Below are 69,872 nucleotides of genomic sequence, written 5' to 3'. Positions count from 1 at the left end.
GGAGAAGGAGGATGATGAAGAAAAAAAAAGGTAAAAGAAGGAGAAGGAGGCCGGGGAAGATAAGGAAAGAGAAAGAAAGTAGCAGGAGGAGGAAGAGAAGGTAAGAGAAAGGAAAAAACAGGAGGAGGAAGAGAAAGAAAGGGAAAGGAAGGAAGAAATTGTAAAGTAGAGGAGGGAGGCGATGGAGCGAAGGACAAAAGAAGTAGAAAGGCAGTGGGATGTGGCAGAATAACAAGAAAGGCAGAGGATGGAGAGAGGGGATGGAGAGAAGAAAATTGTGACAAAGGTACGTAAATCAATCTAGTCTGTCATAATTTACTGTGATAGGTATTACTGTGATAGCGATTACTATGTATAACAATTATTGTGATAGCGATTACTGTGATAGCGATTACTATGAATGATTTACTGTGATAGATATTACTATGTATAGCGATTACTATGATGTCGATTACTATGTATAGCGATTACTATGTATAGTGATTACTGTGTTAGTGATTATTGTGATAGTGTGTGTGCAATAATTATTATTTATAGCGATTACTGTCTACAGTTGGGTATATAAGTACAAATGAAACTAATTTATAATTGATACGAATAATATGTTATTTTGTGTTACAGAAAAGTCAGAAAAGAAGTAGAGCACCAGGTGAAAAACTCGGAGGGCGGTGTCAGTGGCCTGTAGTTTTGTCGTGGTATGATTAGTTGAGTGCATATCAAAAAGATCGATTACGAAATATGCACTTCGGTGCCCTTCTAGACCAGCATTATTTTGAAACATTCTAGAACACCATGACCCACCTAGTAAATAAGTGGAATCAACGAACACATTCCAGTGTGATTCTTTTAAGATCAGCATGACCCTAGAAGATGTGCAGATTACTGACCTTAAGTGTCATAGCAGTGTTGTCCTATTAAAGGATTCAAACTATAATGCAAGGGAAAAGTGCACGACCCTTGTAGGAATGTCGATGGATGACTGGAGTCAATGTATTTCTGATGAAAGCAATTCTACATCGATGAAAGTTTCTTCTTTTCATAATAAATGAGAAGGGCGGTCCGCTACATGTGCATCTGAAAGAGCTGACCAAGAGTTATGCAACTTCCTTATTTATTTTTTTGGTCTTACTTTATTTTCCGATTATTCTGGTTCAAGAATAAGTTACTTGTGGCTGCAGTACCTAGAAGACTTAGCCGAAGTCGACAACTATGCACAGGGTGTTGTTATACTCGCACACTTATACAATCAACTTTACTGTGCGAGTAAGGGTACGAAAACCGTCAGGGGTTTTTGGCTATTTATTTAGGTATTTATTTATTACATATTTAGTACTTATAGATTAAGCGCGTTGAAGGTTGTAGTGTTACTAATATATTATTTTTGTAGGCCTGGGCGTGAGAGCATATTGTTGTGTTGCGTCCTCAGTGTGACCCTGCGATTTGTGATTTTCCAAAGATTGGTCGGTGGACTAGATTAAATGTCAAGGAGGATAATGCTAAGTTCATTTTAGATGGATTCCAACTAAATGAGGTAAATAGTTTAAAATCGTTTACAATCGGTTCAATATTTATCATTCAGTAGTATAAATCGTTGAAATGTTTAGCATTCTTAAGTAATCATCGCTGCAGGATTTTGTCTTTGTTAGTACAAATCGTTATCGCTTTAGCATTTATCTTTTAGTATTATAAATCGTAGTAATCATTTGCATTCTTAGTAACAATCAATGTAATATATTTAACACTCATTATTATAAATAATTTTAATATTTAGCATTCATTAGCATGAATAATTGTCTGTACCTAAACAAACCATAATCTCCAATATACAGGTTGTGTGGAGACTGTATGGAGATGAGGAGGACAAGGACCAAGAGCTTGTTGCTAAGGGTGCGAGACTGTCTGACTGCGATATTTGGCTGTTTAGCAATTATGAAGCCGAGTTGCAGCATGATAGCCGAGTTGCAGCATGTTTAAAATAGTGGTGGGGCCAGAAATGTGAATTGACACATACGCTATAGAAAACAATTGGATAGCTGAAACAAAGGAGGTGTTTGTGCATAGCGTATGATTATAAAGAACGACAATATGATCCCGACTATTTCCAAAAATATTGAGAACCCATGCATCAAAATCCGGAGATTGAGAATATGAGAAACTCATGCCTCCCTCCTGTCCCCCATCATATCGCATCCCAGCATAGAAAACCCGTCAATCGTCTCCCTCCGACTACAACAACGACTACCTCAGTAACAGTACACGATAAGGAGCGAACAGAGTTCGCAAAAGAGAACGTAGTCTCTGGCACAAGGTTCCAGATATTGAAGAGGGAGAATAAAGACTTACAGAAGGAGGTGAGCAATTTGGGAAGATAAATGCAGTCACTGGTAGAGATGATGACCAGTGTTTATAATAAGATTGAGTGAACCAAGAGGCCACCGAGGATAGAGAGTCCACCAAGAAAAAGAAAGAGACGATTTGCATGTCATAGTCCATATGAGTCGTCAAGTGCCACTGAATAAACGATAGCGATTCTTTTTATCCCGATAGTTATTTGTTATAATTCTATAATTCTTTGTTGTAATTGTATAATTGTTTTTTGTAATGTGACATTCTTTAATTGTTTAATTCTTTTTTTAATAATTGTAACACACAAGTGCCACTGAACAAATCAAGCAATGACTCTGGTTTCTTTAGTGCAATGCAACTGGATGAAGATAGATATGCTGTGAATATGTTTTGGGCATATTCAAAGTCAAGAGTAGATTATGAATGCTTCAATGATGTGCTTGTATTTGATACTACAGTAAAGATTAATACTGAACGAACACAAATATATTACGATTCCTAGCATGGATAACATCATTCAACTTGATAAGTTGTGGAGCCTGATTCAGAGTTTTTGCCCTTACAAGAGGGGGTTTGGGGGCTTCTCCCAGCGTGGGTAGCATCGCTCAACTTGATGAGTTGTGGAGCTTGATTCATAGTTTTTGCCCTTACAGGAGGGGGTTTGGGGGCTCCTCCCAGCGTGGGTAGCATCATTCAACTTGATGAGTTGTGGAGCCTGATTTAGAGTTTTTGCCCTTATTACAGGAGGGAGATCCCCCCCCGGGTCCCGCTGCGCGGTCATTGGGTAGGGGTCCAGGGGGGGCCGCCTTTGGCAGGGGGCTCGGGGGGCAGCGCCCCCTGGACCAATTTTTTTTGGGGCCTTGTATAATTTTTTTTTATTTTCTTTTCCTCTTTTAACTATAAAAAAAGAGCAATAAAGCGTTTTGTTTAATCGTGGGGCTCATGTTTCCTTCGGTTGTTTCTTGCTTTAGGTTTTCGTAACACCCCTTTCCACGATTTTTCAAAATTTTTTTCTGTTTTTTTCCCACAATTTTTTCAATGACTACCCTGTAGCAATTTTTAGTGTTGTCGGGTCTCCAATGAGCCCCACAGCGATTTATAGTATTGTCTAATCTTTCAACAGCGATTTGTAGTATTGTCGGGCATTCCTACAGTGATTTGTAGTGTTTTTGGGTCTTCAACGAGCTCAACAACGATTTATAGTGTTATTCGGCCTTCTAACAACGATTTATAGTATTGTCGGGCCTTCCTACAATGATTTGTAGCATTTTCGGGTCTCCAACAAGCCCCATAGCGATTTATAGTGTTATCCGGTCTTATAACAACGATTTATAGTGTCTTCCGCAAATCACTATAGCAATTTATAGTATTTTTGGGTCTCCATCGAGCCCCACAGCGATTGTGGGGCTCGATGGAAACCCCAAAATACTACAAATCGCTATAGTGATTTGTGGAAGACACTACAAATCGCTGTTGTAAGACCGGATAACACTATAAATCGCTGTGGGGCTTGTTGGAGACCCAAAAATACTACAAATCATTGTAGGAAGGCCCGACAATACTATAAATCGTTGTTGGAAGGCTGAATAACACTATAAATCGTTGTTGAGCTCGTTGAAGACCCGAAAACACTACAAATCGCTGTAGGAATGCCCGACAATACTACAAATCGCTGTTGAAAGATCGGACAACACTATAAATCGCTGTGGGGCTTGTTGGAGACCCGACAACACTAAAAATTGCTACAGGGTAGTCATTGAAAAATTTGTGGGAAAAAAACAGAAAAAAAAATAAAAAAATCGTGGAAAGGGGTGTTACGAAAACCTCAAGCAAGAAACAACCGAAGAAAACATGAGCCCCACGATTAAACAAAACACTTTATTACTCTTTTTCGATAGTTAAAAGAGGGAAAGAAAATAAAAAAAATTATACAAGGCCCCAAAAAAATTTGGTTCGGCCCCCCCTGTACCCCCGCCCTCTGACCGCACAGTGGGACCCGCGCCGAGGGAGAACCCCCAGACCCCCCTCCTGTAAGGGCAAAAACTCTAAATCAGGCTCTATAACTCATCAAATTGAATGATGGGGGAGGAGCTCTCAAACCCCCTCCTGTAAGGGCAAAAACTATGAATCAGGCTCCACAACTCATCAAGTTGAACGATGCTACAGTCAGTGTGCAGGTCAGTCGGTGTTTGATGGAGTAATGTAGGATCGTCTGCTGGATGTGCACAGAAGTAGAAAGAGAAGGGAGAGAGAGTGAGAGGGTTGATGTTCATGGCCTTCTCCAGGGGGAACTCTTTCCCTCCCTTGATTTCTTCTCTAGAAAGAGAGAGAGGGTTTTACAATGTTTTACGGAGAAGAAAAAAGAAGAAGATGGCGATGAAAAGTTCAAACAGACATTTTTGATGGCTCAGGTTCGTTTCGCCGGATGACCATCGGATCGCTGGCTCACCATCGGATCGTCGACTCACCATCGTTTTGCCGGATCACCATCGTCGAAACAATTAAGGTTCGTTTCGTTGTGTAGACTTTGAAGAGTCAACATCATCCTCGACTTTCTGGATAGAAGACATGTTTGTCCTTTTCTTAAACCGTTTGTTTTTTCTTTTTTGAATGAAAGATATTTTTTTCATTTTCTCAAACCGTCATTTTATGAGAAAAATAGCAAGAAAGGGTACTTAAGTCTTTGCAACCATACCAGACTCCAATGCTAAGTGATGTCAACATATACGGGAATACGAGCCCCATGTGCTTGTATACGTGGTGCTCATTCAGACCCCCCGAACACAGACGTGGGATTCAGTGAATTATCGGGGGAGAACATACACCACCCTCTCCTACTCAGGCAAGCAACAAACATATTCTTCATCAACTCTCTCTTCTTCGGTTTTGACTTTACATTGCTTTAGTTTGCTGATGATTTTACCCTCTTTCATCAAACAAATGTCAAGGATTCTTTGTGAGTAATAAATAAATCAATAAATATAAATATATATAAGATGAGTGTGGGCGTGTGCATGTCAAATTCCATGTGGATGCCGTGATACTGTCCACCACCAAGAATAACGGCATGACATTATTATAAGAACAGCATGCCGTTATTAAAACATAACACTGCGTTGGTTGCTGCCAACAACGACTCATAATTTTTTAACAACACGCAGGTGGACTTCGGTTTGTGTACCCATTGTCACCCGTACAAACAGGGAGCTATTGTGGGGTAAATTGGACATTTACCTGAAGGATGACAGTTTCCGTCACATGGTAAAGCATTGACGGCACGTAACCTTTTGGACCCTGTTGGTAGGGTTACCAAAAAGATGGAGATGATTATGAAAATGAAGGTAAGGCAGTAGGGGTGTCAACGGGTCAGGTTTGGTTGGCACCCATGTAAAACCAGACCCAAACTAGACTTCAGATATTTTTAATTTGTAGTAATTTAAAAAACTAATTTCTGACATTTTAATATTTAAAAATGTATTCTTATTCTAAAATCATTAAAATTTAAAAAAGTTAATATTAGAATAATGATTGTACCTTGTACGAATCCATGTCCGAGTCAAATTCTGGTCGTGTCACCAGGAACACACAGCCAAAATGGCACTTCGACATTGATCGTTGCATTTTTTTTTTAAGTATTCGAACTTATTATCTAATTACTTCGAATCTTGGCCTTTATTGCTGCAGGGCACCAAAGAAAGAGCTACAAGTTTCCCATTCCACAAATTCTTCAACGAGGTTACGAGTTCCTCCTTCTGCCATATTTTGAAGAAATTAAATGACGTAGTTTGCATTATTTGTGATACAAAGTTTCTAATTGTTAATCCCTGCTGCCATTCTGACTTTAATTTTTTTAAACATATATATAGACCCGGTTCCCCGCTTGAAAATGTACAAGTTAAACAGTGACATGGTACAGATTTTTTTAAGCGTAGATCATGACACGTCTGTGGTGACGAAAGACGTTTTCACCTCCTCGTCTCTCTATATAAGGGAAAGCCTAATGGCGTAGGATTGCAGGGAGATAAGTCGAGCTTGTGGGAAGAGAAAGAAAGAGAAGAAAAAGACAGTCGAGAGAGAGAGAGAAAATGTCTTGCTGCGGAGGAAACTGTGGATGTGGCTCCGGCTGCAGCTGCGGATCAAGCTGTGGAGGGTAAATTAATTAACTCCCTCTTTCTCTTTTGGTTGATCCTGTCTACTCTTGCCTTTGGCTTTGCCTGAAGTGGTGCTTGTTCCTTCTGCCTGTAACTTGAGTCCATAGCAAACGAATTTGGGCCACCAAACAAACGAAACCGAGCCTGTCTCAACGTTTGGCTTTCTTTGTTGTTGGTACAACTTTGGGTCCATACCATATTGGACATAGAACTTTATCGCAATCTTGCAGTGTTTTGAATTTTGATTGTTCAATATATATAATTCTACACATGACTAAAAATGAGGAATAGGGCCAATATGCTGCATTTGAAGGCCAGGATGGGCTTGTACCATCTATGCTATCACGGAGTTCCAAGTCAAACTCAACATAGCACAAATCAGCCACTTTCCTATCCGATTTTCTCTGCTCTATAAATCATTCTTATTGTAAGAAAATTTTGTCTCTTGGTAAAATAATGGTAGATCGGTTTCCAGTTTTCAGCATTTCATGCAAAAGATTTGCTGTCTAATCTGATCTCCTCTTTAAAGTATATGTACGAATGTAATAAATAAAAATGAAAATCAGGTTACGATCAGGTCATATCACTTAATTTGTACTTGATTGTACGGTACTCTGTAGTTATAACACTTTTTCTCAGTATTTATTGGCAAGGAAAAATCTTGCAATAAATTGATTTTTGTTTTTTGGCAAACGTAGATAGAATCAATGCCCTTTTACAGTTAACAAAAATATTAGAAAGAAAATAAAAAGTATGAAATTTGAAAATTTAAAATATAAATAACAAGAAAACATCTTAGTACATTGGAAATGTGGGAATAATATTACGATATTTTCGAAGTATATATCGAGGATATGTGTGACTATGGTATTATCATTACTGTAAAACATGCGGACACAGATATATAATTACGACCAATATTTTATGATTTTGTTCAAGTTTTCATAGAATTTATGATTGGTTTTGTTGGAGATTTAAGTAACTTGATCATACAATATTTTCTGGTTACAGATGCAACATGTTTCCTGATCTCGCTTTCTCAGGAGAAAAGTCAGTTGATATCATGATTGCTGGAGTTGCTCCTCGAGTTGGGTATGTTTTCCTCTCTTCTGTTCTTTCAATAATTTAAGGAATACTGAATGATCATGTCTCTTGCTACCTTTCTTCTTCTTCCTATCTCATATATCATGGATATGCCAATTTTTTGATGTGATATAATTGGAAGTGCAGGCACTTGGAAGGTGTTGAGATGAATGGAGGGTACGAGACTGAAGGTTGCAAGTGTGGCGGCAACTGCAGCTGTGACACTTGCACCTGCTAATGATGCCACCATGCAATCCAAAGGGTGATATGTGTGTTGTTTGTGAATAAAAATGGCACAGTCTTGTGTCTGTTGTTTGTGAATAAAAATGGCAAGGGTGTTCTATGTATAATGCTCCATTGCTATGGCCTGGCGTGCGTTCTTATGCCTTTTCTGAAGCTTAATGTGTTTTGGATGGTCTTTATGTGTATATAAATGTGCTCCCTCTGTCCTCCATAGAGGTGGCACAAATGTTTGAATGAAGTAATAAGTTTGTTCTGCTTTTGTTTACGTCTTCTATCTTGAGGATAGAATAGATATATCAGTACATAGTGAGCAAATTACCAACTTGACATTTTGGTTATTATTGGTAACACGTCTTTATGCTTAAATGAAAGTACAATTATAATACAGAAATTTTCAAAAACATACCTAAAGTTTGGGCATTAATAAAAAGGGCACCTAAATTTTAATTTTTTTAAAAATGCACCTAACCATTTACACGGTTAATAAAAAACAACTTCCGTCTATTTAACTTGGGTTATTACTAATCTAAAATAAGTTAAAAGGGTAAATTTACTAATGGACCTTTCAAAGCTTCCTTCTCACTTTGTTTTCCTGTAACTAGGCTTTTCAAATTACATACATTCCCACCCACGTCCAAGGATCTTACCAGGTTGTGTAGCTTCCGTCCATCCTCAAGGTCTCTCCAACATAACCTGAAAGTCTGCAACATCTCTCTCTCTGTCTCAAAACAACATACAAAGAATAACTCTTCCCATCTAGCCAAAGAGAAAGAGAAGTCTTAAACAGAAACAAGGCTCACCTTTGCTACATTGGTTGTTCTTGGTTGGTCCTATGCAGAAAGTGATTAGAATCTAAACCTTTACTTCTGTGTGAGGCTGATCCTTCCCATGTTGAGGCTAAAATTGTAATCCTGCTTCACATTTAACAGCAAACTGACGGAAGTGAACTCCTCGGCCTTTTTAATTAACCAGGACAATTCTTAGGTGCGTTTTTGAAAAAACTAGTTTCGAAAATTTCCGATTATAATAAAATAAACGTAATTCAAACCCTGTTGAGGCAAACATAGACTCAGATAACATGGAGTAGAGTCAATTTTTTCGGTTGCAAATCACACTACAACAAAGTGGACTTTTATTAATGACGGCCATAGCCGTCACTAATGCTCGTTTTCTTCAAAAACACATTTTCAGTATCAGAGATGGCATTAACTGTCAAAAATGATAATTTACTTTAAAAAAATAACATATAATAACTAAATTAGTTATTTGTTGATATATATGTCAATAAATAAACTCCACAAGTAGGATTCGAACCTACGACCAGCCAATTAACAGTTGACCGTGCTCTACCGGTGAGCGATTGAGGAACTTCGTATGTATTTATTTATTTCCATATTGAAAAACTCTACAAGAAAAAAAAAATTCTCTGTTCCTTATAGTAAGTGTCACCATTCCTGTGACAAGGTTTTACCTGGCTTTTTGGTCAAGAGCACACACGGGTACATTCAGTTGATTAGCAAGAGATGATATTTCAGAAGGTTGGCTAGTCAATTTTTATTCTCAAAACCTTTGCTAGGAAGCCGAACACAGTGCATCATGTTCATATAGAGCTTAAAGAAACAAAATCTTACCTGAATGTCAACAGGAAATATAGAAACCGTATCAGCTAAAGCTGCATCATGTAGAGAAATTAAGATAACAAAAAATATGTGGAAGCAATATAGGATCTAACAAAGACACAATCAAATCACAACACAAGGGTTTACGTGGTTCGGTCAACACAACCTACATCCACGGAGCACGAAGAGAATAATCCACTATAATGAAAGTAAAAAGTACAATGTAGAGAGTACAACGTTCAATAGCTTGCCCAAAGATAAAAATAATAACAACAAAGAAATCACAGGAAGAAATAAATACAAGATTACCTCTCGGGTGCACAACCCGAGTCAAAGCCTACACCACAACCAACACCTCTCTCTGAGGATCAATGCGTGGTGACAAACCTTCTTTCTTCATTTTCTTCTTTCTACTCTCTCTCTCTTACTTCTTCTCTCTCTGCACACTGCACACAACCACTCTACCCTTCTCCTTCCAGCACACAGCCTCTGCACCCCTATTTATAGATGGCATATAGTCTTCTAGATATAAACCTTCTAGAAGTGAGCCTTCTAGACTCATTCTAGAAACCGAAGAGGTTTTAACCCTTCAACTTCCTGCATTAATGGGAGTTAGGTGGCTATTCCACTTCCCCACATCATTAATGAGGGGATAGGGCTGACCCTTCAACTTCTTCTGCATTAATGAGAAGTGGGTGGCTATTCCACTTCCCCACACCATTAATTAGGAATAGGGCTGGACCCAACAATCTCCCCTTCCAGCCCAAGGGGATACTCCAATTCAACTAATCAACTAAAGTTCATGCCGGCCAATTACCGACATGTATTTTGTTTCTCCATCGGTAAGGCCTTTGTCAGCATATCTGCACCATTATCATTTGTGGAGATCTTTGCAAGATAAAGCAAATTTTTCTCAAACACATCTCGGATCCAATGGTACGTGAAATCTATATGCTTTGACTTTGAGTGAAAACTCAGATTCTTGGCGAGATGAATGGCACTCTGACTGTTGCAGTACACCAAGTACTTGTCTTGCTCAAAACGCAACTCCATCAAGAATGTTTTCATCCACAATATCTCTTTGCAAGCTTCTGTAAGAGCAATGTACTCTGCCTCAGTAGTAGACAAAACAATACACCTTTGCAATTTTGACTGCCATGACACAACTCCCCCTGCAAAAGTGAGTACAAAACCAGATGTGGACTTCCTCGTATCAATATCTCCAGCCATATCTGCATCTGTGTAACTTGTCAAGACAGGTGATCCACCACCAAAGCTTAAACAAACTTTGGAGCTCCCTTTGAGATATCTAAAGATCCACTTTACTGCTGCCCAATGCTCTTTTCCTGGATTTTCAAGGAATCTACTAGCAACACCTACTGCATATGCGGTGTCTGGTCTCGTACATACCATCGCGCACATCAAGCTTCTGACTGCTGAAGAATAAGAAACTTTCTTCATTTTCTCCTTCTCCTCGTCACTTGATGGACTCTGCTCCGAGTTCAGCTTAAAGTGACCTGCAAAAGGAGAACCAACTGGCTTTGCATTGTTCATACTGAACCTGTCCAACACTTTTTCGATGTATTTCTTCTGTGATAACCATATCTTCTTGGTTTTTCTATCAAGAGAGATCTGCATGCCCAATATTTTCTTTGCTGGCCCCATGTCCTTCATTGCAAAGGTCTTACTCAGTTCCTTCTTAAGCCTGTCAATTATAGACATATTTTTTCCAAGGATAAGCATATCATCAACATATAACAAGAGAATAATAAAATTCTCACCAAACCATTTTATGTAGACACAATGATCTGCAACCGATCTATTGTATCCATTTTCAGCCATAAATGAATCAAATTTATTGTACCACTGTCTTGGAGCTTGCTTCAACCCATACAAGCTCTTTTTCAACATGCATACAAGATTTTCTTTACCTTTGACTTTAAAGCCTTTTGGTTGCTCCATGTATATCTCCTCCTCTAAATCACCATGGAGGAAAGCAGTCTTCACATCTAGCTGCTCAATCTCCAAGTCCAAGCTAGCAACAATACCAAGAGCAACACGAATAGAAGACATTTTAACAACAGGAGAGAAAATCTCTTCAAAGTCAATACCTTGCTTTTGACCAAAGCCTTTCATAACCAATCTAGCTTTGTACTTTAGTTGAGAACATTGTTCTTGAGTCTTCAACCTGAAAACCCACTTGTTCTTCAAGGCCTTTCTGCCTTCTGGTAGTTCCACCAAATCATAAGTGTGGTTCTTCTGCAATGCATCCATCTCATCGTGCATAGCTATTAGCCATTGCTCTTTCTGCTCACACTCTTATGCTTCCTGGTAACTCTCTGGTTCACCTGCATCAGTAAGCATCACATACTCATGTGGAGAATACCTTCTGAAAGGTTGTGACTCTCTGGAAGATCTTCTCAGTTGGGGTTAAGCATCACAAACTCGACCCGTTTATTAAACGTGTCGGCTGTGGCAAACACGAACCCGATTGATTTATTAAACGGGTAACCAGACACGACATGGTTAACCCGTTTAATAAACGAGTCAGGTCGGGTAAATGGGTTGGCAGGTTAGCGGGCGGGTTGGCAGGTTGAGTTCGGGTAAATAGGTAAACGGGTTGGCGGGCGGGTCAGGGTCGGGTAAACGGGCTGGTGAGCGGGTTGGTAGATCGGGTTCGGGTAAACGGGTTGACCCACCCGCCTAACCGGTTTATTAAACGGGTCAGCCGGGTTGGCATACCCCTAACACGAACCCGACCCGTTTAATAAACGGGTTAGGCGGGTTGACCTGTTTATGACACGAACCCGTTTAAGCCAAACCCGAGCCCGCCTAAGAAGCGGGTTGGTGGGTCGTGTCAGATTTTTCCACCCCTAGTGGTAGCAGAGAGGAAAGGAGGAGGGAAGAAAGTCGGCGGGGTCGCGTCGATTAGGTCGCCAGGGAAAAGCGACCGTCGGTCGAGAGAGGCTTGCTGAATCATGGCGAGCAAGTGAGAGGAGGTTGCCGGCGATGGTCAGAGGTCGCCGACGGCTACGACATGGCGGAAAGGGGAGACAATGACAGGGAGGTCACCAACGCAGCTGCCGACAACTCTAGTCGTTTGTGGTCGCAGAGAAAACATGAGCCGAAGAGGAGAGAGTGGTGATGCTGTCATCGAAAGCTGTGCTCGCCGGCGATGGCGGGTTGGGAAAGGCAACGAAAGGGGGAGGGTTTGGGCGTTGCTCGCAGGGTAAGAATTTTGCTTCCTAGTTGGCCATTTTATATAAAAAATTAACGACAGATTAGCGACAAAAATATTCCGTCTCAAAAGTCATCATTAATTAGCGACGAAAAAATTCTATCGGTCATCCATTGCAAAGTTATGACGGATTTTGAGACAAAATATTTTCATCGCTAATTAGCGATGGATTTTGAGGCATATTTTTTTGTCGCTAATTCTATAACTAATTCCAATTTTAGGAACGACTAGTTTTCTCTAGGTAATCCGTCGTTAAGTTACGACAGAAATAATCCGTCATAAATTTTCATCGCTAATTAACATTTTTCTTGTGGTGTTAGCCTAGGGGTCTCAAATTTTTACCTAATTTTAGATTTTGATTTAACATTGCACCTTGTAACTTGTGTAGCTTTTAAGAGCTCACCTTGGCTTATATATAGGCTTCCTTTTCTGTATTGAAGCATGCAACGAAAAAACATAAATTTCACGCCTCTTTAAGGGTCTCTCACTCTTTCCCTTCTTTATTGGGCAAGCCGATCCCTTAAGTGGGTCTGTTCTTTTAAGTGAACCAAGGTGTAGCTTAGGCCCACCCGAATTGGTGTAGTCAACTCCAACACAACAATGGTCTCGACCTTCTCAAAAAGGTTAACCGTCAACCAATATTGATTTCATGCAGTGTAACCAATAAGGTGAAACCTGAATACTAAAATTAGCTAGGTTAGTTTGAGTTTCGTCTTTCCAGAAGTTGGTGATTAATAGATAGAGAGGGGAGAGCAGTTTTGATCAGCTTTGGCTTGACTTGGTTTGGAGAAAGGGCAGTCTTAGAGGAATTGAGGCCGGGTGCAATGTGACTGCACACTTTAAGTATACTGGTCCACCTGATCACCCATTTCGATAAAGTGAGACAGGGTTTTATCAACAGGAGGCCAGCCAATGTGCAGTCTATGATGTTCTTTTTTTTCAAAAAAATAAAAATAAAAAATATGTTTGGGATTCTGTTCATCACATGGATGAACTGGTGATCTCTGATGCTCTGACCTGACTTGCTCACCTTAATTTAGAATGTGAATGAAGGGTCGCTCTTTTGATTACACCATGTGAAGCAATCTTACCGGTCACCTTAATTAGAATGTGAATGAAGGGTCGCTCTTTTGATGACTCCATGTGAAGCAATCGTCCTTGGCCATAGCTGTAATTAAGGGCCAAGCGTTACCATTTGAGTTGTCCGTGCAGTATGGGGCTATGCCCATGTTTGGGTCGGGTAAGGTCAAACGGCCATCTGTGGATGTTGGTATGAGATTCAAAACCCAATTCCACACTTGAGCACGATCAGTCTAAGCAACAAAGCATCATACAAACATGGCACAGGACGTGAGCGAGTGAAGAAAAGAAGAAAAAAAGAAAAAAAAACATTAGTTGATCGCTGGAAGGAACACGTCTCCCTTAAAGAAAAAAACATGGCACAGGACGTAACCATGTCATCCTTTAGTCTATGCATTCATATACCTACACATAAAATAAGGTACACGTCTCCCTTATTGATAGTTTGGTTGAAGGCAGACTCACAAGTTCTGATAAGATCTTAACCAATTTGATGAACAACAGTAGTACTAGCAAGTCTCTTTCATAAACAAAGATGAAATGGTCTATAACCATAAAGCAATAAGCATTCTGTAATTTTTCTCAAACCATTTCTTAGGTTTATATACATATTTAACAAGAAAGTGATTAAGAAAATTAGTTGGTTGCTCAATATAAATCTCTATCAAAATCTCCATGAAGGTATTCTTTGTTGGGGATAAAACGGAAACAAACAGATGGATCGAGTCTTCCCCACAAATGTGAATCAATGGAAATAGAGCGACTATGACAGTGAAAGTAATAAAAAATTAAACCAACAGTGGAAACAAAAACAACACACAATGATTTACGTGGTTCCCTCTCAACAGAGGTACGTTCACGGTGATCGATAGGTCAACACCTTCTACTATCTTCTTTCAAAGATTACAAAAGGCATAAGCCTTACAAACACACAAGGTGTAACGAAATGTACAAGAGGATATACCTCACAAAAGAACAAGGAAAAAATGATCTGAAGAACCAGCATGACGAAGCTGTCCTGAAAGAAGTGTAGCAGCACTTCTTACCCTTGCTCTCTTCGCACCCTTTCGGTGCCCTAAAAGTGTTTCTCACACTTTCTGCCTTTTCGGGCTCTGCAAAGCTCTCACCAAAAAGTCATCTCTCCTTTCTCATCCATCCTATATTTATAGGGGATAAGACCCACATTAAATACGAAAAAGACGAAATGTCTTGCACAACTTACGAAGCGCCTGAAGCGCCAATATCATAAATCGCTATTTCAGCGATACCCGCAAGTCACTATACTGCGATGTCACAAATTGCTATCCAGCGATGACCACAAATCGCCATGTAGTGATGTCACGAACCGACTTCCAGATGAAGCCACAAATCGCTATCCAGCGATACTCCAAATCGTTGTCCCGCTGACACCACAAATCGCTATCCCGCGATAACCAAATCACTATCCAGTGATACCACAAATCGCTGTTCGGTTGACAACACAAATTACTTTCCCGCGATAACCACAAATCGCTATTCCAGCGATAACCACAAATCGCTATTCTAGCGAATACGAAGTCGACTTACGCAACTCTAAACCCAAACCATAAATCGCTGATCCACAAACTCTGAACAGCTGAATCGTCATTCAGCTGAGAAGGACTTCTACAAATTGCTGTCCAGCGAATACAAAACCATCCTCAACAAGATCAGGCCACTACAACAAAGCAGTAGATTAGCGACGACCACATTCCGTCGCTAATCCGTCGCTAACATGGTTAGCGACGGATTAGCGACAATGAGGCGACAGTATGCTTACGTCGCGAATATTTTGACGCTAACTGGCGACGGAATTATTCCGTCGCCAGGTCCGTCGCTAAGTGCGACGGAATAACGAGCGCTATATTCCGTCGCCAATCCGCCGGTACTAAACAGCGACCACGTCTTGGCGACGGATTTACTTTCGTCGCTATGCCGTCGCTAGATTAATATGAATAGCGACGGATGGTTCCGTCGCTAATCCGTCGCAAACACGAAAAAAAATTAAAAAAAATTTATTTGAAAATTAAATACCGAGCAATTTCTATTTTCTGTACAATTTATATTTCCTGTAAATAAAAAACAAACCACACAAAAATTTTCATATAACAAGAATCTACAACAATTAATCGTTCCACCTTAAAATTAAGAAGTTTAATTATTTACAATTCAACAATTACAATTAGGAAACATAAAAAAAATAGAACTTCAACACAGTCCTCTAATCATCGCCAAGATTTTGTGCGTCTTCTTGTTCATTGTCTTTATCTGTCCCTTTAGCTCCACTACGCTGATTATCGCTAGCAGCCTACACAAGAAAAGAACAGTCAGTATTGATAAACAAAATATAATGAAATAAATTACACACTATATGTGATTCTATCATGTGCTCATGTGTGATCTAAGGCAATAAAAAAACTCTATATGTGATTCTATCATGCTCATATGTGCTCTAAGGCAGACAAAAAGTTATATATATATATATATATATATATATATATATATATATATATATATATATATATATATATATATATATATATATATATATGTGTGATTCTATCATGCTCATATGTGTGCTAAGGCAGTCAAAAAATTGAATATGTGATTATAGCATGTTCATATGTGTTCTAAGGCATCTAGAAAAACTCTATATGTGATTCTACCATGCTCAGATGTGCTTTAAGGCAAGCAAAAAACTATATATGTGATTTGATCATGCTCGTATGTGTGCTAAGGCAGTCAAAAAATTGAATATGTGAATATAGCATGCTCATATGTGTTCTAAGGCAGGCAAAACAAAAAAATTTATATGTGATTCTATCATAAATGATATATAGCATGTTCATATGTGTTCTAAGGCAGTAAAAAAACTCTATATGTTATTATAGCATGCTCATATGTGTGCTAAGGCAGTCAAAAAACTGAATATGTGATTATAATATGCTCATATGTGTTCTTAGGCAGTAAAAAAACTGAATATGTGATTATAGCATGCTCATATGTGTTCTAATACAGTTAAAAAAACTTTATATGTGATTCTATCATGCTCATATGTGTTCTTAGGCAGGCAAAAAAACTTTATATATGATTATAGCATTCTCATATGTGCTCTAATGCAATAAAAAAACTCTATATGTTATTATAGCATGCTCATATGTGCTCTAAGCCAGTCAAAAAACTGAATATGTGATTATAACATGCTCATATGTGTTCTTAGGCAGTCAAAAAACTGAATATGTGATTATAGCATGCTCATATGTGTTCTAATGCAGTCAAAAAAACTTTATATGTGATTCTAACATGCTCATATTTGATCTAAGGCAGACAAAAAAACTTTATATGTGATTATAGCATGCTCATATGTGCTCTAATGCAATAAAAAAACTCTATATGTTATTATAACATGCTCGTATGTGCTCTAAGGCAGTCAAAAAACTGAATATGTGATTATAACATGCTCATATGTGTTCTTAGGCAGTCAAAAAACTGAATATGTGATTATAGCATGCTCATATGTGTTCTAATGCAGTCAAAAAAACTTTATATGTGATTCTATCATGCTCATATGTGTTCTTAGGCAGACAAAAAAACTTTATATGTGATTATAGCATGCTCATATGTGCTCTAATGCAATAAAAAAACTCTATATGTTATTATCGCATGCTCATATGTGCTCTAAGGCAGTCAAAAAACTGAATATGTGATTATAACATGCTCATATGTGTTCTTAGGCAGACAAAAAGTTATATATGTGATTCGATTATGCTCATATGTGTTCTAAGGCAGACAAAAAACTGAATATGTGATTATACCTGAGAGGGACCTGGAATCGAAGATCCCCTATCCTGAACAACGGCCTTAATCTCATTTCGGAGAAAGGGGGGCGACGGTGTATTGGAAGTAGTTATTCAGTGATTTATTAATGATATGGCGTACATCATCACCGAAAAGAATAGTCGGCTGCTTGGAGCTTATGTCGGCGCAAGAAGTCGGTGAGCCGTAACTGGAAGAACCAATAACTGGTGAAGTATTCATATTACTCCCAAACCCGAACACGCGACCTTTTTTGGGTTCACCTGCTGCATATACAATCGCTGCAATCTAGGAGTGATAGGAAAGTAGCGGAGCGACTTGTATGAAACTTCCTTTGATCTCGTGCTACCATTGCCTCTTGTCTTTGGCTTGAACCGAGGATGCCCACATGACGGGCATGATATGTCATTTTCCTGCTCCTTGAAATACAACATGCAGTGATTTGGACAAACATCAATCTTTTTGTAACCCATACCTAGAGCGTTGACCATAACTTTTGCACGATAGAAATTTTGTGGCAATTTCTCATCTTTGGGCAACATACTCTTCACAATCATGCACAAACGGTCAAAACATGATTGACTCAAATTATACTCGGACTTCAAATTCATTAGTTGAAGAACTGCAGACAAGATATTGTGACTCTCACAACCGTTCCAAAGTGGCTCATCAGCATCTCTAAGTAAATCATAAAATCTACTAGCTGCATCGTTTGGTGATTCTTCATCTACGATAGTTCTTACATCACTAGAACTCATAGCAGAACCCAATTCTGTTCCTGCAGCATCAAATATCAAATTCGTATATGGATTATCGTGCACCACATTCACCCGTGCATCAAAATCGTTTCTAAATTCTTCTCCATGAAACATCCAGTTCTGATAATCACTCACAAAACCCTTCCTGTATAGGTGATGTCTAACGCCATGAGGTTCTACAAATCGATTATTCTTACAAATCTTGTAGGGACACCTAATCCGACATGTGGGATCTACTGTACTGACACTTGCCGTTGCAAATTCAATAAAATTGCCAACACCATCCATATATTCATGTGATAACTCATTGTCCACTATCCTACGGTACATCCATTCACGGTTTGCAGTCATTTTGTCGTATGATGTTACGAATAATATCTTAACGAATTAAAAAAAAAACAATCAGAATGCTACGATGAAGAAAATATCAAATTTATCATGCAATATACTATGTCAAACAATAACAAGAATTTTGATGCATGCATTAATAACTTAATATTTTCATGTGCAAACTATTAATGACGCGATACAATCATTTGAAACATGCTTTTATTATAAAATTTCACATGAAAGTCAAAATCAAATTGAAAGTAAACTACATGCAAGCATGGATACAATTACATCAAACATTGCAATACATCGTAATCATTCATATCAAACAAATGACAAACATGTACCTACAGCAAACACACTTCAATATCTCACTAACTACTATCATGCTTAGCATGGACTCCGTACTCCAAAAATAAGAACACTTCCATATTTATACATTAAAATCATGCTCAGCATGATTTCCGAACTCCAACAAAGCAACTCTAAATATCAACAACTAAGTGAGTGTGTGAACAATAAAGTGTTACATCTAATAAATTAAATAACATGTGATACGCTTGCATCACTTACTCACCAAGGGTATTTACCCGATTTGCATTGTTTTTGTCATTTACTTACCACAGGTGGCTGAGCACGAGTTGGTTCCGTTGAAAAATCTGCACAAAAAATGCAGTTTTAAAAAAAAACTCGCCACAAAAAAAAGGAAGCTGTTCCGGCAAGGGGTCGACTCCCTTGCTGTTCCGGTAGAGGGTCGACCCCCTTACGGAACATAGGGGGTTAACTGACTCCCAGCCTTTCCGCCAGTGAGTCGACCCCCTGTCAGGGTCGACCTGCCGGAAAGGCAGGGGGGTCGACCCCCTGCCGGAAACGCAAGGGGTTACCCCCCTGCTTGTTCCGTCATGGGGTTAACCCCCTGCCTGTTCCGGCATGGGGTTAACCCCCTGCCGGAAAGGTAGGGGGTCGACCCCCCATGCCGGAAACGCAAGGGTTAAACCCCTGCGTTTCCGGCACGGAAGAGGGTTAAACCCCTGCTGGAAACGCAGGGGTTAAACCACCTGCGTTTCAGGCAGGGGGTCGACCCCCCCTGCCAGAAACGCAGGGGGTCGACCCCCCCTGTCGGAAACGCAGGGGGTCGACCCCCTGCCGTGCCGTAAAGGCAGGGGGTTAAACCCCCTGCCGTAAAGGCATGGGGGGTCGACCCCCTGCCGGAAAGGTAGGGGGGTTTAAACCCCCTGCCGTGTCGTCATCCCTTTATGACACGGCAAGGGGTCGACCCCCTGCCTTTCCGGCACGGCAGGGGGTTTAACCCCCTGCCTTTCCGGCAGGGGGTCAACCCCCCATGCCGGAAAGGCAGGGGGTTTATCCCCTTCTTGAAACGCGACGGTCGGTCGGCAGGGCAAACCTGTCTCCGGCGAGGCGACGGTCGGTCAATGGGGCGACGGCTCGGGTGGAACGCGGGGCGGCAGGCGACGGGGCGGCGGAGGAAGGCATCGGGCTGCGTAGGGAGGGCGGGAGAGAGGAAACAGGAAAAGAGGAAAAAGGGCTCTGATCAGATTTACGCGAAAATTAGCGACGGAATTATTCCGTCGCTAAGCCGACGTAAATATATACAACTCCTTAGCGACGGAATATGTTTGTCGCTTACGGCGTCGCTAAGTAGCGACGGAAAAATACCGTCGCCCCATCCGTCGCTAACCGCAGCATGTTGTTGCGACAAAACTGGTCCGTCGCTAAGCCGTCGCTACGTAGCGACGGCTTAGCGACAGACCATTTTCTATCGTTACATCTGTGAATATCACGAAACGTAGCGACGGATTAGTGACGGTCGCTAAGCCGTCGCTAATTGGCGACGGAAAAATGTCGTTGCTACTATCCGTCGCTAATTAACATTTTTCTTGTAGTGGGCCGCATGCTTGAAAGAGACTGCAGCGAATAGGGCTTGGAGCGCGGTGAAACTGAATAAGGAGAGAAACCCAACATTCTTAATATATGTCGACCTAAAAAATCATCAACTTGCCAAAATGATAATCACCTTTGCACAAGTCAATTTAACAATCATTCTATAAGTCTCATCAAAATCTATACCAAATTTCTAAAAGAAAAATCTTTTAATTGCAAGTCTCTCTTTCTGGCTCTCAATAGAACAGTTACTCGTACCTTTTACCTCATATATCCACTTACAAGAGTTAGGATCAACTCCATCTAATAAAGCATTAGTCTTCTTCAGCAATATCTCTTCTATCATAAGAAAAAGTGCAATGTGATTCCAGAAAAAAAAAAAAAAGTGCCCACCCTGTTTCCTTAAACTATACCTGTTCCATTCAGGCTATGAGCCCCATAAAATACACTGATTTTTGGGTTGAACCAGACAGCTACCATTTGAAGAGATAGGGCAGCACATTTTTTTGTAAACGAGTTAGTTTGAAGACACCCGTGTCTCGGTTCGTTGGGCTTGTTTACCAGCATCCATCCAACCCAGTGAGCTCGTAATTAGAGAACTTGCTTCAACATTAAAATAGACGACATGTGCAATCAAATGAAAAATCCACGTGGCAGTGCACAAAGCAAACATCATCATTGGTTACAGATGTTGCATATTCCTTTGCTTGCACGGTCCCCATTCCTATATATATATATATATATATATATATATATATATATATATATATATATATATATATAATTGAATTGAATAATATAGCATATTTATATGTATTTTCACAACAAGAACTGCTGAAAATGACACCATATTATTCTAAAAACAGCATGTTCATATTTAAATGTTGGATAGCCCAAAGCATAGTGACAAGTATCGTGAGATTTATGAAAATATCTCGATAATATCATGAGATATTGCTTGAAAGTTTAAAACGGCAATTTCTCACGGGATTTATGAAAAAAAAAATATCGTGATATTAATAATTTTTATTAATATTTTCTTATAAAAAAACATTTTTATATTTTTTAATTTATTTTTTAATTTATTTTTTATTGCCAAGATTTTGCCGAAAAAAATGCGAGATTTATGATTTTTTTTCAATTTCTCACGAGTTTTTGAAAAACAAGAAATTGCCGATAAAAACTTTTGTCACTATGGCCCAAAGGGGTTTAAAGTTGTAGGATGAGGTCAGTGTGGCTAGGCAGGCGGTTTAGTTTCAAATCCCATGGGCGTCATCCCTTGCGTAAGCTGATGGGTGATGACTCCCCTGTGGGGGCAAGGGGTAACAGTGATCATAAGTACAAAAGGCAAAACCATCGCGGCTAGGTCTATGATCCTAGGGCGGTTTTTCTGGGTAAATATAAAAAATATATTAAAATGATGGACAGGCATGAACTGCTAGAAAACAAAACGATATTATTTTAAAAACATTATATGCCACAATTAAGAACGATACGCAAGTGATGATGCAATTGTTAGTTGGTCTTGCCATCTCAAGTACGGGATCTAAATATGAAATTTGAAAATATTAGTTCTCTGCATGAATAAGATAATATAAAAAAAGTCCTTTTGGTTAAGTTTCTAACTAAAATAATCCCCCAGTTTCCAGCTAAAACAATCCCAGGTTAAAGATTGCTTGCTTGTGCATATAGTCACTAAATAAAGAGGCAGATTCATACCTGATTCATCGACTGTTATGAAAATATCATGATTCATCATTCAAAAGCTGATATAATCTCAAAAAATTGATACTTTTAAATATTTGAAAATATCATGCATTTATCATGACACTAATGCACTTTTTTATATCGTTATTGTTTGTATACTTCGTTTATCATATATTTATTTTTGTTTTCTTGAGATTTTCTTAAAAAATACAATTTCTCGAAATATTCTGAGAATTCCCCTCTCTACAAGATCTGTCCTGAGAACGGGATAATCCGTGACTTTAGTTCTGAGGTGGCAGTAAAAAGTGTATACTCTGCCAGCAGCTAGACTTTATAATTTTGGGAACTTGGTAGACAATTCGGGATTTTATTCAGCACCGAAAACACTTTACACCATTTTGTGTGAAATTAAAGCCCATTCGATGGGAATTGACAGTTTGTTTTTAAGTTACTTGAACGTAGAAACTTCCTACATAAACTTGGAGCAATAATTAAATTCATTTTTTTCCAATCTTTAAGTGTTTGAACGCTTCTTATTTCCAGTTTTTAATATAACATCAAACTCTTTGGCATCTGAATTTGTTTGGTTTGATATATATCTTCTTCCCTCACATTTTGATATTGATTGGTCCTTAAAATATTTTGATCTTTAGATCGGTACATAGAAAATGTAATTTAATTAATAAATCTTCAAATATCATGTTTGAGATTTTGTTGCAAATTCCATCTTAAAACTGTCCATGGATTTTTGGACTAATATAACATGGTCCATGTGCATTTTAAAAGTTTTCAAAACATAGAACTTTGAATTATGTTAAAAACTGTGGTGCCAATTTAAAAATTGCCATTAAATAAAATCAAACCCCTAGTTGTTTGTTCAAAGTGACAACATGAGGCCCAACTAAGTCGCGTCCACACGAATTTGGTATATATATCTGAATGGACTCAAGATAATATTTAATTAAAAACATAAAAAAGATTATGTAGAGATTTTGTTGGTTAGATCCACCTTAAGAAAAGAGTGTACAATATGAATTAAATAAATAACTAAATAAGTAGACAGAAATAGATGAACAAATAAATAAATATTATAAAACACAGAGTAAAAACCATATTAGAATCCATTATTTTTCATAATTTGTGACATTTTTTATCAACCAAACTTTGAAAATATGATCTACATACATTTCTTAGTAAAAAAAACAAGCGTTTTAATAATGTGACTGTGATGTGCATGTAGATTTTTTAAGATCTGCAAAGATCAACGGCATCCAATGCACCAAAATTTCATGACTGGAAAAACATGATTTACACGAAATTTAAATTGCTTTGTAAGTTGAACGTGGAAACTTCTTACGTAAGCCTAGTTAATACATTTTCCCCACCATTATTGAGTGTTTGACTTCATTTTATGCCATAAGCCAAACATGCAATTAAGAAAAATAAATAAAAGTGTTTTTCAAAATAACGCCTATTTTTTAAAGACCATTTCATCGGTATTGAAAGGCTTGCTTTGTAAGTTACTTGAACGTAGAAACTTCTTACGTAAGCCTAGTTAATACATTTTCCCCACCATTATTGAGTGTTTGACTTCATTTTATGCCATAAGCCAAACATGCAATTAAGGAAAATAAATAAAGTTGTTTTTCAAAATAACGCCTAATTTTTTGGCATAAGAGCTATTTTGCTTTGATCTTATATCGTCTTCCCTCGATGTTTTATTTCAGATACCAACACGATATATATATATATATATATATAGAGAGAGAGAGAGAGAGAGAGAGAGAGAGAGAGAGATGAAAGCCAAAAAAATACAAAACCTATTAAATGAAACATGTTATAAGATTTTCATGAATGTCGATGTTTTTTTTAAATTTGACCGTACAGATGTGATCTATATTCTTGTTTTGAGAGAGGCCGAATGCTGCCCATCTACCATTAACCCCTTCTAACCACTTCTTTGAGACCACATCCTGAAATCCACCAATCTTCAAAAAGAAAGCAACAACATGGTTTTAATTCACGTCCAAACTCCAAGAGGATGGATTCATGGTCCGATGCAATCGGAGGGCATCATATTGTGACTATAAGATCATGACATGCTCCAACAAAGGGTTAAGTATGCTTGTTTGACCAAGAAAAAGTTTGACCACCCACCCATTGAGATATTGTAGGGGCAACATGCGTCCAAGAAATTGTTAAAGTCCCTCGCCGATAATACACCAATGGTTCGGCGCCAGAGGCAATTTGACTTAGCTCCTCCCAAAATACACATTTATGAGCCGAAGTACTAGGCCCATAACATGATACAGATTTTTCTAAGCGTAGATCATGCCACGTCTGTGGTGACGAAAGACGATTTCACCTCCTCGTCTCTCTATATAAGCGAAAGCCTAATGGCGTAGGATTGCAGGGAGATAAGTCGAGCTTGTGGGAAGAGAAAGAAAGAGAAGAGAAGGAAAGTCTAGAGAGAGAGAGAGAGAAAAAATGTCTTGTTGTGGAGGAAACTGTGGATGTGGCTCCAGCTGCAGCTGCGGTGGAGGGTAAATTAATTAACTCCCTCTCTCTTTTTGGTTGATCCTGCTTTGCTTTTACTCTTGCCTTTGGCTTTGCCTAAAATAGTGCTTGTTCCTTCTGCCTGTAACTTGAGTCCATAGCAACCGAATTGGGCCACCAAACAAACAAAACCCTGCCTCAACGTTTGGCCTTCTTTGTTGTTGGTGCAACTTTGGGTCAATACCATATTGGACATAGAGCTATATTCTAACTTTATTGCAATCTTGCAGTGTTTTGAATTTCGATTGTTCAATATATATAATTCTATACATGACCAAGGAATAGGGCCAATATGCTGGCTTTGCCAAACCTAACGGACTTCCCCCAGTTCAAGATTCCAAACCCAGACCTCCCAACTTGACATGCACTGTCTTATGGCTTCCAACGCAATATGCTTGAGATTTTTATAAATATATGGCCATAGATGTAGACCCTAAAGCATTGAAGGCCAGGATGGGCTTGTACCATCTATGCTATCATGGAGTTCCAAGTCAAACCCAACATAGCACAAATCAGCCACTTCCCCATCTGATTTTCATGGAATTAGATCTGCTCTATAAATCATTATTATTGTAAGAAAATTTTGCCTCTTAGTATAATAATGGTAGATCGGTTTTCAGTTTTCAGCATTTCATGCAAAAGATTTGCTGTCTAATCTGATCTCCACTTTAAAATATATGTATGAATGCAATAAATAAAAATGAAAATACGAGGTCACATATGTACAGTACTATCTGTAGTTAGAACCCTTTTTCTCAGTATTTATTGGCAAGCTAAAATCTTGCATTGATTTTTGCTTTTTGACAAACATAGAGAAAATCAATGCCCATTTACAGTTAAAAACTATTAGAAAAAATAAAAAGTATCAAATTTGAAAATTTTAAATATAAATCACAAGAAAACATCACAATACTTTGGAAATGTGGGCATTATATTATAAGGATATTGTCACGGCTTGTGACTCTCGGGATAATATTACGAGATTTTCGAAGTATATATCGAGGATATTTGTGTCTATGGTATTATCATTACTGTAAAACATACAGACACATATAATTATGACCAATATTTTATGATTTTGATCAAGTTTTCAGGGAATTTATGTTTGGTTTTGTTGGAGATTTAAGTAACTTGATTGGAACAACATTTGTTGGTTACAGATGCAAGATGTTTCCTGATCTCAATTTCTCAGGAGAAAGGACTGTGGAGATCATGATTGCTGGAGTCTCTCCTCGAGTTGGGTATGTTGTGCTCTCTTCTTTTCTTTCAATAATTTAAGGAATATTAAATGATCATGTCTCTTGCTACCTATCTTTTTTCTTCTTCCTTTCTCACGTATCATGGGCTATGTCAATTTTTTGATGTGATATAACTGGGAGTGCAGGCACTTGGAAGGTGTTGAGATGATTGGAGGGTACGAGACTGAAGGATGCAAGTGCGGCGGCAACTGCAGCTGTGACAATTGCACCTGCTAATGATGCCACCATGCAATCAAAGGGAAATAATGTGTGTTGTGTGAATAAAAATGGTACAGTCCTGTCTGTTGGGACAACAATTGGCCACAGGGTGTTCTATATATAATGCGCCATTGCTATGGCCTAGCGTGTTTTCTTATGCCTTTTCTGAAGCTTAGTGTGTTTTGGATGGTCTTTATGTGTATGTAAATGTGTTCCCTTTGTCTTCGAAGGAGGTGGCACAAATGTTTGAATGAAATATTAAGTTTGTTCTTCTTTTGTTAACGTCTTCTATCTTGAGTATAGAATAGATATCTCAGTACATAGTGAGCAAATTACCTATTTGACATTTGAGTTATTATTGATAACACGTCTTTATGCTGAAATTAAAGTACAATTATAATAGAGTAATTTAAAAAAACACACTTAAAGTTTGGGCAAAAAGACTTGCTGAAATGTGTTCAAGAACAACAGTTTTTCATGCATATTCATCAATGGAAGTTAATGGTTGAAACAATTTCAAGTACGGTTCATCGATCGCCTTCTCACCAGAGTCGATGTATAAGCATGCACCAAAAAAGCAAAGCAAAAATGCGTTGATGTTGTTACGTGTATTCTTTCTGCCCTTCCATTCAAAAGTTGGCAACAACTTTTCACCATAGCTCAATACGGGGTCATAGTGATTTCTCAACCATGATAACTTCACCCTAACACCATCCCATGCCTCATCGTCTGTATCTTTAAGGACACAACCCAAATCCTTGAATTATTCTCTGCGATGTCAAGTCATTGACTTCACATGACACTTCAATCCAGTGATTCATGCCACGTCCTCCAACATAATTATCATATCAATGTCTATAAAGATAAATGTGTCTGAAGACGGACTTCAAAACTGCATAATAGAATCTAGGAGACTATGACCGATATTCCATGAGGTGGCCTTTCAAAATTTTCAGAAATGCATTTGATCTAGTAAATCCTTGTGAGACTCGATCAGTGCTAAAAACCACGAGTGTACTTTATGCCAGAAGAATCAGTGCATGCGGATGGTGGAGGCTGATGTGATTGTTGTATTCACATGCACATATTTATAGTTATAACATTTTCACTGATTGAAAGTATAGAAACACACAAATAAACACATGGCTATGCACAACATGCATGATATATATATATATATATATATATATATATATATATATATATGTGTGTGTGTGTGTGTGTGTGTGTGTGTGTGTGTGTGTTTATTGTGCTACTAAACAACTATAACTTGCGGTGCTATACTTTTGATTTATATAGTTGTAATATCAAAATTCATTTTTTTTAATGGATGATCTAACATAAGTGGTAGCAAAATACAAAATAAATGTTGAAAAATACTTGTCCCTCGATACCAAACATTGTTTGTTGCTGCAACCTTCTACTCAAAGCATACACTCTCGCCAAAGAAGGGAGATGATGAACCTCATGTGCAATATGTAGCCCAATATTGCTCTCACCTTTTGCCTGAAGACCCTCCATAATTGCCCCATCTCTAGCCTCACTCTCATCCACAAATAGGTTACTACTCTCCTTCATTTTAGAGACAACCTAAAAACTAGCTCCATCTCTACTTCGCCACTACCACTCCAAGTGTCCTTGTCTTCATCTTGTTCAAGACAGACATCGAGGTTGGAAACAACTTCACCATAAGCCAATGACTTACACTTCTTCACCAATGAGTCCTCTTCTTCATCCTTCGAAGCTTTCAGTATGAAAAACAAATATCTGGCCACAATATCATCACTTTTTTTACAGAATCAACATGACTTGTGTGCCAGTCTAAAAATTTTAACAGTTGATCTGTTGAAAGTGCATACAACTGCTTGGATGAGCACAAATTTTGAAGCCACAAATCATTGAGGCTGTATTTTTGGTGGACAAGGTCTGACAACCAAACTTTTGGTGCTGGAGCAAGATCCTTCTCTATAGGAGTGGCAAGCCTATTGTACGTGTCAAGATAAGCCTCATGAAACACCATGTAACCGTCAAATCCTCGGAGCCTGACCAGCTCATTCTGCCTTTTTTTTCATTTATGATAGTAGGTGTAAAATGTATGTTTTTTCTTTTCTTACTTGGTGCCATATTGAAATAAAATTCCTATGATAACAATAGTAAACTGGATAATATATATGCAAAAACTAAAAAAAATTGAGAAAACTCGCATGCAATGTTCTACACATCAAAAAACTTGAAATAAACAGATTAAACTGAATAATATACATGCAAAAACAAGCCAGTCAAGGGACATAACTGACACATACAACCAATTTAAAACAAAAAAGTTTTTACCAGAAAAACAATAGTGAAAAACTATTTACCAGGAAACCTAGTCGTCAGTAACTTTACCGAAAAAGAACTCGGTTGAGGGATGTCGATGAAGTCATTGCCGATGGTTTATACCAAAATATTTCTAGGAGATTCACTGAAATATTCATCGAAGGGGGCCAAAATTTGAGTTTTTTCACTGTCAATGAGCTATTGTATTTGTGAGATTTTTGCAAAGTCACTGACTGTCGTAATATTTGCCTGAATATCGTTGAAAGCTCACCGAAAGGATTAGAGACCACAAGAAAATCTAGGGTTGCAAAAAATTAAGGGCGTCCAGAGGCAAAAAAAAAAAAGGATTGAGAAATGAAGCATTATTTTTATAGGACAAAATTTCACAAGAAAAAGAAATTTTGCAGTACATGTGCGATGCGAATAAGAAATTTTTCAATATGAGATTTTCGCAAATATTTTATAATTTTGCAATACTTCATGCGATACTCATCAGCAATTTCACAATTATCAGACTTTTGCAAATTTTATGATTTTCACTGATTGTTTGGAATTTCACAATCTTTTTTTAAAAAACGTAAACTCATATGTGATTTTGTTGACAGGATTTGTGGGTGTATTAGGTTAGCGTCATGACGTACAAAAACAAAAAATTTGCACCTGCGAAGAGTAATAGCGTCTAGAGAAAATTGGGAAAGTGCAAAATTGTCCATTTGGCGGATTTGGTAAATTATGAGGCATTTTTTGAAATGCATCATTTTTGTTATACAATACGATCATTTTTTTTAAAAAAAAATGCACATATGTTTTGATTTTTTAAAAAATGCACCTAAACTTTTATACCGTTAATAAAAAATAAACTTTCTTCTATTTAACCTAGGTTATTACTAACCTAATAAATTTTTACTTTCTCCTAAGAAAAAAAAGATCTAGGATATCATTACGAGTTCGGCTCATTTGGATCCAGTAAGACACTTGAACTCATCAACCTAACTGGATCAGGGTATATAATTGGACTTAGATAGGTTAAATTTTGTGAATGTCTGTTGGCTGTTCTCATCATGGGTAGTTGAAAGGGTGTAAGTGGTGAGGTATATCCTAGCTGAGCCGATGTAATGGACCTACTAGACATGACTCAACCGGATTTTATTTGACCGTTGGTTCCGGCACCTCGAAGATTTACACAAGTTTTAAAAATGGGTTGCTTCTTGAGTAAGTAAATTATAAACCTGAACCTATTTGTATCAAACATTTTTATACCCGACCCGACTAGTTTTATGCTATATGTACCCAAAACGATCAAAACCTGAGCTTATCTGATCTACCTTAACCTAGGGCTGACAATAGGTCAGGTTTATATTGGCAAGTTCCTGTCCCGACCTGAACCGGAATTTCCTGGTATGGGCTTAAAAAAAATGCTGACCCGAACTATTATTTGGGTCAACCTGAACCTGACCCGAGTAATATGTGGGTCAGGTCTGGTTATCATTTTTTCAGATATCCGACCTGACCCTGATTGACCCCAGTGTTTTATATGTACTTTTAGTAAAAGCAAGCTCCATAAATTATATGGATCCAGCCTTGGGAAATTTTTCTTGGCCCAACAAAACCCGAAGCAGAACCTGAACCTGAATCGGGCAATTAATTAGTTATTTTGGTGGGTTTGGGTACAACCTGATGGTTTAAATACTCGACCCATTGATAGCCCTTAATTAACCATCCCATATCAAACCCAAACATTATAGACACGAACTAGTTGGTTCTTGAACTATATACCCCCAAAAGCCCAAAATCCAAACCCACTAAACCTATTTCATACCCAAAGATCAGACTATCAGATTAATTATAACTAAATAAACTCATGTCCAAAATCCGAATCCCAGTTAGACACGATTTGAAAACTGTCCTTAATTATGTATAAACATCAAGATTTCTAAATCCTAGTTGTTTATAAAATTTCTGCATCCAGTTTAAATTAAATTAAACCCAATCCTAACCTGCTCTTGTATGAATTGGAAAGTTTGAGCTTGAATTAAATTCGTTTCATACATAAATAAACCCAATCTGAACCTACTGTTGTATAAAATCGATGCAATACATCTGGAGGATGCGTTGGGGGGAAATATTTCTTCGGACCCGAACGCGCGAACTGGGTCCATCTTGGACATCGGATGGGCAATTTTGGTATTTTGAGCTTCCGATGGACCGACCACCAAGATGATATGAAATCCAGTTTGTGGGTTCGGATTGGGTGTTGAACACAATAATCAGGGCCCCATGATCTGACGCCGATCGCGAACAGACAAGGCCAATTACAAATTTTGAAGAGACAAAAACATGAGAAGGGAACTCCACCAAGTGGGACCTCATACAGATTGCAATGGTGAATAAATTCATTTGAAGAGCTCATTGATCTAGTAGATCTGACCCATAGATTTCATCATTGCTGGATCTAAGGGAATTGAAATCCTCAGCAATGCACTAGAGTTTAGGAGAGCTAGCCCCCAATTTCATTCAGCTCTGCCCAAAAATCGTCGTTTCTTGGGGGGGAAAGAAACCGAACCATAAACAACAGTAAGAGAAAACCGTCTTGGGATTGATAGCTCTCAAGCGCCTCTAAAAGAGGCTTGTAAGAATAGTTGCAATCCCTCCCAAAAGATGTTGACATTCGGGGGCACCATATCATTACCATAGTGTATGTATAAGGTGGTTATGTACCATTAGGGATGCACAATGAGCCGAGCCTGGGCTGTTCAAATTCGGTTTGGTTCAAAACAACTTTGTCCAAGCTCGGCTCGAGCTCGGAGTCCGCTTGTAAGGCATTGTCCAAACTCGGCTCGAGTTCAGAGTCCGCTTGTAAGGCATTGTCCAAACTCGGCTCGGTACTGAGCTCTAGTCGGAGCTGATCTTCAATAAGATCTATTAAGAAAATTGTTTTTGTGGAGGAGGGATTTGATCCCCCCCAAACTCTCTAGCATTAACCCGTCAAGCCAAAGCACGTCTTTTGAAATACTTTGTAGTTATACCGTGTTATACGAAATTTAAAGACCATTATTGGAAAGCCTTGCTTTGTAAGTTACTTGAACGTAGAAACTTCTTACGTAAGCCTGGCCTAGTAAATACATTTCCCCCCACCATTATTGAGTGTTTGACTTCATTTTATGCCATAAGCCAAACATACAATTAAGGAAAAATAAATAAATTTGTTTTTCAAAATAACGCCTGATTTTTTGGAATAATAACTATGGGGCTTTGATCTTATATCATCTTGCCTCAATGTTTTATTTTAGATACCAACGTGAGGCCCAAGTAAGTTGTCCACCCACAAAGTTGGTATATATATATATATATATATATATATATATATATATATATATATATATATATATATATATATATATATATATATATATATATATATATATATATATATATGATAGTTAGGTGGTGAAACAATAGATAATGACATATAATGACATGATACAGATTCTTCTAAGCGTAGATCATGCCACGTCTGTGGTGACGAAAGACGACTTCACCTCCTCATCGCCCTATATAAGGAAGGCGTAGGATTGCAGGGAGATAAGTCGAGCTTGTGTAAAGAGAAAGATAGAGAAGAAAAGAAAGTAGAAAGAGAGAGTAAAAATGTCTTGCTGCGGAGGAAACTGTGGATGTGGCTCCAGCTGCAGCTGCGGTGGAGGGTAAATTAACTCCCTATTTCTCTTTTGGTTGATCCTGCTTTGCTTTAACTCTTGCCTTTGGCTTTGCCTAAAATAGTGCTTGTTCCTTCTGCCTGTAACTTGAGTACATATCCAACGAATTTGGGCCCCCAAACAAACGAAACCCTGTCTCAACGTTTGGCATTCTTTGTTGTTGGTGCAGCTTTGGGTGCATACCATATTGGACATAGAGCTATATTCTAACTTTATTGCAATCGTGCAGTATTTTGAATTTTGATTGTTGAATATATATAATTCTATACACGACCGAAAATGAGGAATAGGGCCAATATGCTAGTTGTACCAAGACTAATAGACTCCCCCAGTCCAAAATTCCAAACCCAGACCTCCCAACTTGACATGCACTGTTGCATGGCTTCTAGTGCAATATGCTTGAAATTTTTATGCATATATGGCCATAGATGTAGACCCTAAAGCATTGAAGGCCAGGATGGGCTTGTACCATCTATGCTATCATGGAGTTCCAAGTCAAACCCAACATAGCACAAATCCGGCACTTCCCCGTCCGATTTTCATGGAATGAGATTTCTCGGCTCTATAAATCATTCTTATTGTAAGAAAATTTTGTCTCTTAGTATAATAATGGTAGATCGATTTCCAGTTTTCACCATTTCATGCAAAAAGAGTTTGCTGTCTAATCTGATCTCCTCATTAAAGTATAAGTATGAATGTAATAAAATAAAATTGGAAATCAGATTACGAGGTCTTATTACTTAATTTGCACTTGATTGTACAGTACTGTCTGTAGTTAGAACCCTTTTTCTCAGTATTTATTGGCAAGGAAAAATCTTGCAATAAATTGATTTTTGTTTTTTGGCAAACGTAGAGAGAATCAATGCCCATTTACAGTTAAAAAAATATTTGAAAAAATAAAAAGCATCAAATTTTAAAATATAAATAACAAGAAAACATCTCAGTACATTGGAAATCTGGGCATGATATTATAAGGATATTGTCATGGCTTGTGGCTCTCGGGATAATTTTACGATATTTTCGAAGTATATATCGAGGATATTTGTGACTATGGTATTATCATTACTGTAAAACATACAGACAGATATATAATTACGACCAATATTTTATGATTTTGTTCAAGTAATCATAGAATTTATAATTGGTTTTGTTGGAGATTTAAGTAACTTGATTGTACAACATTTTCTGGTTACAGATGCAACATGTTTCCGGATCTCGCTTTCTCAGGAGAAAAGTCTGTTGAGATCATGATTGCTGGAGTTGCTCCTCGAGTTGGGTATGTTTTCCTCTCTTCTGTTCTTTCAATAATTTAAGGAATATTGAATGATCATGTCTCTTTCTTCTTCTTCCTTTCTCATATATCATGAATTATGTCAATTTTTTGATGTGATATAATTGGGAGTGCAGGCACTTGGAAGGTGTTGAGATGATTGGAGGGTACGAGACAGAAGGATGCAAGTGTGGCGGAAACTGCAGCTGTGACACTTGCACCTGCTAATGGTGCCACCAAGCAATCAAAGGGAAATGATATGTGTGTTGTGTGTGAATAAAAATGGCAGTCTTGTGTCCGTTGGGACAACAATTGGATATAGGGTGTTCTATATATAATCGACTCCATTGCCATGGCCTAGCGTGCTTTCTTATGCCTTTTCTGAAGCCTAGTGTGTTTTGGATGGTCTTTATGTGTATAAATATGCGCTCCCTCTGTCTTTCTTCGTAGAGGTGGCACGAATGTTTGAATGAAATAATAAGTTTGTTCTGCTTTTGTTAACGTTTTCTATCTGGAGGATAGAATAGATATCTCAGTACATAGTGAGCAAATTACCTATTTGACATTTGGGTTATTATTGATATCATGTCTTTATTCTGAAATTAAAGTGCAATTGTAAAAGGGAAACTTTAAAAAACACACCTAAAGTTTCGGCATTAATAAATAACGCACCTAGGTTATGATTTTTTAAAAATGCACCTAAACTTTTACACGGTTAATCTGGGTTATTACTAGCCTAAAATGAATTAATAAGGTAAATTTATTAATTAACCTTTGAAAGCTTCATTTTCACTTTGTTTTCCTGTTTCTTGGCTTTTTAAATTACAAACATTCCCACCCACCCAAGGATCTTACCAAGTTGTGTAGCTTTCGTCCATCCTCAAGGGCTCTCCAACATAACTTGCAAAGCTAAAACATCTCTCTCTCTCTCTCTCTCTCTCTCTCTCTCTCTCTCTCTCTCTCTCTCAAAACAACATACAAAAAATAACTCTTCCCATCTAGCCAAAGAGAAAGAGGAGTCTTATATAAACAAAATGATCAAAACTTCAATTTCCCAAAAATTTCTAACCTTCCCAAAGAGGATATGTTGATCACTTTCTGCAAATGGGCATAAGAAAACAACTAAGAAACACACTTGAAGTAAAGCCTGCGCATGACATTCTTAACGTCGACCCTCATCCTTGTAGTGATCCCATCTTATGTTTTATTTTATTTCTGAATATATATTGAGGACATGAATTTCGTAGTGCATACAAGGCTCACCTTTGCTACATTGGTTGTTCTTGGTTGGTCCTATGCAGAAAGAGATTAGAATCTAAACCTTTACTTCTGTGTGAGGCAGATCCTTCCCATGTTGAGGCTAAAATTGTAATCCTGCTTCACATTTAACAGCAAACTGACGGAAGTGAACTCCTGGGCCTTTTTAATTAACCAGGACAATTCTTAGGTGCGTTTTTGAAAAAAATATTTTTGAAAATTTCCGATTATAATAAAATAAATGTAAGTCAAACCCTGTTGAGGCAAACATAGACAATATGGAGTAGACTCAAATTTGTCGGTTGTAAAATCACACTACAACAAAGTAGACTTTTAGTGACAGTTTTTTTGACACTAAAAGCCCTGGATCTGTCAGTAAAAGCCCAAAGGCCTGTCGCTAAATATTTTAAGGACTGGTCAAACCATCACTAAATAAAATCTCTAGCACGGTTACTTCCATCACAAGAGAAGATCTATAGTGACGGCTATAACTGTCACTAATGGTCATTTTGTTCAAAAACACATTTTCAGTATCAGCACGGCATTAACTGTCAATAATGGTAATTTGCTTAAAAAAAATAAAATTTAATAACTTAATTAGTTATTTGTTGATATATATGCCAATCAATAAATCTCCACAAGTAGGATTTGAACCTACGACCAGCCAATTAACAGTTGACCGCGCTCTACCACTGAGCTATTGAGGAACTTAATACGTATATATTTATTTATTTCCATATTCCTGTGACAAGGTTTTACCTGGCTTTTTGGTCAAGAGCACACACGGGCACATTCGGCAGTTGATTAGCAAGAGAAGATATTTCAGAAGGTTGGTCAGTCAATTTTTATTCTCAAAACCTTTGCTAGAAAGCAGAACACAGTGCATCATGTTCATACAGGGCTTAAAGATTTTGCATCTTTACCTGAATGTCAACGGGAAATTTAGAAACTGTATCAGCTAATGCTGCATCAAGCATATCATATGGACGTCCTTCAAAGATGTTAGCAAGCTTTTCCTCCCATCTGTCTAAGGCTGTTGGTGTCGCATGTACAACATTGGCCCATCTACAAGCTCATCTGTCCTCCTGCACCATACTGCAGAAGGTTGCTGCTGGTGAAAAAAATTATGTGTAATGGTGATTTGAGTATGATTTAGCTAATCAAGGATCTGATTCTATATTTATCCAAGCATGAATCATGGCTGATATTCATATCGATATGCAAATCTGAAAATTTTCTCCAATATGCTCACACACCTTGGCATCTGAAAATTTTCTCCAATATGCACACACACCTTGGCACTATGTGCACACCAAAGGTAAAGTGCACCTACCTCACCAAAAATGTTGGATTAGTGGTACCCTTCAACTTCTTGTCCACCTATATTTCACCAGGTGCATCAACAATGAAGGTACAACCACACTAACACCTAAGAGGTCTCTACCTATGGGGCGTAGTGAGGAAGAAAAAAGAAGAAAGAAAACCAAAAGAAAACACAAAAACCTGAAAAAGAGGAAATAAGAAAATTGAGAGAAATATGAGGAGGCGTGTGAGGGGTCTTTTTTATAGGGTCTTAGTTCCAAACCAATAGGAATAGTAGGTTCTTTAGTAGTTACCTAACCAATTAATATTTATTTAAAATATCCCTTCCAATGGGGTCTCTCCTAAAATGTGTGAAAGGGATATGAGTTTGAATTAAATCAAAACTCTTCCACCCTTTTCCTAAAGAGACTCCATTGCTAAAGAGGACTCCTAATCACTTAGGAAAGTCCAAGCCTACTAGGCTTCTAATACTTTTTGGAACCTATTTATATTATTATTTTTTTGCTTACTTTTGATACGGTGAAAAGCTAGGAGGATGTTCTCCTCCCTCTTGGATCACACTAACTAATTTTGGCCAATACCATAATGGACTCTAGATCCAAGAGGGGGTGACATAGGGGGGCACCCCACCACATAGATCTACTTTTCTTAATTAATTATAATTAATTTCAAATTCAATTCCAAATAAATTCCTAATGGAGTTTCAAATTTGACTAAAATTCTTAATTAAATCTACATTAACATTCAATTTCAATTCCAATTCCAATTTAAATTCAATTAAATTCTAAATTCAATTAAATTTTAAATTCAAATTAAATTGAAACCCAAATTCAAATTCAAATTAAATATCAAATTGAAATTCAATTCCAAATTGAAATTAAATCCTAAATAAAATTCAAATCAAAATGAGATTTAAATTAGCTCAAGATTCGCATTCAAATAGCAATTCAAGCCAAATTTGAGATGTATTCATCTTTATTTATTAAATAATTATAGAAAATTTACAGGTATTACAACTTCTGCATCCAGTTTGAATTATTTTTTTTTTTATACTGAATTAGACCCAATCTAAACCTGCCCTTGTATGAATTGGAAAGTTTGAGTTTGAATTAAATTGGTTTCATACAAAAATAAACCCAATCTAAGCCTATTCTTGTATAAAATGAAACCAATTTATACTTGAACAATTATGAATATGATCCAACTGGACCAAGCTTATACCCAAAACCAAATCAGAAACCTTTTTGTATCAATTTCATTTTGTGTGTAACTTTTAAACTTGATTAAAAAATAGGTTTGATAAAAACCCAAACCATTTATACCTGACCCAATCTATGCTTGAACCTTATAACCCATATAGTCATAATATACATATGTCAAGGTGTCCACTATCTATAGGACACGACATGAGTTGTGGGCATGATATGCTATATTTAAACACTAGTATGTGTTATTTTGTCTTAAATAATAATTTTAATAACAAATTATATTTTTCTATATTAAAACATTTAAATTAAATAGAGTAATCTACAGTGACAAGTGACAACCTAGTAAGTCAATGAAACTTAATACCAACGAGGCTCCGCTTGTTTGGTAGGAGCAGCTAGTGCAGGTCACCTTGTGTTGGGATGTTGCAAGTTCAAATCCCAATGTTATTGTTGTATAACTAATAGGGGTATGCCTAACCCCAGCTTGCCTTTCAAAAAAAAAAGTCAATGACACTTAATTTCTTTTGGTGGCCCCAATTGATGGCATAACGGCATCTCACTCGGCCTAATACAACATTTTCTACATATATTTATTAATTCCACCAGTGGCCACCGGTTTTATTGAGATTTTGGACATGCTCCAGGACATCCAAGGTTGTATTCACCCTTGATCAATCTCGGATTTAGTCATTTGCCTTTTCTTCTAGGGGTCGGGCTTTCACAGTGGCCACCGTTTTCGCTTCGCGCATTGGTGGTTGCGGGAGCCCGATTTTATTGAGTTGGTGCAATGCTCTTGGGCCACCCTGATCGATGGGACTTGAGTTGCTTACCGTTTGCACAAGAAGCTTTCTAGCCTCTGAGCTAAGGCTTGGCAGTGGTTGAGAGAAAATGGTGCTTTAAAATTTCACTTGATTGCGACGTTGGAAGCCGAGTTGCTCTCCATGTCCAATGCCTCAACACTGAGTGGTCTGAGGTTGGACTCTGGTGATCCTTTAGCAGGAAATCGGGAAGGCGATCTCATTGCCTGTAGTAAGGAATGGTCTATAAGGGATGAATAGAAATGACACTATTATTGTCGGGTCCTCTGGCTAAAGGACAGGAACAGTAACACCAATTTTTTTCACAGCTATGCTTCCAACAGAAAGTGTGTAAACATGCATGACTTTATGATGATTGATGGGGTACTTATGGAGGGTCCCGAGTTGCTCTCAACAGTTTTAATGTATTTTCACCATCTTTTTGAAGCAGCCGATATTTGAGCCACTCTATACTGTGTCACCTTTCTATGGAGCGTGACACCTTGTTGGAAGCTCCTTTCTGGTTAGAGGAGATCCTTGATGTTGTCAGGAGCTTATCAAGGCTCAAATCCCCTGGCATGGACAAGTACCTCATGGATTTTTTTCTTTGGTTCTGGGAGGCCATCAAATCAAAGTTATATTCCATGTTCATGGAATTATTTCATTATTCCAACCTGTTCAAAGTGTTTGGTCGCATTGAAATTACTCTCTTGCCTAAGATGGTCAACACGATGAATTTATAATTTTTAAGACCCATTTCACTACGAGAATGAGGGTCAATAGTGGCAACTCAACAAGTCGTCATTATTGTTGGAGTTGAATTGTTGTAATAATGATTATTTTATATATCATCATTATAGATATATCTATAACAACAACTCTATTAAAGATATGTCTCTAACGGTGATTAATAAATCTTGCCATTATTTATCAATAACAATGACATTACGACATCGCCGTTATAGATGTATCATTATCGGTGACGTGCAATCGTTAAATATATATACGAGGATTGGTGTTAATAGCAGTGATGTTTTAACAGTGACATTTATGTCATTGTTATAGATTACTCTATAACGGTAAGATAAATGTCACCGTTATTGAGTCTATAATTAGGTTTTGATGGCCTCTTTTTAATTCTCTCTCTCTCCTCCCCGCTCGAGTGATGCGGCCCAACCCCGGTTCCCCCCTCTATGCTTGACTAATGCCACCGGACCCCAGCTTCCCTCCTCCCTGCTCGGTTGATGCCGTCGGACCCTGGTCTCTCTCTCTCTCTCCTTCCTCCTCCTTCTCTTCTCTTTCTTCTTCTTCTTCTCTCCTAGTTGTTGCCTCTGTCGAACCCAGCCTAGGCTGAGTTCTCCTCTATCGATCTCAACCTGGGTTGGGTTCGGCCGTGTGGAACACAACCTTGGTTGTGTTCAGCCAATCAAAATATTTAAAGAAATTGGTAATCATATAGTGATTTCATATATATATATATATATATATATATATATATATATATATATATATATATATATATATATAATTCTTGGCCCATTAGAAAACTTAATGATTTTATATCATAATTTAAGTAATTCTTGGCCCATTAGAAAACTAATATCCATGTATGTTTTTGTTTCTTTTAAACTTCATTAAAATTCCTTCATTTGATTGTCAATTTTACATTGAAAATTGTTGTAATTGTTTTTGGCATAAAAATGTTTTTACATGATTTTAAAGTGATTATAATGCATTTTGACAGCTGTGCTTGATTATCTTAAAAATACAAGAAGCTGACTACATATTAAAATATGGTATTTTCATTAATGATAAATAGAGCATGAGCTTTCATACATTATAATACATTATTAGATTGTGTATTTTCATATTGTATCCTAAGTTAATGGATAGATGTTTGTGGTGATACTACTAAAACATTTTGATTATTTAGTTATTATTATCCTAGCTTAAAGATTTGGAAACTAGGCTATATATCTCAGTCGGTTAATTTGGGTCGAACTGACTGCTTAGGGAACAACAAACCACATGTCTATTCATGATGAATGTGAGTTTTAATCTTGTCTATTGACAACCTATGGTCCTTGGTTGCTTGGCTTAATACCTGTATCGTTTGCTACAATAAGAATTGCTCAGATGAAAAATTGATAATCACATAGGTAGTATTAATAGAATATAATATATAATCAGTGTGTTTACTGCTCATGTAGGTGTTTATCACATAAAATCATCGAGGCATACATGCGCTCTGTGGATCTTAACTGTAAATTCATCCCCATCATGCTGAGTTTGTTGCTTAGAAAAGTTCATGCGAACATTTAACAATTTGGCAGAAAAAATCTTAAATCTAGCATGTAGGGCTTTACTAGCTAACATGAATTGCAATCTGCGATGGACTATTGTGATCCTCGAGAGAACCATGGTATTGAAAAATAATGCACCTGATTTGTTTCAACGCAAGCACATTAAATTTTTTGTCTTGAAAAGTTGAACTAAGTCTTGATTTTCTTTGATGTCCATGAATCCAGATGGAGCTATATGACTTGAGTTTCTTCGTGGACTGTTCTAAATTAAAACCTGGAGCAGTTTAGGACTGGAGTAGAAAAACTTTAATCTACTTCAGTTTCTAATCCCTATATTTGTTACCAATTTTGTGGGAAAAATTCTTTTGTCAAAGCTTTGCATATGGTTTTTTGTGTTTTTTTTTTAAATTGGCATTTAGGTATTTTTGTATTTTTTTATTTCAATCAACTTGAAACTTGATCTCATGATTGATTTTTTTCAATTAATATATATATATATATATATATATATATATATATATATATATATATATATATATATATATATATATATATAATGTTTGTTTGGGATTTAGGCTTTGGGTTTATTTTTTATTTTTTAAATAGCATGAACCATGAATGTTTCATTAGGATTTAGATTTTTTTTTTTTTCTTCTTTCTATTCACATTTAGGTATTTTTGTGTTTTTTCATGTCAATGAACCTTAAACTTGATTCCACATGCTTGATTTTAGTTATAAACTTAGAATTTTATGGTTTTTCAATTATTCTATATATGAATGATGTTGGTTAAGATTTACTTTTTATATTTAGTTTTTTTAAATAGCATGAATATTTAATTAGGTTTTAGGTTTTCTTGCTTTTTTCAATTATTATTTAGGTGTTTGATTTTGCTTTTATCAATTAGGTGAATATTTAATTAGAAATTTTAGTATTTTTATTTTTAATTAACATTAATTAAGCACGATTATACATGCTTAATTTTAGTTAGAATCTTAGAAATTTAGGTTTTTCTTTCCCAATTAACTTGTATATGTGAATGATATTTGTTTAAGATTTAGGTTTTTGATTTATTTTATATTTTTGAACAACATGAACCATGAATATTTTATTAGATTTTGAGTTTTTTTATGTTTTTTTTTCTAATTAGCATTTAAGTATTTATGTATTTTTTCTTTTCAATCAACATTGAACTTGATTCTACATGCATGATTTTAGTTATAAACTTAGAATTTTAGGGGTTGGGGGATAAAACTGCAACATGTCTCCGTCACAAGTGAAAAATGAACACCTTGTGTTGCTAGAAAGTCCTAATTGGTTGGTGTACTCATGGCTAGACCCAAAATTTGATATAAATGCAGTTAAACATCTACCTATTGTAAGTGCATATATTATTGCTCAATGTATATTTAATAATTGTGTGCATTGTAACCAATATAATATCAAATTTAATGTTGTTCTTATATGATAGTGAATATTCTTCTATGATTCAATTCTATATATTGTAGTTTGATCTAATATTGTTTGCATGAAATTAACAAATATCACCATATGCACAATGAGGATGTGTGCATTCCTCCTCCTTCAGGATCACTTCACCACCCGACGAGATTAAACATAGATCACCGTTATAGGTTGGTCGGTGTTATCTGTCATCGTCGGTATATGCTAAGTCGCCACTATTGGGATGTATCCTTTAACAACAACCTATAATTGTCGTTGTTGTTATTCAACAACAGCCAAAACTATACGACCACTTTTTGTCATCATTATAGGCCTATAACATTGACAAAGAGAGCAATAGCGGCACCTTTCGTCACCGCTATTGGCCCTCCATCTTGGGTGGCCCTTATCACATTCTCTAAAAGTTGTTGGATAGTAGGAGGCAGTCAATCATCTTGAGCATTATCAGTGAGTCACAACGGGAATTCAGTAAAGGGAGTTCTATGCAGGAGTACTGTGTGGTGCTCGCATAAGAGTCCATCCATAACATTTCTACTTCATGTTTAGATTGGACATTTCTAAAGCATTTGACTCTGTCCCGTGGCCTTTCCTCATTCAATCTCTAATAAATATGGGTTTTGGTGATCGGTGATATGGCTGGATGAAGGAGTTAGTTCAATACGCATTGGATCGGATTGGCTTGAATGGAGACACAAGCTTGGCCTTTGACTTTTAGCGGGTCTCAGGCATGGTTGTCCTTTATCTCCACTTCTCTTCAATGTTGTGGCTGAGGGTCTGGCATCTCTGCTCAGGCATGCAACAAACATAGGCTTCATCAACTCGTATTTCTTCTTCTGTTTTGACTTTACATTGCTTTAATTTGCTGATGATTTTATCCTTTATGGTGAAGCTTTCATCCAACAAATGTCAAGGATTCTTGTAAGTGATAAATAAATAAAAATATATATATATATAAGATGCGTGTGGGCGTGTGCACGTCAAATTCCAAGTGGATGCCGTGATGTTGTCCACCATCAAGAATAACGGCATGGCATTATTATAGGAACAGCATGCCGTTATTAAAACATAACACTGCATTGGTTGCTGCCCACAACGACTCATAATTTTTGAACAACACTCAGGTGCACTCCGGTTTTTGTGGGGTACCCCACACAAACCAGACCCATTGACACCCGTACAAACAGGGAGCTATTGAGGGGTAAATTGGTCATTTATCAGAAGGATGACAGTTTCCGTCATATGGTAATGCATTGACGGCACGTAACCTTTTGGACCTTGTTGGTATGGTTACCAAAAAGATGGAGATGATTATGGAAATGAAGGAAAGGCAGTAAGGGTGTCAACGGGTCAGGTTTGGTTGGCACCCATGTGAAACCAGACCCAAACTTGACTTCAGATATTTTTAATTTGTCGTAATTTAAACAGCTAATTTCTGACATTTTAATATTTAAAAATGTATTTTTATTCTAATATCATTAAAATTTTAAAAAAAATAATATTAAAATAATGATTGTACCTTATACGAATCCATGTCCGAATCAGCGTATCAAAGCATGTCTGGTCGTGTCACCAGGGACACATCCAAAATGGCATGTCCCTTCGACATTGATCGTTGCATTTTTTTTTTTTGTTTTAGTACTTGAACTTATTATCTAATTACTTCGAATCTTGGCCTTGAATGGTGTAGGGCCCCAAAGAAAGCGCTACAAGTTTCCCATTCCACAAATTCTTCAACGAGGTTACGAGTTCCTCCTTCTGCCAGCTTTTGAAGAAATTAAATGACGTAGTTTGCATCATTTGTGATACAAAGTATCCAATTGTTAATCCCTGCTGCCATTCTGACTTTAATTTTTTTAAACATATATAGACCCGGTTCCCCACTTGAAAATGTACAAGTTAACCAGTGACATGATACAGATTTTTCTAAGCGTAGATCATGCCACATTGCCACGTCTGTGGTGACGAAACACGATTTCACCTCCTCATCGCTCTATATAAGGGAAAACCTAATGGCGTAGGATTGCAGGGAGATAAGTCGAGCTTGTGGGAAGAGAAAGAAAGAGAAGAAAAGGAAAGTCGAGAGAGAGAGAGAGAGAAAATGTCTTGCTGCGGAGGAAATTGTGGATGTGGCTCCAACTGCAGCTGCGGTGGAGGGTAAATTAATTAACTCCCTCTTTCTCTTTTGGTTGATCCTGCTTTGCTTTTACTCTTGCCTTTGGCTTTGCCTAAAATAGTGCTTGTTCCTTCTGCCTGTAACTTAAAGTCCATAGCAACCGAATTGGGCCACCAAACAAACAAAACCCTGCCTCAACGTTTGGCCTTCTTTGTTGTTGGTGCAACTTTGGGTCCATACCATATTGGGCATAGATCTATATTCTAACTTTATTGCAATCTTGCAGTGTTTTGAATTTCGATTGTTCAATATATATAATTCTATACATGACCAAGGAATAGGGCCAATATGCTGGCTTTGCCAAGCCTAACGGACTTCCCCCCGTCCAAGATTCCAAACCCAGACCTCCCAACTTGACATGCACGGTCGCATGGCTTCTAGTGCAATATGCTTGAAATTTCTATACATATATGGCCATATATGTAGACCCTAAAGCATTGAAGGCCAGGATGGGCTTGTACCATCTATGCTATCACGGAGTTCCAAGTCAAACCCAACATAGCACAAATCAGCCACTTCCCCATCCGATTTTCATGGAATGAGATTTCTGTGCTCTATGAATCATTCTTATTGTAAGAAAATTTTGTCTCTTAGTATAATAATGCTAGATCGGTTTCCAGTTTTCAGCATTTTCATGCGAAAGATGTTATTCCAAACTGGTGAAAACTGGATTTCAGAAAAGAGAATTCAAGCCTAGAGGCACGTTCTTAAGATCACTATCTTTAGAACTTCAATCGCCCCACTCTGGAAATTCCGAAGATGCGAAAAACGGTTTTGTTACGACTGAGTTCCCAGGATACAACTAGGCTTGAACCTCAAGAGAGTCACTGCTTCGCAAGAACAGATGACCTCTCCCACACATGAACTCTGCAAGCCAAACCGAGAAGAAAGAAAGGAGAAAACTGGAGAGTCAGAAATTCTGATCTCTTCAAAAGAAGAAAATAGAAGATATTTATAATCTTTTAGAGAGGCCAAAACGTTTTGCGATAAATGAGATCAAAGGTCATAAATCTGACAGTTTGAAATTTGAACGAAAGGTACCTGAACGGTCACCCACCTTTGACTGTCAATCAAAGGCCTCCAAAACCGTCCAACAGTCACAAAACGCCTTAAACTCAATATAAATGCTATTAAAACCTTTCAAACGGCCAGATGTCTCAAAACCGAAAATCAAAACGGATATTTGCGCCTCATATGCACCTCGCACCGCTGCGAGCGTGCAAAGTGCACCATCAAAATGCCTCAAGCGCCCTTGCGCCTGCACGATGCACAGCAACATCTGCAATCCACCTAAATACTCAAGGCTTACCAAAGTAAAGAATAGATTACAAACTCTCTATTTAAACCTCTTGAAAAACTTTTCTCTCTTAGATATGGGACTAAACTTTTTCAAAACACTTTTGGTAGTAACCATTAATAATTTAAAACTTTCCTAACAAAAGATTGTTGTCTAATTTGATCTCCTCTTTAAAGTATATGTATGAATGTAATAAATAAAAATGAAAATCAGATTACGATCAGGTCATATTACTTAATCTGTACTTGATTGTACGGTACTCTGTAGTTAGAACACTTTTTCTCAGTATATATTGGCAAGGAAAAATCTTGCAATAAATTGATTTTTGTTTTTTGGCAAACGCAGAGAGAATCAATGCCCATTTACAGTAAAAAAACTATTAGAAAAAATAAAAAGTATCAAATTTGAAATTTTAAAATATAAATAGCAAGAAAACATCTCAATACATTGGAGATGTGGGCATGATAATATAAGGATATTGTCACGGCTTGTGGCTCTCGGGATAATATTAAGAGATTTTCAAAGTATACATCGAGGACATTTGTGACTGGTATTGTCATTACTGTAAAACATACAGACACACAAATATATAATTACGACCAATATTTTTATGATTTTGTTCAGGTTTTCATGGAATTTATGATTGGTTTTGTTGGAGATTTAAGTAACTTGATCGTACAACATTTTCTGGTTACAGATGCAACATGTTTCCTGATCTCGCTTTCTCAGGAGAAAAGTCTGTTGAGATCATGATTGTTGGAGTTGCTCCTCGAGTTGGGTATGTTTTCCTCTCCTGTTATTTCAATAATTTAAGGAATACTGAATGATCATGTCTTTTGCTACCTATCTTTCTTCTTCTTCCTTTCTCATATATCATGGACTATGTCAATTTTTTGATGTGATATAATTGGGAGTGCAGGCACTTGGAAGGTGTTGAGATGAATGGAGGGTACGAGACTGAAGGTTGCAAGTGTGGCGGCAACTGCAGCTGTGACACTTGCACCTGCTAATGATGCCACCATGCAATCACAGGGAAATGATATGTGTGTTGTGTGTGAATAAAAATGGCACAGTCTTGTGTCTGTCGGGACAACAATTGGCCATAGGGTGTTCTATGTATAATGCTCCATTGCTATGGCCTAGCGTGCTTTCTTATGCCTTTTCTGAAGCTTAGTGTGTTTTGGATGGTCTTTATGTGTATATAAATGTGCTCCCTCTGTCTTCCATAGAGGTGGCACAAATGTTTGAATGAAGTAATAAGTTTGTTGTGCTTTTATTATTATTATTGATAACACGTCTTTATGCTGAAATTAAAGTACAATTATAATAGAGAAATTTTCAAAAACATACCTAAAGTTTGGGCATTAATAAAAAAAGGCACCTAAATTTGAATTTTTTAAAAATGCACCTAAACTTTTACACGGTTATTCAAAAACAAAATTCTGTCTATTTAACTTAGGTTATTACTAACCTGAAATAAAATAAAAAGGGTAAATTTACTAATGAACCTTTCAAAGATTCCTTCTCACTTTGTTTTCCTGTTTCTAGGCTTTTCCAATTACATACATTCCCACCCACGTCCAAGGATCTTACCAAGTTGTGTAGCTTCCGTCCATCCTCAAGGGCTCTCCAACATAACCTGCAAGTCTGCAACATCTCTCTCTCTCTCTCTCTCTCTCTCTCTCTCAAAACAACATACAAAGAATAACTCTTCCCATCTAGCCAAAGAGAAAGAGGAGTCTTAAACAAAATGATCAAAACTTCAATTTCCCAAAAATTTCTAACCTTCTTCCGCTACCCAGTATATGTTGATCACTTATTTCTGCAAATGGGCATAAGAAAACAACTAAGAAACACACTCGAAGTAAAGCTTGCGCAGGGCATTGTTAACGTCGACCCTCATCCTTGTAGTGATCCCTTCTTATGTTTTATTTTATTTCTGAATATTTAATGAGGACATGAATTTCGTAGTGCATACAAGGCTCTCCTTTGCTACATTGGTTGTTATTGGAGCCTTATCACATTGGTCCTATTTAGAAAGAGATTAGATGTGAAGCTTGCAGCTAATTATAATAAGTCGTGGAACGTTATTTTTTATAACCACGATCCAAATCTCCCTTTTTAATCAGATTTCGGGTCGGATTCAGTTATTTAATTTTTAGTCAGAATAATTTCATGGAAGATTAGTTTTCCTTCTTTTTAAATGAAGCTTCTGAATTATTTTGTCTTCTACGCATCCTAAACACTTCAAAACAGAATCTTGAACAATTCCAACAAAAAAAAACAGTTAAAATATGTTGTTTGTTCAAAATCATATATTCAATATATTTCGTCATCAAATTTTACCTTGTTAGTTTGGTGATGTACGCCACAATGGTTCAGGCCAGTGCATGGGCTGGCTTCTAGTTTTGGCAGTTGATATTGGCGTTCCAAGGGGTGCCTCTAGCTCTGATGAATGATCTGCTTAATTATAAACATGAGCTAGCCTAGGACGTTTGGTATCTTCAGAAAAAAAGGAAAATTTTAAAATAACACCTAATAAATAGTCAATAATAAAAACGCACCTCAAATTTCATATTGCCAGAAATGCCCTTAATATTCTTTCTGTTATTCAACAACAAACTTTTTGTTAGATTAGGGTAGGCTTATATTAGCGCAACCTGATTTAGCTTCTTAAATTTGCATTTTTACCTAAAGGTCTCTCTCAACCAGAGTTATTAAAAGCCTTCTTAGGTAGGTGGAAAGAGCACTTTTCGGAAACTCGCTTCGAACTTTATGGGAATCTCAATTTCTCCATGCTTTTTCTATGCCTCCCATACGCATGGTCTATGCTTCCAATATGCTTTTCTCATATTTCTTTTCATATTTTTCTTGTATTTTCTCTTACTTTGACTCACTTCTCATGTACTTTCTTTAAATTGGTAACTATCATTGTTAGATTTTAACAAAAATAAAGTCTTTTATTTAAAAGTCATAAAATATAAGAATGATCAATTTTATTTTAGCTTTTTTTTGCTTCTTTTTCAATTCCTATTCAGTTACCATATTGCTTCATTTTTTATTCTTATTACTCTTTCGAATTGATACTTCGCTTTCTACTTTCCATAAATTTTAAAATGCCTCGCTTCTCGCTTCCACTTCTTGTATCGTTTTTTGCTTTCGGTTCCTAGTTTGGCAACTGGTCTCAACTAATGGAGTCTATTTCTGTTCATCAAATTTGTGTTCATAGAAGAACAAAAAAAAAGAAGAAGAGAAAAGTGGGTGGTGATAGAAGGTAAAAGAGATAGATAGATAGCAGTAACGTTAGTAGAAAAAAGAGAAACTCTAGTTGATGGGTGGTGGTGATAGGGGGTAAGAGTGAAATTGACATGGGTAGTGGAAGAAGAGAAAAATAGGTGTAAGGATGGGCGGCCGCAATGGTAGAAGAAAGGAAATTAGTGCTGCTGGGTATGTCTGAGGGTGTGTTAGGCCCCGGTGAAAGAATTGAGAAATGAAAAGGTGGTGGTTGAGAACGGAGAAGGGAGAAAGATGGGGTATCGGTTGAGAGAGAGGGAGAGCAACTGTCTGTTTTGTTTTACTGCAAGGATAAAAATGTCAATGTAAGACATTTAAAGGGCGTGTTGGACAGATTAAAACTGATTTTTTTTTAATTAACCAGAAATATTGTGAGGTGCTTCTAAAATCCTGAAGAACACGTGTTTTTTTAATTATTACTACCAAAACTTGTGATGTTTTGAAAATTACCCAAGAAAAATCTCATGATTATCAGTTATCACCATATATAGCTTAGGACATTAGGTCCCCAACTTTAGTTTAATTTGCAGTTAACATGTATCCCACTATTTTTTTTGCCTTTTCTTGTTCTTTCCCCAGTTCAAGCTAGTGATTATTTCCTTTGTCATGAATGCCACAGATGAGCCTCTTAAACAATGATGGTGCAACTATACCAACGGAGTTATCATGTTTAATCTTGAAATTTTCTTGGACTGTTTTTATGATGTGTGTGACATATATTCGAAATTAGATCACGACTATTTACTCATCTTTCTTTTTGCTTTGCTGCTACTGCTCCCCTCTTTTCAAGATGATCGTTCATCACTCTCTTCTTACCTGTACTTAATTGTTCTTATCTGCTAATAAAACTTTTGCTATTCCTCCCGAAAAAAAAAGACTACATAATTTTTGGAATTTAAAGATATTGGTATTGCCTTTTATTTGTCTTTGGCCACTGTAAGGCAAGTGCCCTTCGTTGTATGGTACATGAATATAATGTCTTGCTGCTTTGCAATTTTTTGCTAATTTGGGTCACAAGGATGCAAATATATGGTAGAAAAAGATTACCATGGATACTATTTGTGCTATTTTAACTCATGTACTTATTGCACCATGAATTGTCAATAGTAACTGAATGTGTTTTTAAGATTTATTGTATTTCCATGGTTTCCAACAATTTGTAAATACGAACCGACATTGAATATGCTAACTTGTTCCAAGCCTTAAAGTGGAGTGTTTTGTCAACCACGGATGATACAAAATCCACTGTTTTCAGCTTGAAACTATTACACGTTGAAAGTCAGCCTCCAAAACATACACATCTGTCACAAAGACACGGCAAAAAGAACGTTGAGGCATGCCATTCTTGAGTAGGGGTGGCAAAATCTGACCCGACCCGCCAACCCGCTTCTTAGCCGGGTTAGGGTTTGGCTTAAACAGGTTCGTGTCGTAAACGGGTCGACCCGCCTAACCCGTTTATTAAATGGGTTGTGTTCGTGTTAGGGGTATGCCAACCCCCAACCCGTTTGACCCGTTTAATAAGCGGGTTAGGCGGGCGGGTCAACCCGTTTACACGAACCCGTCAACCCACCGATTCATATATATATATATATATATATATATAACCCTAACTCCGACCTACCAACCCGTTTGACCCGTTTAATAAACGGGTTAGGTGGGCGGGTCAAACCGTTTACACAAACCCGTCAACCCGCCGATCCGTTTATATATATATTAACCTATCTAATCCTAACTCTGACCCGCCAACCCGTTTAATAGACGGGTCGCCGTGTCGTGTCGACCCAACCCGTTTATTAAATGGGTTAACCGTGTCATGCCGGGTTACCCGTTTAATAAATGGGTCGTGTTCGTGTTTGTCACATTCAACCCATTTAATAAACAGGTTGTTCCAGAGCAACTAGAAAGAGATTCTTTAACCAGAAAGAATTCAGTTCAGGTGGAGGATACCTATCCAGAAGTTTTCGCAACTCAATCATGTATGATTGAATCATCAAAGATTTGATCTTTTCTAACTCTGTCTGTAACTCACTAGAGACTCGGGAAATAAAGAGAAGATGCGTACGAACGAGATCATGTTCGTATTGAGGTATTCTGACCCACCAACCCAACCCGCCGACCCGACCCGACCCGAATGCCACCCTTATTCTTGAGTAGTTTTCCTTTAAGAGAAGTGTATATAAGCATACACGACACGATAGTAAATTTGAGTATCTCTATGACCTAGCCACACAGGTGCCACTGCTAGTTTCGTAAATGATTATTGGTGTGCTCAATTTTGGGTAAAGGTGGTTGGGGAAATGTTTATGACTGGCTATAGAAAAAAACTAGCATTTTAGAGAATTGTCATACAATTTATTTGGGCATTTTGTTATAGATGCACGATTCTAAAAATATGTTCATCGTGAACTAATTTTTTATTTTGCTGCTTCATTCCTAGGTCATCATAGTTCGGGGCGGTCAGAAAATCAATGATCTGTGGTTGAGAGTTGCATCGCACACAAAGTCACTTGAGAAATGGAAAACGGTTGCTTGTGTACTAACTTTCATTCCGGAATGCAATCTTTGTACTAATAGAAACGATGTGAAACTATTCTTTAATTTAAATAATGAATTTTGTTGTTTTTCATTGTTCAAAAATGAAAACAAACTAGGGTTGGGTACTGGCAGTGCATGGGCTTGCAGCCATTTTCATCCGATCTGCTTGGCCTGGACTGGTTTTAGGCCCAACCCATCAACGGGTCATGAGCTAGTCAGCCATCCTATGGCCCGTAAATATGCGGGTCACCGAATCCAACATTGACCCGGATGGGGCAAGCCTGCGGAGTAAATTGTGTGATTGTATGTCATGCGAGCACAGCTAGATGCATATTCTGGATTAGCCTTTAAGTTTAAGCTGTTTGGGAACAACACTGACAATGTGTTTCAAGCTTGTGAGGTGATTGCTCACCTTCTGATCTATATTCTTTCTTCATCTTTTTAGTAAAAAAAAATCATTCTAAAAAGAGAAAAAGAAATCTGCTGAACCTACTTATAGTCGACCTGATACACCTGAACTCCATAACCCATTTGGCTATAAAGTGAACTATATACCATGAATCGAACCCTGAACAGATTCAAATTGATGGGTATATATGGTTTTAATTTTCAGGCGCGATTCTGTTATCAAATGGATTGGAGTTTGGAACGGTTCTACCCAATCTCAGGAGCCTGACCACGATGGTAAATAGACAGCCGGGTGGGAGTTGGGTCCTTGCTTCGAGGGTTTCCCAATATTGGTTTCTAATTGGATGATGGTTGGGTCAGGGAAGAGATCAACCCAGAGGTGCATCTCATCAGCAAAGAAGCAAACAATTGCGAAGACTTGATGAGATATTTTTGCCGCCTCTTAGGGCTGGTAAACGAACCGAGAAGCTCATGACTCAGCTCTGTTTGACTCGTCACTAACTTGTTCATGTCCGGATCATATAGCTTGCAAGCCATGAGCTTAAAGTGCGACATTCTCGTTGATTTTGGCATCCGCTTTCCATGAGGAATGCGGATGCAATGTTTGCATGGCCAGTGTGGGTCCCCACAGAAACACTCGGTTTTTCATGTGTTTTTTCGTACAGGTCAGGTCAGGTCAGGTCAGGTGATACGAAATTTGTGCTTTGAAATCACCACCATCCGTGGGGCTTCGTTCTTTTTGTATCGATAACATCCGCTGGGGAACTGTCTGAACAACGAACGGCGATGATTTCAAAACACACAGGATTTGTGTTTTGACATATCGCCCGACCCAACCTCGTTCAATTTCCGTAGCAAAGCCACATTTTCTGTGGCATGCAAACAAGACCTAAGGAATGGGAATTCGGCAAATAGGGCACCCTGAAGTAACTGCAGCCAGAAGCTGTTGGCAAAGTTTTATTTCCATTTATCACTTCTTCTGTTAACCTTTATCTCACTCAACCGATAGCCTGGCAGAATGGGAATTTGAGCTCTGAATATCCGTCTTGGCCAAGAAATCAATATATGTGTGCGCTTGGACATTGCTTCGTTGGATCTTGACTAGAGTAAATTGATGACCATCTTAAGCCAGTGCAAGCTTAACTGTATCCGCAGAGACCCATGGACCATTGGTCACTTAGGCACTAGCGAAGCGAATCAGTTTCCTGGTAGTAGACTTGAACACAAGTCACAACTTGCAGTTTGTGCTCAACTCCACTACAACGGCGAGGCAGAGTCACACTGACTGTTTGAAAACTATAGCTGGGATGGGAAGTGGCATATGAGGAAGTGTAGCTGTCAATTCCATGCTTTAGTGTAAATACAATGCCACTTCCCATCCCAAATGCATTAACTCCCATCCCAGCGACCAGTTTCCAAACAGCCACCAGGTGGTAGTTTGACCAACTTTTTGCTAAATGCATTAACTCCTATCCCAGTTCCTAGATTCCAAACAGGGCCTAAATTACCTCCAAACAGATGATAGAAATATCCAGAGTCGGATCATACACCACTCCATGAGGCAGGTTTAGGGGTGCACAAGCAAGAACACAAATTGGCCACATAGATCTATTATTACTTTTCTAGAAGTACATAAAAAAAAAACTGCATTTCCTCCGCATGAAATAGAAGCAGACTCAAAATGATGAACCAATCAATAATGGTAAAACACCCAAACCAATAAATACACACCGTGACCGAAAACACCACTAACCTTCCTTTTCCTCCGAGACGCGAGAAGCTGAATGCCCGAAACAGTCAGCATTGCACAAGCCCACCGACCTCACCATATCTCCGAAGCTGCAATCATTTCATTTTAATAGTCAACATTAACCAGATATTCCTAATATATGTAGTTATAATTCACAATCCAACAACAACAGCCCTAACAAGGGAAACATGAAAAAAGAAAAATAAATATTATATAACACAGGAGAAGAGATTCTTAGCATGTCCGAACTCTATCCGACCAATCAATGCTGTTCCTCGCTCTCTCTGCCGGTTGATCCGTGCTCTTCCTCGACTTTTCCACTTGATCAACGCTGCTCCTTGCCTTCTCATGTCGCTCGATGCTCCGTCTTGACTTCTCCCGGCGATCAGTGCTCATCCTTGACTTTTCTGGCTTGTCTGTGCTGGGCCTGGACTTCTCCCTCCGATCATTGCTTTGCCGTGGAGGCACCAGAGGGTCGGTATTGTGTGAGGGTTCTGAATTGTCAGTGTTCTGCTTTGATCCATTCTTCAGGCCTGGAGATTTTTCAACTGCCGAAATGAATTTTTTTAGGTGTCTGATGTACTCAGGGTAGAGTTCCAAGTTGCAGTGGTTCCCTCCCTTGAGCCATAGAGGCTCATATTTCTCCTTGCAGAGTTCCCACAACTGCTTTCCATGAGAACAATCGACAACTTCATCAGCTGTCCCCTGAAATGCAGAAGAAAGTACGAAACAATCATAAAGTTGTTCACTCCAACCAACATAACAGGGGCTTCCGACCATTCTCTATGTCATGCACAAATATAACACAAAATACATCACCACCATGCTTTCAAACAAAGACTTGCTTCAAAAACTATAGAGGGGGAAAAAGAAAGAGAAAGGCTCGGGTAAAAAAGAAAAGACTCCTTAAGGATGCTATTCCTATAATGCACAGAGAGAGAGAGAGGGTAATGAAATTCTCATGTCCATTCAAAGCAGTTTTTGCTATAACCATTCTTTCAGTATTAGAACCAGCAGCATCAATTCTGAATAAATAGAGCTTTCAGTGCTGATATCTGAACAAATAATACAGATAAAAAGGGAAGTTCCTCTAAGAGTATTTGCTTGCCATCAAACAACAATCTAATTCGAGACACTTTCACAGAATCATGAAGACAATAATAGTGATATATGTGCTAAAAAAATAGTGCAACCCTTAATGCGTAAAAAGGGGAACATTTCATGCTTCTAATCAGAAGGTTCCCAGAAAATAACCAAAAGATGAGATTGTAAGGAAGAGTCCAAACTAATTGGCAATGCTATCCATTTAACAGTTAACAGGATCAGCCACATTACATCTAGAAGAAAAGGTAAATAATTACTTGTGTTTGCAAAGAAATAAACAAAACAATAAAAAACATCTGAAACTCCAAACAAAATAATGACAGAAGCTAACCAAAAGAAGCACCTAAAAATTGGATGGAAAACAAAAAGGAAAACAAAAAGGCAAGCAAAGTATAATAGGCTCAACCAACTTAGAGAAGGAAACCTAAGATTGCCAGTAACATTGACAGAGCAAAAACACTAAAAGTGCAGCTGAAAGAGCTTACATGAATGATCAATACAGGGCAATTAACATATGGGATCTTGTCTATGTTCTGCATAAGAGAAGAAAAATATAATCATTGTTGTGGCTTAGCTTTAAAATCATGAGCAAGACAGTAAACAAAAATATAGTTTTTCAGTAAAGAAATCAGTAATTCAAACCTTGTAAATGTCAAACCAGTACGATCGCTTTACAGGATACATGACTCTTAAGCCAGACATTATCGGGCTGTGCAGCACGACAGCTCTCAAGCGAGGCAAGCGAGTTGCTAAGTCCAAGGTCGGACCACTTCCCACTGACTGACCATATAAAATAACATCTTCCTCCTTTGCTCCATAAGTCTCTTGGAGGCATTTATACGCTGTCTCAATATCTGCATATGTATTTTGCTCACTTGGCTACCAGAAAAGTACAAATTTTTAATCAATTTACTTTTTTACAATATATAGTGCTTTTTCTATGTATATAAAAGTGTACTAGTGCTTGTGCAAGTGTTTGTCATTGTCATATGCATTGTCCCATCTGCACAGGGTTGTCCATGTTAGTCTGTGTGTCGGGGCATGTGTAATGTGTGCGTGGAGGGGGGGTGGGGGGAAGGGATTTGTTCAGTGGGTATTGGCTTTCTTAATGTCCGCAGGCTTTTGTGAACACCAACTTCAGCAGATGTTTTTGGCTGTGACAAATACAAAATATCTTCACAACTTCATAGAGAGAACTAAAAGATGTGTTGCATTTAAAAGTACAATTAGTTAAGGTGTGCTTTACTCTTAATCTAATTGCTTAAATACCTTTAGTAGTGGCAAATGATGTTGTAAACCACAGAATTTTTAAATTTATAGGGGCAAGAAAAATATGTGGAACACATGCAAGCATGCAACATGCATACCTTCCCAGATGACTGTCCATAACCAGAATAGTCATACCTGCAACATACAAGGCTTTTATGTTACATACGCATCTCTATTGCGTTTATCGAAAAAGAAAAAGCATAAATATCACAAATTTGAAAAAAGAGAAAACAGATTTTATTAGACATAAAGAAGATAGAAACTAGCTGCAAATTGATGCAACAGGAGTAAAGGAAAAGATCAGTATAAATTGATGTGCTAAATTTTGATACATGACTATGTGAATTTAATTAATACTAATACCTCTCTAAGTCAAATAAATAATGTCAGCTTATGTTTTCTCAATGTGTAAAAATGAGATTAAACAGATGCATTTGCTTACTGCAAACTATCCTTGAGATACAAATTGACACTTCAATTTTTAACAATAAGTACTGTTGAAAAAGAAGGCATTTGACCGCTACAATATTGTATCCTTTCATTGTCAACCTACTTGTTCGAGAATTTATTTCTTAAATACCGGAACCCACAAATTACTAGTTTACTAGCCGCATCCTTAAAGCTGAAATAATCATCTATAAACAAAATATATTTTTGACAGCATCTATATAAACCACCTATTTTATTTACTGATAGTATATTCACAAAAGCATACCCGAAAAATTCAAATGTAATGACGCAAAATTTTCAGAACAAAGAAAAGAAAACATGTAAGGTGATATGTGATCATTAAAAAAATTAAATAAATTATTTAAAAAAGAAAAAATCGGATAACATGAAATATGAAGCTAGTAAACCGTTGCAACAGTAGCAATACTAGAAAAGCACATTGCATTCCTGAATTTAGGACCCAAAGTCAAATTTTCCAACAAAAAGAAACCTTAACACTCAAGAATCGAACACAAGATGATGATTTCCAGATTCCTCTGTTGTAGAGAAAAAAAACGAAAATTCCAAAATACAAACAAATCCATTACGCCCAAACACTCAAGAGCTCCAATAAAAACCAAACATTTCCCAGACTACGTAAACACTAGAATCTCCACGAAAAGAATCCTTAGAGACTCCATCTGAAAACGATAAGCAAAAGGAGAAGGAAGTGAGTCCACTCACCCCATCAGATTGACGCGGAGGTGGACGCTCAGTTCGGTGAAGAGCTCGTACATCTGCCCCAAATCCGCGGCGTTACCGTGCGAGTAGAGTACGGTGAGGCTCGCCATGGGGTTCCTCACGTACATCGCCACGATCTCGGTCCCGCGTCGGGTGCAGAGCTTCAGGACGTCAACGTTCTCCCTCTGCGGGGCGTCGGCAAGGATCATCCGGTCGGAGACCTCGTCATCCACCAAACTGTACGAGGGAGGGTTCGGCGGGAAGAAGGCGAACTTCGCCGCCATCGACGACGTCACCGCGCCCATTCTCTTCTAGCCCAGACGGAGGAAAGAAGAAGAAGGAAGGACGAGCTCCGGATCAGGCGGATCCGGGCGATCGCTGTCTCATCGCCACAAAGACGGCGTCCTGAAAACCGGCGAAATGCGATCGATCCGGCGCCGTCGACGTCCGGAATGCACTTCCCGTGCGATGCGATCGGTGAAGCGGAGCTTTAGGGTATAGTCCTCCTCTTCCTCTTCTCCTTCTTCTCTGAGAAAGGAAAGGAAGAGAAGACAAAAGAAGGCAAGAAGAAAACGCAGCAAAAGGAAAGGGCTGTGTACATAATGGTGGTCAGTGTCACAGCCGCAATGTTTATCATTGTGGCCGATACGAATCGGATGTTCCGATTCGGTTCGCGCTGATAAGCATTCGACAGCAATTATTTGTTGTCCCTTCTCTTGATCGTGCTTTTGCGGTGGGAATCTAAAGCTCCGGGATCTGCGTTTGAGAGCCTTTGGATCTCGTATGTAAAGACCTTGAGATTCCCAGGATTTTGAGACCCGAGGTTTTCGAATCCGACTTTTTTTTTTACAAGCAACCCGAGGTTTTCTCATCACTAGGAATAGAAAACCGTGCGTTTGGTAGGTTTTGGGATTCTCAGATCAATGTTGGCATGAAGTGATGATCGTTTGGGTTCCACTCATCCCTATCTTCATCACCTTTTTCGAGAAAAAAATGTTTTTTTTTTTTTCAAGTCAAGCTGGGGTCAGGCAGACCCGTACAGGTATCATTAAAATGAATTGATAAGATTCTTTGTTTTCTCATTAGGGAACCAAGCAGGGGGTGGTCCTTTCAGCTTTCTCTAAAATCCGACTTGTATGGAGAACTTTTTGGTGATTCAAAAAACAATTTTCTTGGCAAGCGAAGATCTCACAGTAAATTGAAAAAGTTAATTTATGGGGAAATCTCTTGAAAATTCACATCGATTAAGCATAAAATTATATATATAAGGATAGAGATAAAAAATCTTAATATCGGGTGAATATCTGGTTAAAGTCGTGATACTTTTCAAGTAGATGAAATTTTGAAAATATCATGAACTTTTTAGGATTACATTCACTGTTGCAAATATGGCGATAAAATCACAATATTTACAAGATATGGCCAGCATTAGTAACCATGATCCTGAGCAAGGAAAAATTGAACCTTGTACGGAGTCAAGAATCTAGATCTAGACCTTGTAAAAGGATAGGGAAATATGTATTTTATTGCTCTTGGGCCATCTTCATAACAAGATCCAAGTCCATAATCCCTCACCTAGGTCCCATCTGTTTTATGCATTCCGATCCAGTTTGAGAACCAAGCTTGGTCATAATGGAGTTGGATCCAATTGAAGGGATCCATTTTACCTCTCAAGTCCTTTGAATGGATTATCGTGCACAAATAACCGAAGTGGGGAAGCCCCAAGGGAGTTGGCGCAGAGAGGTTGTTGCTCTATTAGATGGACAGTCAAAGTTCATTCATGCAGGCATCTCCCCCTCGCGTAAGTCGATGCCCAACAAAGGCCTTGGACCAAGGGTCCTTGGAGTTTTAGGCCTTTTGGATGATGACAATAGGTATGACAGGCTGAGCCAACCAGAATAGGTCTTCCATCTCACATGCAATTTCTTGCACTAATCCAAAAATAACCAAAGTGGAGCAGCTTTGCCACATGAACCATCACTGCCACATAGGGGCCAGCCCGATGTGCCAGGACGACCCGGCCTGCTATGGGACGGGTTTGGGTCAAAATTTTAGGCCTGTGCCCATTAGTTATTGGGTTGAAACCCGACCCATTATATACGTGAGCCTGGGTCGGCCTGCGTGCTATCAGGCTGATTTGACAAACCTGAGCTATTTATTAATTATTAATAATATAATTTTTTTAAAACTAATTAATTGCTTAGTAACTTGATAACTATTATTATTTACCTAATTAGTTGCATTATGAAAATTAGAAAGATAATTAGTTTGGTATATGCTAACTTATTAATTATTTATTATTTACTAATTAATTAAACTAATTAGTTAAGTTTGTGCTACGTCGGGCCTGGCCCAACCCGCTTCACATTGCTTCATTGAGCCAATGGGCCGGGTCATGAGCTGCTCAATCAGGCCAAAGCCTAGCCGTTAGCAAACGGCCGACCCATCTCTAAGCTGGGATGCACTTAAAGCCCAACGGGCTAAGCTCTAAATGGGACAGGCTGGTCCGATGCCTAACGACAGCAACAATGAAGAGAAGACAGTGAAATGTTTTGTAAGCAATATATCAATTTGCGTTACCAAGCGGCATAGGTTTACTACGATTTAATCAGGATGCATATAACAACGGATACCACTAGGGTTAAACAAGTCAAAGCAAGGATTTAATGAATGAAAGTATCAAAGCAAGTGCAATTTCATGTTTGCTTATACTGAGCATCGACTTGTCGATTACCATGCCAATAAAATACACATGTCGTACATGTGTGTTGACGATAACGCTCTCATAATATCCACGAGGTTCTAAAGCGAGTTCAATAGAAGTCGTTGAGAGAGCAGCGATATGCATGCGAAAATCGCCCTGCCATGCGTGTAACGATGTGTTTCTGCATCCACACGTTTTCAAAGTCTGTGTACAAATATCTTACACATACATATTACAAAACATATAATATCTTACAAAACGATATGTATAGCGATTTGTAAGATATTGAAAATCGATACGGCAATTCAACATAATAACTTACAACTCGACGATACAAAACCATACTATCTAAAAGGTCGATACATATATCGCACAATAAATTACAAATCGATAAGGAAGAACTTGAGCATAATAGCAAACAAATCGATATTAACTAACAAAAATGTATCTCACAAAAATGGGAGTTTGTTACTAATACAGCGGTTTGAGATACAATGCATATGATGAGTGAATGTAGGATACCTGATGGGATAGAGGCCCTTCCTAGCATCTTCAAACAAACATTCTTGTCAATAGGTCCCAGCGTCTTACAAATATCGATAAGTTTCCAACCTTCGTAAGAACAAGATCTACCTGCAATAACCAAACAATGCCTTAATGACACACAAGACGATATGCCTTCTTCATCGATAGCATGATGAGATGGAAAGCTACTCACGCTTCCTTAATGGCACTGGAAGCAATGTTTGTGCATCATTGCTTTCTTCCATGATGCCTAACGACAGCAACAATGAAGAGAAGACACTGAAATGTTTTGTAACACAAGGCAGGCATGAGCAGGCGACATTGTGTTGTACAATAGGATAAAAAACAAGGTGGAAAGCTCGACTGGAGACGAAGGCAAAGTTTGGGTTGATAATGGGAGCAACTGTTACAGCAGATGGCACAGGAGTTTAATGAATAGGGAACGTCTCCACTTTAAATGGTTAACATCAAACTTTCTGGATGAAGGACTTTTTTGTCCTTTTCTCGACCCATCGTTTCACAACTTTTGAATGAAGGATATTTTTGTCATTTCCTCAAACCGTCATTTCAGGGCAAGAAAAGCAAGTAAGGGTGATTAAGTCTTTGCAACAGCACTAGAGTCCGATGCAAAGTTATGTCAACATACACGGGAATACGAGCCCCATGTGCATGAATACATAGCGCTCATTCGATCCCCCGAACACAGACGTGGGATTCAGTGAATCATCGGGGGAGAACATACACCACCCTCTCCACGTTTGGAAGCAAGAAAACATCACATAGAAAAAGGAAATTTTGCCTATGATAAGTTTTGATATAATCTTTTTTTCAATAAAAACATTTGCTTGTTCGTGTAACATGAGAAAAAAATAGCTGAAAAAAGTAGGAAAAAAAAGTTTTACTTGTCTGTATGTTGGAAAGACTTGCAACTTTCTCTCTCCAGCAAGTTGGTTCATCACCACCACCACTTCTAGCAATTGCAGATACACCCTACTGGTGGTGGAGGTGGAACGGTGCAGAGTGGAGGAGGAGGAGGTGCTAGTAGGGTGGTGAGGAAGAGCAGGCCCAAGGAGGAGAAAGAGTGGACGAACCTGAGGGAGAGGCACCGGCAGGCCATCACTGCGAGGATCCTGTCCAGACTCAGGAGACATGACAACATACCGTCACTTGTATGCTTCTCTCTCTCTCTCTAAAGGCTTGAACCCCTTGACCGTCTTTCACTCATCGTCTTCGCTGCAGGACGAATCTCCCATGCCTCACCCTCTGGAAGGATCCCGCTGGGAACCCTTGGCGGAGGCTTCGCCTCTCTATCACCGTCCCATCCCATCCCATCCCGCTCAGCTTCACCGAGGAGTTCCTTAACTCGGAAATATTTTGATATGAAAAATTCTTTCACCCCTTAGGGTGGCGGAATTTTTTCTATCAAAAATACTACTTTTTAAAAAAACTATTTTGGAAAATTTTCTCCCGTTTGAAACGGTTGGAAATGTACTTTTTTCTTTTTTTTACTTTTACTTTTCCTACTATTTTCTCACTTCCAAACGTGGATCTACAAAGCATGAAAAAAAATGGCAATAAAAACGCTTATACTTTTTCATAAATTTGAAAATCTATGTAGTTTACTTTTCTTCCTTCTTTTTTTTTTTTTAAACAAGAAAAGGAAGTCGCAGTAAAAACGCTTATACTTTTTCGTAAATTTGAAAATCTATGTCGTTTTTCTTTCTTTTTTTTGAAACAGCCAATTATTGGTTAGTTTAGACTTAAAAGGGCATATTTGGGTGTTGCACCAAGTGTGACCAAGTTCATGAACTCCAATACATATTATTAGCAATACGTAAGATGGAGATAGACTGGAGTTCAAGAACTTGGGTCAGAACTGAGATATAACAATTGAAGAACCATTAGACTTCGTGAACTTTGTCACCGTTTCAAACAAGGTTCAAACATTGTCTACCATAAGAAACATACGGTGTAGTCCGTAAGAAGTTTTCTTTAGCCCATTTATCGAGAAAAAACGGGATAAGCTGAGAAATTGCAATATGCTTCATAATAGAGTCTCATCTTATCCCGCATATATATCAGCTCAAGGCGGTGGATGTTGAGCACAATCTTTCTATAAGTTGGATGGCTCCTTGATGCAGTTATGGCTTCATATATAGCCACATCCAACTCCACTGAAAGGCAAGAAAGAAGAAGAAGAGGATCAAAGTGTGATTGGATTTGATGGATCCAATGAGAATGAATTCAATAAGACTATAAATACTTGTTATGGTTTGGGGTGTTTAACTTGAGAATATATATTGAATGCAGTTATTTTCATTCCTTTAATGTACTAATTTATTGTTGAATTTTTATTGTCTCCGTTTTCGTAGCTAGATCTTCGGAGGAATAGCGTAACATAGTTTTCTTCATGAATCGAGTGTTTTTTATTTGCTTCAGGCATTGAGGAAGAGAGTATGCCAAAAATTATGGTCGAAACAAAGGATACAATGATGAAATATGCCAGTTGAAGTTATGTTCTTCATGCAGCCAACACGTTGCAAGGATTTAGGGCATGCACATAACACCAGGTTGCTTGCACGGGTACTTGAGAGCGGACGAAGGTGTTTTTGTTGTGATACCTAGCATCCCAATGCCTTTTGGTCTGCAAGCAACTTCAATTGGCTGAACATGAAGAGAATGATAAAACAAATTCAGATATTGTAGACGAGGGTCAAGAATCGAAGCAGGATGGCAAGACCATTTATTTTGATGGTGCAATCCTTTTGTGTGAGCCCACGTTTGGAGATGTGGATGTCACCACCCGTGATTTGCCGAAGATGAATTCTTTGTTACTCGGGGAGGAGGATGCAGTTGTGGATCCGTAGCCAGATCCAACTCCAGCAAAATGCAAGAAGAGAAAGTCCAAGAGGAACAAAGGGTGATTGGATTCTATGGATCCACTAAGAATCAATTAAATGGAATCCAAAGTTGTATTTTAGATTTGAATTCTTTTTCTGTTCATTTGGATATTTGAATCTTATCCAAGATCCAATGTAAGGTAGGGTTTCATGTTTTTGCTATAAATACTTGTTATGGGGCTTCTAGAAGAGGAGTTTGATTTGAAAATATTGAATGCAATTATTTTATTTTCTTTAATGCACTAGTTTATTGTTGTTCCTCTTTTCGTAGTTACATCCGTGTAAGAGTAGCGTAACTTAGTTTTCTTCACAAATCAAGTGTTTTCAATTTGCATCACTCCTTGTGACCCGCTTACAATCAATCCTACAAATTTTTTTTCATGAAATTAGATAACATGATTGGGTTAATTTAATTTTCCATTAAGGTTGATTGGAAAAACCTTGAATCATAGTGACAAATAAAACATGAAAAATTATGATGTTCTTACCAACCAATAAAACTGTTAAATATGAGCAAAAATCATTTCTTCTTATTTTATTTGTAAAAAAAATATTTCTTATTTTTACATAAATTTATTGCCAATACTTTGGGTGTCCAACTTCAAGGAAAAAAAATAAAAAAGTCAAATTCTCAGGAGAAAAAAAAAAGCAGGGCGTTACTTTCCTATTTTAAACATTTGTCACTGTGGATTGCACCTCTCAAAAAATGTTTTGAAGAGGAACATCATTTCTGAAAATATTGCAAGAACCAACTTCAAAAAATTTAAACCAGGTGTATGCCTGTCACTAGATGGAACTCTAACCTAAGGTGACACAATAGAATGGATCGTGGACCTGCCCAGTAGCTCTGGTAGGATTCAAAGCTCCCTATGATCCAAATTAGGTTTACATAACCTAAATCAGTATCACTTGATGATGGCAAGAAGAATGGGAAAGTAGTTAACAATGAATAGACTCTTTGCTTTATTGAAAAAAGAAAATGTATACTTATCAATAAAAATTTCTAAGATAATGAGGTACAGAAAAATGTAAAATTAGGATAGTTACGGAATGCCATCTGTCTAGTACCATCGTTTGGGCGCAATTATATAATAAAAAAAGTGGGATAAGGTAAGAAATTACATAGGGTGATAGGGGATCATAACACAATTTCTCAGCTTTTCAGTCTTCCTGATAAGGAGATGCGTCTAAAACACACCACAATCTGAACTAAAGAATTCTGCAGCTTATAACGCTAATTGCTTAATATTAACGAGACCCAAGGGTTTGGCGTAGTGGGATGGGTCTAGACCGTTTGGTGGGCGGTGTAGGTTCAAATCCAATGGGCGTCTGCTTAAGCAGAAGCTTGGCAGTGAAAGAGAGAGAGAGAGAGAGGAGGCTGCATCTAGCTTCCTCTGCTCACTGGTGGTACCTTGCCGCCGGAGAGTCAGCTTCCATGGCCGTCGGCAAGAGTCGGAAGAGCTAGGCCAAGAGAGAGAGAGAGAGAGAGACTTTCTCTCCAGCTGGATTTAGCCTCTGCTCACCTGCGGTACCTCGCCGCCGGTGGGGTAAAGCCTCGCCGGCACAGACAGTGGTTCAGGTGGTGGAAATGCCGGTGACGGGCATAGTTGCGCAAAGCGGTGGAAGAGGTGAAGGAGCCGGAAGAAGGGGGTTGTGTTGTGCGTTAGGGTTGGCAGGGAAATGAAGCACAAGGGACGATTCATAACCTGTAGTCAAAGGCGTAGCTAGGGGGTGGCAGGGCAGGACTGGGCCTGCCTCCCGAAACAGTTAATTTTTTTTTTTTTAAAAGCCCAGTCCTAGCCCAGCCCTGATTCCATATGAAATAGATATTTATCCATTTTTTAGCCCAGCCCTGATTCCATATGAAATAGATTTTTATCCATTTTTTAGCTCAGCCCTGACTGCAGCAAATAGTTTGATTTGTCCATATGAAATAGATTTTTATTAATAATTGTAGCCATTTTTTATTTTATCTAAAAAAAAAAAAAAACGGGGGCGCTGCCCCCAACCCCCGACTATCACACAATTTTTTTTTCTACACCCCTGTTTGCCCCCCCCCTCGCATGAATCCTAGCTACGCCCCTGCCTGTAGTGTATTGATTTTCGCAATCGGCATATTCAGGGGGATTCGCACTGATACCATAACATGGTTGTAGCCCAAGTTAAAGGAGGTCAAGAGTTCAGTAACTGGGGTGCATGTCCGTCGTCACAAAGCTAAACCCATTTGGAAACTGTCCTAGTGGGGAAGGGAGAGTACATGTAGTGTTTTCATGCTGCAAGACCAACTTAGATTCACGGATACACAGTTAATGCGACACATCTCAGCGGGATGTCCAAACTCCAAACCATTGTTGTCAGTATCGGTATCGGCCCTGAATCGTCTGACCAACAATTCAGCTGTATCAGAGCGTATTTGCCCCTGACTTGCCAGAATAGCGATGACAGTGGATCAAGGAAAAACGCTGCCTCGCTCCGTTTGGATTGGGGATGAAGGCGAGGATGAAGGTTAAAATCAAAACTCGTGCAGGGATGGACTTACACTTTTTTGGCCGGCCCACCCCACCTTGTCACCAATTCCCGTTAATAAAACAACTAAAATATCTTTAGAAATGGTCGTAGACCAGGAAGAAACGGGACCCCACCTCACATCACCCCTTTTGGATCGGGGATGAAGGACATGAAACAGGGATAGAGGTTAAAATCAAAACCCGTGCTGGGATCAAGGCAGGGATGGAGGGCAGAATTTTGATAAGGGACAGGGGAGGAGACCTTGTCCCCCACCTCCACCTCGGTCCATTGCCATCCCTAACCATGGAGTGCAACTGGCGCATCCTTCATAAACGCTTTATAAAGCATTGCACAAAACATACTTTATCTTGTCCTGGACACATCACGGTGCCTTACAAACATGGTACAACGCCTAGACAGGGAGCAGTATGCCCTTGGGCGGGTGTGTGTCTCGTATCAAACAGGCAAACTCCAACCAAAGTTTCAGTTTTTCATTTTTTTTCGTTACTTAGTCATGTTTGGAAGCAAAAAAAAAATCATAGGAAAAGAAAAAATTTTCTTTGAGAAGTTTTTCAAAGGAAATGTTTTTTGCTTGTTTGTGTAGCATGAGAAAAATGAGCTAAAAGCCAAAGAGAAAATTTTTGGCTTTTTTGTTTGTGCATGAAAAAAATTTCCTCCTAACTAATAACTCATGTTAGAGGAATTGAAAATCAAATATGATAATAGGACTATATAACAGCTAGATAACAATTGTTTCTTGTTGATTGAAGTCAATAGAGGGAATGACTATATCCATTTTTTACATCCTAACTATGATTAAGATATATTAAAGAAGCCTATCTTGCATAAACGCAAACCCACTGACACACATGCAGCCATGAATATGAAGCAATTCAAAGATTAAGGCAAATTGAAGCAAAAGAACCACAATGCCATAGAACAATGTACATGACAAACGCCTTAACCACTTTTATTTTCTTCAGAAAGTAACAATAATATGAAGTTCAACAACATACTTTCACCACTTTCATTTTCTTGCTAGCTCGATGTTGAAAAGGCTTGTCGGCACAAAAATTGCAGAAACTGTCAAGACAACTATGTAAATAGCTTTTGAACATTTCGTGGAGCTCATTACATAGTGTTAAAGATACGAATTGATGCCTTGACTATAATCGACAGTTTATATTAAGGATAAGGCAACATGCTGGAGGTTATGATTTCGTGTATATCAAGATCCTACAATTTCTCCTTAAATTCAGGATTGTTACAGTTTCTTGTTATCCTTTCCATGTACATTATAACTGTATATTTACAGATTGATATGTCGATAGAAGATACAATTTTCTGTGCTCTTCTCTCTAGCATTGCTCTTCTTTTTTACTACATTTTAACATGGTATCAAAGCATCCATAATCCTGAAGATGGTAGAGGGAAGCACTCAAGCACAGAAGCAACCCACCTCCACCGATGAATCCAACCCTGCAAATCCTTATTATATTCATCATTCAGATGGACCAAGTACGATTCTTGTTTCACAAGTTTTGACGGGAGATAATTACATGATGTGGCGAAAGGTCATGACTATGGCACTCTCTGCCAAAAACAAACTCGGGTTCGTGGATGGCTCAATTTCCATACTTGAAGATACGAGTTCCTTGAGGACCACATGGGAGAGATGCAATAATCTTGTCCAATCCTGGATTCTTAATTCCATTCACAAGGATCTATCAGCTAACGTTATTTATGGTCAAACTGCTGCAGAAGTGTGGAGTGAACTTTATGCTAGGTTCTCTCAGTCCAATGGGCCTCGTGTGTATCAAGTACAATACCAAATTATAAATTGCAAATAACTTCAATCTTCAATTGTAGTATATTATACTAAACTAAAGGGATTGTGGTATGAACTAGCATTATATATTATTGTTCCTAACTGCTCGTGGTTCAGTGAAAACTATTATGAATCTTCAACAGCAAGATCAACTCATTCAGTTTTTAATGGGTCTCAACGATAGTTATGCTGCAATCCGGAGTTGGATCTTATTGATGGAACCCCTTTCTACTGTCGCCAAGACCTATTCTCTTCTTATTCGAGAAGAAAGACAGAGAGATGTGAACCTGGTCTAAATTGAAAAAAAGGTATCTGCTCTTGTTGTCCAGACCCATGAAGATAATAAAAATTATCAAACAAAAGACAAGGGAAGGCCTTGGGTCAAATGTGAGCATTGTGGAAAGATGGGACAGGTGAATGCTAAATGCTATTTTATCATTGGCTTTCCTAATAGGTTTGGTTCTTCTAGTGCATCAACCAAGCCAAAGGCTAATGTTGCAGAGTCCTCCACCATTGACCAATTCAATACTCAATTGTTTCAAAATTTTATTGAGTTTATGGACAACTCTAAGCAAGGTATCAATGATCCACAAAGTAAACCTCTCAGGTAAACTTCCCACTTCTATTTCATGCATATCTTTTAATTAACCTTGGATCCTAGATACTGGTGCCACACACCACATCACTAACACCCTTTCAAACATACATAAACCCGTGTCCATAAATCACCCACCAATCAGCCTACCTAATGGCACTAGTGCCAAAGTATCCCACATTGGAGATGTCCACATATCCTCCACTATTATCTTGAAAAATGTCCTATATGTACCCGATTTTGCCTTCGGTCTCATTTCAATCTCTAAACTTTGCAGTGATTCAAAATGTTATATAATGTTTAACAAAAATCTTTGTGAAATGCAGGACCGTCACTCGACAACTGTGATTGGAATGGGTAGCTTGAAAAATGGGCTATATGTTCTGTATAAACGAAAAGGCGATTACAAACTTAACTTCCACCAAGTCGATTTTATGGCATCTACGACTTGGACATGCCTCAAATTCCAAGCTTCTGACTTTATCTCGTTCAAACTTTATTGATTCTAATAAGTATGTTGATGACTGTGATATTTGTGTTGTTGCTAAACATTCTAGACTTTCTTTTTCCAATAGCAATATTTCTACTCATGCACCTTTTGATTTGATTCACTGCGATATATGGGGAGGTTATCAAACATCTTCATTAACCGGTGCACATTATTTTTTAACCATCGTAGATGATTTTTCTCGATTTACTTGGGTTTACCTCATGAGACATAAATTTGAGGTTTTTGGCATGATTAAAAACTTTATCGCACTCATAGAAAATCAATTTCAAACTAGGATTAAAATTATTAGAAGTGACAATGGCACCGATTTTTTTCCTCATGAAATGCAAAAATTTTTACACGAAAAGGGCATTGATCGTCAACATAGTTGCGTATCTACACCGCAACAAGATGGTGTAGTTGAGCGCAAGCATCAGGACCTTTTCAATATGGCCTGAGCATTAGTTTTTCAAGCAAAATTGCCTATAAAGTTTTGGGGAGAAAGTGTCGCCACAATAACCTATTTTTGGCTGCTTGTGTTATGCGCATAATATTCATAAAACTCATAAATTTGACATGCGGGCAATGATGTACATTTTTCTTGGATATCCATATGGACAGTCTGCATATCGAGTATATGATCTTGAAAATAAAGTTTTGTTTTCAAGTAGGGATGTTTATTTTTGTGAAAATTATTTTCCGTATAAAAATGAAAATGTCACCGATGAAGACGAGAGGATTGTCCTTTCCTTACCATTCAGTGATCAAGTCTTAGGTAATCATGATTTTTTTTCAAACCCAGTACAAAACCAAGACCAAGAAGACCAACCTTCTTCCACTCTTAACCAGCTCCCAGAAAATAGTCCTCCTGTTTTTTATCCATCTCATAATCTTCAAACTATTTCTGAGCATAATCCATGCCCCAATAGTGATTCTTTACCATCAAATCCAATCGACCAACTGGTTGAACTTCGTAGATCCAGTAGACCCAAGCAAATGCTGAGTCATCTTAAGGACTACAAATGCTTTTCAGTCATGTCTGGTTTCAATCATTTGTTGACAAGTGATGGTTCAAGCAAAGCTAAAGGTACTCGCTATCCAATTACGTCATATATTATAACGATACCAATTTCACCACCAATTACAAATGATTCATGACCACCTTACTTGAATAAAGTGAACCTTCTTCTTTTGTCCAAGCCATGCAAGACTCTAAATGATGTGATGCCATGAAAGCTAAAATTGATGCACTATAAGCCAACCACACTTGGACTATCACCAAGCTTCCTTCACGAAAGGTTCTCATTGGTTGCCGATGAGTGTACAAGATTAAATATCATTCAGATGGGACAGTCGAGCGATACA

General features: G+C 38.0%; 5 protein-coding genes and 1 non-coding gene across 6 annotated transcripts; 4 read left to right on the top strand and 2 right to left on the bottom strand.

Moving 5' to 3' along the window:
* The first annotated feature begins 6,362 nt into the window (after positions 1 to 6,362).
* LOC149838501 (metallothionein-like protein 2) lies at positions 6,363 to 8,080 on the top strand. Its single transcript, XM_090006627.1, has 3 exons — positions 6,363 to 6,496; positions 7,509 to 7,589; positions 7,728 to 8,080. Exons 1-3 carry the CDS (start codon positions 6,432 to 6,434, stop codon positions 7,816 to 7,818), a joined length of 237 nt encoding a protein of 78 aa, XP_089862753.1. The 5' UTR covers positions 6,363 to 6,431; the 3' UTR covers positions 7,819 to 8,080.
* Positions 8,081 to 24,677: 16,597 nt separating this feature from the next.
* On the top strand, positions 24,678 to 26,586 carry LOC149838500 (metallothionein-like protein 2). The gene is made up of 3 exons (XM_090006629.1): positions 24,678 to 24,834; positions 26,008 to 26,088; positions 26,232 to 26,586. The coding sequence occupies exons 1-3, from the start codon at positions 24,779 to 24,781 to the stop codon at positions 26,320 to 26,322; spliced, it is 228 nt and encodes a 75-aa protein (XP_089862755.1). The 5' UTR covers positions 24,678 to 24,778; the 3' UTR covers positions 26,323 to 26,586.
* Positions 26,587 to 32,220: 5,634 nt separating this feature from the next.
* LOC149838499 (metallothionein-like protein 2) lies at positions 32,221 to 34,101 on the top strand. The gene is made up of 3 exons (XM_090006631.1): positions 32,221 to 32,324; positions 33,532 to 33,612; positions 33,744 to 34,101. Exons 1-3 carry the CDS (start codon positions 32,269 to 32,271, stop codon positions 33,832 to 33,834), a joined length of 228 nt encoding a protein of 75 aa, XP_089862757.1. The 5' UTR covers positions 32,221 to 32,268; the 3' UTR covers positions 33,835 to 34,101.
* Positions 34,102 to 35,496: 1,395 nt separating this feature from the next.
* Positions 35,497 to 35,570, bottom strand: TRNAN-GUU (transfer RNA asparagine (anticodon GUU)). Its single transcript has one exon. It is a non-coding gene; the product is annotated as a tRNA-Asn (tRNA).
* An 8,415-nt stretch (positions 35,571 to 43,985) lies between these two features.
* On the top strand, positions 43,986 to 46,703 carry LOC149838497 (metallothionein-like protein 2). The gene is made up of 3 exons (XM_090006630.1): positions 43,986 to 44,111; positions 46,125 to 46,205; positions 46,347 to 46,703. The coding sequence occupies exons 1-3, from the start codon at positions 44,056 to 44,058 to the stop codon at positions 46,435 to 46,437; spliced, it is 228 nt and encodes a 75-aa protein (XP_089862756.1). The 5' UTR covers positions 43,986 to 44,055; the 3' UTR covers positions 46,438 to 46,703.
* Positions 46,704 to 53,229: 6,526 nt separating this feature from the next.
* On the bottom strand, positions 53,230 to 57,491 carry LOC149838496 (uncharacterized). Its single transcript, XM_090007708.1, has 6 exons — positions 56,961 to 57,491; positions 55,886 to 55,922; positions 55,161 to 55,397; positions 55,004 to 55,051; positions 53,674 to 54,119; positions 53,230 to 53,503 (listed from the first exon to the last, which is right to left on the bottom strand). The coding sequence occupies exons 1-6, from the start codon at positions 57,260 to 57,262 to the stop codon at positions 53,413 to 53,415; spliced, it is 1,161 nt and encodes a 386-aa protein (XP_089863834.1). The 5' UTR covers positions 57,263 to 57,491; the 3' UTR covers positions 53,230 to 53,412.
* Positions 57,492 to 69,872: the final 12,381 nt, after the last annotated feature.

Source organism: Nuphar pumila, chromosome 5 (genome assembly GCF_984573655.1).
Source record: "Nuphar pumila chromosome 5, dmNupPumi1.hap1.1, whole genome shotgun sequence".
NCBI lineage: Eukaryota > Viridiplantae > Streptophyta > Magnoliopsida > Nymphaeales > Nymphaeaceae > Nuphar > Nuphar pumila.
Note: the sequence above shows the minus strand (reverse complement) of the source record. Positions and strands in the feature narration are given on the sequence as shown.

Coding starts and splice junctions, on each gene's coding strand:
- LOC149838501 (XM_090006627.1), top strand. CDS start 6,432: ATGTCTTGCTGCGGAGGAAACTGTGGATGTGGCTCCGGCTGCAGCTGC. Junction 6,497..7,508: donor TGCGGATCAAGCTGTGGAGG/GTAAATTAATTA, acceptor TTCTGGTTACAG/ATGCAACATGTTTCCTGATC. Junction 7,590..7,727: donor GGAGTTGCTCCTCGAGTTGG/GTATGTTTTCCT, acceptor TTGGAAGTGCAG/GCACTTGGAAGGTGTTGAGA.
- LOC149838500 (XM_090006629.1), top strand. CDS start 24,779: ATGTCTTGTTGTGGAGGAAACTGTGGATGTGGCTCCAGCTGCAGCTGC. Junction 24,835..26,007: donor AGCTGCAGCTGCGGTGGAGG/GTAAATTAATTA, acceptor TGTTGGTTACAG/ATGCAAGATGTTTCCTGATC. Junction 26,089..26,231: donor GGAGTCTCTCCTCGAGTTGG/GTATGTTGTGCT, acceptor CTGGGAGTGCAG/GCACTTGGAAGGTGTTGAGA.
- LOC149838497 (XM_090006630.1), top strand. CDS start 44,056: ATGTCTTGCTGCGGAGGAAATTGTGGATGTGGCTCCAACTGCAGCTGC. Junction 44,112..46,124: donor AACTGCAGCTGCGGTGGAGG/GTAAATTAATTA, acceptor TTCTGGTTACAG/ATGCAACATGTTTCCTGATC. Junction 46,206..46,346: donor GGAGTTGCTCCTCGAGTTGG/GTATGTTTTCCT, acceptor TTGGGAGTGCAG/GCACTTGGAAGGTGTTGAGA.
- LOC149838496 (XM_090007708.1), bottom strand. CDS start 57,262: ATGGGCGCGGTGACGTCGTCGATGGCGGCGAAGTTCGCCTTCTTCCCG. Junction 55,398..55,885: donor ATGGACAGTCATCTGGGAAG/GTATGCATGTTG, acceptor CTTTTCTGGTAG/CCAAGTGAGCAAAATACATA. Junction 55,052..55,160: donor ACTGGTTTGACATTTACAAG/GTTTGAATTACT, acceptor TCTCTTATGCAG/AACATAGACAAGATCCCATA.
- LOC149838499 (XM_090006631.1), top strand. CDS start 32,269: ATGTCTTGCTGCGGAGGAAACTGTGGATGTGGCTCCAGCTGCAGCTGC. Junction 32,325..33,531: donor AGCTGCAGCTGCGGTGGAGG/GTAAATTAACTC, acceptor TTCTGGTTACAG/ATGCAACATGTTTCCGGATC. Junction 33,613..33,743: donor GGAGTTGCTCCTCGAGTTGG/GTATGTTTTCCT, acceptor TTGGGAGTGCAG/GCACTTGGAAGGTGTTGAGA.